General features: G+C 48.1%; 1 protein-coding gene across 2 annotated transcripts; it reads left to right on the plus strand.

Annotated features, from left to right (window-relative positions):
- The first annotated feature begins 21,887 nt into the window (after positions 1-21,887).
- Positions 21,888-54,069, plus strand: TGM2 (transglutaminase 2). Of its 2 annotated transcripts, XM_060077685.1 has the most exons (13): positions 21,888-21,948; positions 25,408-25,587; positions 30,779-31,021; positions 34,632-34,750; positions 37,450-37,578; positions 38,590-38,767; positions 41,055-41,190; positions 41,836-41,939; positions 43,520-43,762; positions 45,558-45,830; positions 50,148-50,308; positions 51,300-51,436; positions 52,196-54,069. In XM_060077685.1, the coding sequence occupies exons 1-13, from the start codon at positions 21,939-21,941 to the stop codon at positions 52,344-52,346; spliced, it is 2,064 nt and encodes a 687-aa protein (XP_059933668.1). In that variant the 5' UTR covers positions 21,888-21,938; the 3' UTR covers positions 52,347-54,069. The 2 variants fall into 2 exon arrangements, with proteins under 2 accessions (XP_059933668.1, XP_059933669.1); XM_060077686.1 differs by lacking the exon at positions 30,779-31,021.
- Positions 54,070-71,674: the final 17,605 nt, after the last annotated feature.

Here is a 71,674-nt window from a genome sequence, read left to right on the forward strand (position 1 = left end):
ATAAAATAAAATTGCAGCTCTGCCTTCTAACTTTGCTAGGCCTCAGTTTACTCATCTGTAATATGGGACTAAGAATAGTTTCCATCTCTTGGTGTTGCTAAGAAGATTGGATAAGCGATATTATATTCGCTTGGCACACACCATAATAAGTTAGTACTTAGATTCAGGGACCTGTGGGAGACCCGAAGTTCAGACCCTTCCCTGAAAGTCTAGTTCCTGGAGACCTGAGCAATGCCAAACAGATGGGCAGCAGGACAGACAGGGAGAGTGTCAAGGGAGGGAGGGAGGAGAAGAGAGGGGGGCTCCAGGGCAAGCTAGAATGTGTGGCAGGTAGAGCCCATCTTTCTTTGACTGGGAGGATGGACTGCTTTACTTTAGGTTAAGAGACCCTGAGGGTGTGTGCATGTGTGTGTGGGGGGGTGGGGGTAGGTTGGGGTAAGGGCAATGCCCTGGACTGGAATCAGGAGAGCCGGGGTCCCAGCTCCAGTTCAGGCCTGTGCTGCTGAGTGACATAAGAAAGCGACTGCTTGTTTGTAGGTCCTAGATTTCTTAAAGGCTGGCAGCTAGAACCATATGGTCTTGAGGGGTTGCTTCCAGTGCAATTGACGGTTGGGGCTGAATCCCAGAATCCTAACTCAGGAGGCTGTCTAACTCTGAGCTAGTGACAGGAAGACACGGTTCTGAACCTCACTGTAATTATTTCTTCCCTTCCACCCAGGAAAGGACATTATGGCCATTTTACAGATGAGGAAACAGGCTCAGAGACTCAGCAGCTCACTAATAATTCCTCACCTTTTGGCAGCAGGAATGGGTTCCAGAGCCCTTCTGCATGCACTACAGCCCACTTAAATAAACTGTCTGTTACCATATCACACGAAAACAACTGAGTGGATTTTCACACACCAGGGAGGGTATGTTCAGGACAATCTGGTGTTAAATATAGGCCACGCTAGAGTATTCAGAACTCACGTTGGGGTTTCCAGGTCTACTTGGGGCATCTCAGGGAGAAAGCAGCTACCATCTAGCGGGGCTGGACCTGAGGCACAGGAAGAGACTGGTGGGAATTGAGGCAAGTATATCCAGGCGCCAAGCAAAGAGAGCAAACAAGCAGGGGTGGAGGGGTGGAGTGGTGGATGCTCCATATACAGACACCGATTTTTGACCAAGCTACCATCACAAAATCAAGTGCACACTGTCAGAGTCAAGTGCCTCTCTGGGAGAAGCATCAGGGCTTACTTATATAATGGTGATCAACTTGATATTCCCACTCGAAGGAACTCAGACTTCCCACGTCCCAAATCAAACTTCTGGCCAGCTCCTCCCACAGCCGTCCCATCACAGACAGTGAAAACTTCCTCCTTCCTTAGGTCAGAACCCTTGGAATCATCTTTTCTTTTTTTTTTTTTTTTTTGGCTGCACCACGTGGCATGTAGGATTTTAGCTCCCTCCGACCAGCGATCGAACCCATGACCCCTGCAGTGGAAGCGTCTTAACCACTGGACCGCCAGGGAAGTCCCCCTTGGAATCATCTTTGATACCTGTCTCTCACAATCTGTTAGCAAATCCTACTGGCACTACTTCAAGTTATATCCAGATAGGGACTTCCCTGGCGGTCCAGTGGTTAGGACGCCATGCTTCCATTGCAAGGGTCACAGGTTCGATCCCGGATCAGGGAAATAAGATCCTGTAAGCCGTGTGGTGTGGCAAAAAAAATATCCGAATATATCCAAGATATATCCAGATATATCACCACCTCCCAGACTACCACCATCATTTCTCGCCCAGATGTTGCGGTAGCCCCCTCATGCATCTATCGACTTCAAACTTTCACCCTGCAGAATCCAGAGCATCTGTTAAAACCTAAGTCAGATCACTTGTCTCCTCTGCTCAAATTCCTTCAATGGCTCCCATCAAACCCAGAGTAAAAGACAATGTCTTTGGAATGTTCTAGAAGGCCTAAACAGTCTGGTCCTCCTTGTTGGCTCTTTATAATACCCCTGGGAGGTAAGCAAGGGAGGAGGGATTGCTCTCACTTTACAGATAGGGAAATAAAGGACTGGAGGATGGAGACTCTGCTTGGGTCACCTGTCCTGGGACTCTGTCCACCACTCTGTCCCGGATGCCTGAGCAGGCGGCTGCTGGTGTCTGTAATCTGATGAGTGCTCACCCCACACTCTCCATGGAGTGCTGGCTCCCTGCCCATTCTCCAGAGACAAGCCAGATGCCAAAATAGACTTGTGGACACGGTGCCCTTGGCTGGGAGAGGCCCCTGGATTCCACCCCTTTTTAGGCCAGATCAGAGCAGTGCACGGTCCACCCTGGGCTGCTTAGTAGCCATTAGAAGAATGTAAATCTTCTGGAGCTTGGAGTGGGTCAGCCCTGGGGCAGCCAGCTGTACCCCAGCTCTGACCCTCATTTGCCAAGTGACCTTGGGCAAGTCAATTCTCTGTTCTGAGTTGTGCTGTTTCCACTCCTACGAAGTTGTAAAATTTAAACATTCTAAGAAGAAACTGATGCAATGTGGGTTGCATCCTGTGAGACCACAAATAACCAGCAGCCAGAAGATGTCAAATATCAGCTCACTGCTGGCCCGAGGAGAGGTCTAGAGTAGATTGTCACAGGGTTCTGTCCCAGCTCCATCTCGTTCAACTATCTAACCATCATTTTAAGATGGAAAAATGGCCCTTTACAGTGTGGCTGGGAAGGGCAATAGGACACTGAATATCAGAACCAGAGTGTCCAAAGACCTTGACAAGCAGGACCAATGGGATGAATATAAGAAGATGAAATATAATAAGGGTGAATGTCAAACCCTGTACTTGAACCCAAATACCAACAAATGAGTTTGGGATGAAGAGGACAGGATTGAGATGAAGCAGATTTAACCCAGTAGTTCTCTAGGGGGCATTTTACAAATTCATGGGGTCATTTTGGGCTGTCACTAACAATTGGGGGGCGCTTGTGACATTTAGGGGCAAGGTCCAGGGATCCTGGGCATCTCACAATGCACAGAACAGTCTCACCCTGTTGATAATTGCCCTGCATCCTTCACAACTTTCAAATGTCCACCCGATGAAAACTCAAGACAAATATAAATAGGTCAGGCTTTAGTGCATCACAATACTGAAAGGTTTTCCTGAGACATCATGTGAAAAACTCAGTAACTTAGGAGAAGGTTGTTATTGACAGGGAAGCATAAATGGAATAAGGACAGTAACTCAACTATTGAATAATTTTCTCTTTCTCCATTCTGTCTAGTCAATGTATTAGACTATCACCAATTACATATTGAGAGGAAAAATTTCCAGGGCATGGATGCAATTACAGCAAAGACAGTGAAACCAACTGTAAATATTGAATAGAAGAGATATGTAGCTCTTTTTTTTTTTACAGGTTTAGAGCCAAATATTAATAAATTAGAGATGCAAGAAATCTGGGTTTCTTTAGGGACGGTTGCTTTGAATCTATGTTGTGAAAATTACACATTGAGATGATTTATTTGGGGGTTACCTGTTGTTTTTCAGTCTTACTCAGAAACTGTCCCCATGGATGCACCACATGGTTTCTCGATAGCACTGAATGGAAAGCTTCCTCTTGTGATCCATCTGCTAATCCTTAATGAGGGATGTGGTAGTAAAAGGCCTTTTTTTTTTTAAGTTCTGAAGGCAGAATGCACCCCTCTGTTGCGGAGTGAGATTTTAAGGAAGATGTGTTTTCTGCGTGATCACACCCCTCACCTGTCGTGTGCCATAAAATGGGAATTATTTATCACTACACTCAGATGCTCACCCTCCTTTTTCTCTCCACCTGACAGGTTGCGATGTGTCTTGGTGTGTTCTCCCTACTTCAATTAAGGTTATTTCTCTCTTTCTCTTATCATATACAAATGAGTTGGGTGTGTTGTGTCTTGCCCTAACAACCGTTTTTATTTTAATTTTCACCTGCACCTCCTGCCCTGTCATTTTCCTGCATTTCTTGCGTTTATGGGTGTCTGATCTGCTTACATCTTTGGAATCCAAACTTACTCATTATGAATAGATATGGGTTATTACGTCTTTTTGGGTAGTTGTGCCCAAGAACATATGGAGATACACATGATTTTATTATAAATGACTTCTCTTTTATACCTCGTTTATATTACAGACTGGGCATCGTATTGATATATATGTGTTTCGGTAGATTATCCCTTGTGAATTTCATTGCAGAAAACGAAAATGAAAGGAAGCATAAAATAGTTGCTATGAAAAAGAGGCTTTGGCAATTATACTTTTAGGTTTCTATCCGACTAGAATATTACAAGTTTTCACCAAAAGACATGTGCAAGAATGTTGTCAACAGCACATTCTTAGTAATCCCTAACTGGAAACAACGGTATATCCATCAAAGCTGGATGGATATATAAACTGAGGTGAGCCACACAATGGAATCCTCCAGAGCAAAAAGAATGAGCTATTTACAAGTACATGCAACACTGCAGATGCATCTTACCTGAACATGCAGCTGGATGAGAGAAGCCAGACATAAAAGAGGTTGTCCTGAGCAATGCTGTTTCCATAAAGTCCTCAAACCAGCACTAATTGATGTTATTAGAAGTCAACATACTATATATGTAATACAGACTAATCTATGCTATTAAAAGTCAGGATAGCAGTTACCTCTGGGGGGTTAGTGACTGGATGCAAGACAGGGAGGAAGATGGTCGTGTCCTACTTCTTGATCTGTCATGTTCAGTTTGTGAAATTTCATCAAGCTGTACCTTTATGTCCACTCTCTGTATATATGCTTGTATTAGAGTTTTCCAGAGAAAGAGGACCAATAGGATATGTATATATATATAGAGAGAGAGACAGAGAGAGACAGACAGAGACAGAGAGAGACAGAGAGATCTATACATCTATATTGTCTACATATATGGGGGGTATTTTAAGGCATTGACTCATACAGTTGTGGAGGCTGGCAAGTCTTCCATCTGCAGAGGAGGCTGGCAGGCTGCGGACTCAGAGATGAGCTGATGTTGCAGTTCATGTCCAAAGGCCATCTGCTGGTAGAGTTCTCTCTTCCTCAGGGAAGGGCAGTTGTTTTCTATTAAAGCCTTCAACTGATTAAATGAGACCCACCCACATGATGGAGAATAATCTGCTTTACTCAAGGTCTACCAATTTAACTGTTAATCCCATCTAAAAATATCCTCACAGAAACACCTAGAATAATGTTTGGCCAAATATCTGGGTACTGTAGCCCAGCCAAGTTGACACATAACAATGTTTTACTTCAATAAAAAGCTACTGGGGGCAGTGTCTTTGGACAGACAGGGTTGAGAGCCACTAATTTAGCTGAAGCTCATAAAGAAATCCACAGTATGATTACAGTCATCAATCATAAATCCAGTTCTACATTAAGTTCCATGAATAGGAGTATTGTAACTAGATCAAGGGAGGTGATTCATTCAGTCTCTCTCTCTCTCTCTCTGCTGATTAGTCATCAGCTGGAGAGTTCTGGTCATTTCTAGAGGCTACACCTTGATAGTGACTCAGGTTTTCACTGGAATAATGTGGCCAAGAGGAAAATGATTGGCATGTCAGTGGAGCATGATTCATATAACAAAGCAGAAGTCTTAAAAAATGGGTGAGGGCCTCCCTGGTGGCGCAAGTGGTTGGGAGTCCGCCTGCCGATGCAGGGGATACGGGTTCGTGCCCCGGTCTGGGAGGATCCCATATGCCGCGGAGCGGCTGGGCCCGTGAGCCATGGCCGCTGGGCCTGCGCGTCCGGAGCCTGTGCTCCGCAACGGGAGAGGCCACAACAGTGAGAGGCCCACATACCGCAAGAAAGAAAAAAAGAAAAAAAAAAAAAAAAAAAAAAAAAAAAAAATGGGTGAGTCCTCAATCTGATAAAGGGTATCTATGAAAAACCCACAGCTAACATGATATTTACTGGCAAAAGACTAGATATTTTCATTGTAAGATCAGGAACAAGACAATGATGTCTTCTCTTGCCATTTCTATTTAATATTGTACTGGAGGTTCCAACCAGAGCAATCAGTTAAGAAAATAAAATAAGAGGCATCCAGATTGGAAAGAAGTCAAACTATGTTTATTTGTAGATGACATAATCTTATATAGAGAAAACTCTAAGGAACCACTGGAAAATTATTAGAATTAATAAATGATTTTAGCAAGGTTCCAGTATACAAGATTGATATACAAAAATCTATTGTATTTGTATACACTAGCAATGAACAAATGAAATGCAATTAGGAAAACAATTCCACCTACAACAGTATCAAAAAGAATCAAATATTTTGGAGTACATTTAACAGAAGATGTGCAAGACTTGTATACTGAAAACTACAAAACATTGTTGAAAGAAATGAAAGATCTAAATAAATGGAGAGACATTCCACGTTTATGGACCAGAAGACTTAATATTATTTAAATGGCAATACTCTCCAAATTGATCTAAAGATTCAGTGCAATCTCTATCTAAATTCTAGCTGACTTTTTTTTTTTTGCAGAAATTGACAAGATTATCCTAAAATTCATGTGGTATTGCAAGGGACACCAAATATTAAAAACAATCTTGAGAAAGAAGAGCTAAGTTGGAGGATTCACTCTTCCCAATTTCAAAACTAACTACAAATCTACAGCAATCAAGACAATGTTGGCTGGCATTAAAGACAGACATGTAGATCAAGAGAATAGAATTGAGAGTCTAGAAATAAACCCTTACATTTTTGATCAATTGATTTTCAACAAGGATGCCAAGACTACTCAATAGGTGAAAGAAATCTTTCAGCAAATGATGCTGGGACAACTGGATATCCACATGCACACCATACAAAAAAAATCAACTCAAAATGGATCATAGATCTGAATGCAAGAGTTAAAACTATAGGGACTTCCCTGGTGGCACAGTGGTTAAGAATCTGCCTGCCAATGCAGGGGACATGGGTTCGAGCCCTGGTCCGGAAGGATCCCACATGCCACAGAACAACTAAGCCCGTGTGCCACAACTACTGAGCCTGCGTGCCACAACTACTGAAGCCCGTGCGCCTAGAGCCCATGCTCCGCAACAAGAGAAGCCACTGCAATGAGAAGCCCACGCACCGCAGCGAAGAGTAGCCCCACTCCCCACAGCTAGAGAAAGCCCGCCCACAGCAACAAAGACCCAACGTAGCCAAAAATAAAAAAATATAAATATAAATAAATAAATATACTTATTTTAAAAAACCGAGAGTTAAAACTATAAAACTGTTAGAAGAAAATACAGGAGTAAACCTTCATGACCTTAGGTTAGGCAAAGCCTTCTTAGATATAACACCAAAAACACAAATGGCACAAAAAAAATAGATAGGACTTCATCACAATTAAAAACTTTTGTGCTGCAAACAATATCATCAAGAAAATGAAAAGACAACCCAAGAATGGGAGCAAATATTTGCAGATCACATGTATTATAGGGGATTTGTATCTAGAATATATAAATAACCCTAAGAACTATATAAATAATGAAAAGATAACAATTTAAAAATGGGCTAAGGATCTGAATGGACATTTCTCCAAAGAAGATATGCAAGTGGCCAATAAGCACATGAAAAGATGTTTAACATAGTTAGTCACTAGGGAAATGTAATTCAAAACCATGACAGCCTCTAATGGCTATAATAAACAAAGAGACAATATTAAGTGCCAGGGAGAATGTGGAGAAAATAGAAATTCAACCATTTCTAATAGGAATGTACAATAGTGAAACAACTTTGGAAAGAAGTTTGGCAGTCTCTCAAAAAATTAAAGAGTTACCATGTAATTTAACAATTCCACTTCTAAGTATATACCCAAGAGAAATTAAAATATACATCCACACAAAAACATGCACACGAATGTTCACAGATGCATTATTCACAATAGCTTAAAACTAGAAACAACCCAAATGTCCATCAACTGATGAATGATATATCCACTGATGGAATATGATCCGGCAATAAGAAGCAATGAAATTCTGATATATGCTACAGCATGGACTTTGAAATCATTTGAACTTGAAATCATTATGCCAAGTGAAAGAAGCCTGTCAAAAAGACCACGTACTGTATGATTCTATTTATACGAAATGTTCAGAATAGGAAAATCCATAGAGACAGAAAGTAGATTAGTAGTTGCCTAGGATGAGAAGGAGTGTAGAGAATGACTGCAAATGGGTATGGAGTTTCTTTTGGGACGTGAAGAAAATGCTCTAGTATTAGATTGTGGTGATGAATCCACAACTTTGAATATATTAAAAGCCATGAAACTGTGCACTTTAAATGGATGAATTTTATGGTACATTAATTATAGCTCAATAAAACTGTTTAAACAAAGATTGAATCCTTGATTCCATGATTAGAAATTTATCCTGAGGCAATCATTGTCAACAGGCTCAAAAGCATAGTTTATATCATTCAGAGTTCAGTTGCAGGAAGCAGAAACCACATTTTCTGCTTTAAACAGAAAGAGACTTAATACTGGAAGTTGGGTTCTTGAAAAATTATTGAAAGACCTGGTGAGTGGGCTGTGTCTCTGGGAATGACTCGTAAGTCACCACCGCACTGTCTACCTATGGGAGCTGCTGCCTCTACAACATCCTGGAAGCTTGGTAACTGCTGTCTTCAGAAATTTGTCACTTCAGAGAATTTCTCCAAAGAAGACATACAGATGGCCAAGAAGCACATGAAAAGCTGCTCAACATCACTAATTAGTAGAGAAATGCAAATCAAAACTACAATGAGGCATCACCTCACACCTGTTAGAATGGCCATCTTCAGAAAATCTACAAACAACAAATGCTGGAGAGGGTGTGGAGAAAAGGGAACCCTCTTGCACTGTTGGTGGGAATGTAAATTGATACAGCCACTATGGAGAACAGTATGGAGGTTCCTTAAAAAACTAAAAACAGAATTACCATATGACCCAGCAATCCCACTACTGGGCATATACCCAGAGAATACCGTAATTCAAAAAGACACAGGCACCCCAATGTTCATTGCAGCACTATTTACAATAGCTAGGTCATGGAAGCAACCTAAATGCTCATTGACAGGCAAATGGATAAAGAAGATGTGGTACATATATTACAATGGAATACTACTCAGCTATAAAAAGGAACAAAACTGGGTCATTTGTAGAGATGTGGTTGGATCTAGAGACTGTCATACAGAGTGAAGTAAGTCAAAAAGAGAAAAACAAATATTGTATATTAATGCATATATGTGGAACCTAGAAAAATGGTACAGATGAACCGGTTTGCAGGGCAGAAATTGAGACACAGATGTAGAGAACAAACGTATGGACACCAAGGGGGGAAAGTGGTGGGGTGGTGGTGGTGGTTGTGGGATGAATTGGGAGATTGGGATTGACATATACACACTAATATGTATAAAATGGATAACTAATAAGAACCTGCTGTATAAAAAAATAAAATAAAAAGCCAAAATTCCAATAAATAAATAAAAATAAATAAAATAGGGCCCAGGGATCATGATAATCACTCAATTCAAGCTCTAAAATTCCATGATTAATGATTACCTCATTATCTTTCCCAAACTCAGCCCTAACCACACTACTCGCCCATTTAAAAGCTTTCCCATGGCTCCCTTTGGCCTAAACTGAGCCTGGAATTCAAGGCCCTTCCATGTGGTCTGGGCCCTTCCATGCTTTACAGCCTTAACGTTCCTTCCAAGTACCCCTAAACTCCAGCCACTCCATGTGACATCCCCTTCCCATGAATTTTCCACTCTTCCTCACCCCTATGACTTTGCCCCGGTATGCACAGATAGGTCCCTTTGCATGAAATGCTCCTCTTTACGGTATCTGCCTGACAAACTCCTATTCATACTGCAAAACCCAGATTCAGTGTTACCTCTTCCATGAAGCCTGCCCTGATCTGCCACACAGAGAGACTCTCTCTCCCATCTGGGTTCCCTGAGGCCCCAAGCTTTCCTCCACCACAGCCCTGGACACAGTACATGGGAATTAATGTTTACACAGTGAGTGTCTTCTAACCTGTTTCCCTCACTGACCTGAGAGTTCCTTGACAGCAGGAACTGTGTCTTATTCATGATTCACCCCATAGTAGGTGCTCAATAAATGTTCAATAAATAAAGTATCCCATAAGTAAAGTAATCTACTTAAAAAAAAAAAAAACCACAGCTTTGTCTCTAATGGTTTATGGGTCTCAAGACAAAGAGAGCCCTCTCTGGGCCTCAGTGTCCTTAGCTATAAAATGACAAAGCTGAACCGGTTGGCTTCTGAGGACACGACCTCTTCTCTCCCACAAGCTGTGATGAGCCAGAGAGCCCAGTGATGCGGTCAGCTCACTGAAGAACCACAGAGGATTTGAGACAGAAGAGAGTTAAGCAATCTCCAGGGTCTTACAGCATCTAATGTGGGGTTGGGGGTGGGGTTAGGGTTAGGGTTAGGGTTAGGGCCAACTCTTCACCCCTTCTTTCACTGAGTTTCCTCCAAGCTTATCACTGCCCCCCATTCAGATACAGCACACCCTTCTCGGCACCCACATTGTGCCCAGGTCACCACACCAGAGAAGAGCACCTCAGAAAGAGGGAACAGCCAGTGCAAAAGCTCTTAGCTGGGAGCATGCCTGGCAAGCTGAAGGAGTGGCAGGGAGGCCAGCATGACGGGAGCTGAGTGAGCAGGAAGGGAATGGAGATGGTGGATGGAAAGCGCAGGTCCCTACACACAGCGCGCGCTTAGCGAGTGATGGCCGTGCAGATGTTGATGTGGCAGCCATTGTTGGGACATGTGACCCTGGGGTAGATGTGAAGGATAGACAAGCACAAAGAACAGAGGGCAAAGGCACCAAGGCGTGAACAGGGCCCCACCACCTCGCTAGTCTGGGCCTCCATCCTCTCCTGTCTGGACTGTAACACCAGCCTCTTCTCTGCTCTCCCCACATCCTAGCTCCCACCCCAGTGAGCAATTGGCCCCTTGACAAGGGAAAGGTATTTTGCAAAAAGCATGCGTTTCAGAGCTAGGCGGACCTGGTCCTGGGCAAGTGCCTCAGTTTCCCCTTCGGTAAAAGGCGCGGGGGGGTGGTGAGGGACTGGCACTGAAAGGCTTTAACAAAAGCCATTGGAGGTGGCTGAGCTGCTGAGCTGGTGCTGGCTGTTCTCTGTGAACCTGGGAGGGAGGGTTAATGAAGGCCAAAGTCCGGCTGGCTTCTTGGTCCTCAGGGCACCGCAGTGAATGTCCTGTCTGAGCTCCAGCAAGGCAGTCCCAGTGGGTCTTGGAGCTGCTGGTCTGGAAAGATGCACTTTTTCCAGGGCTGCCAGATGGCAGCTGAGAAAGGGTGGGAGTTGGGGGTGGTGTGTGGAGGTGGTCCATTGTGTTCAGCTGGCGGGATGTGTCAGAATGCAGGGCTGGGGGACTTCCCTGGCGGTCCAGTGGTTAAGACTCTGCGCTCTGTGCTCCTAATGCAGGGGGGCGTGAGTTTGATCCCTGGTCAGGGAACTAAGATCCTACATGCTGTGCACCGTGGCAAAAAAACCCCCAAAAAACATGGGGCTGGGATCCTGGGATCCACAGGGAATGGGCAGACCAAGTGTGAAACCACCCGACTGACCCCTGGGTTCAGCCCAGCTCCAGAATTTCCATCCAGTGACCGCAGGCAACCTTGCTGCTCTCTCTCAACCTCACTCTTCTCATTGGAAATTGGTGGGTGGAGCCATTCATCACGCAGACAGAGAATTACCGGAGAGAATGACAACTTAGGGTCTTTGTAGGGCCAGATGGGACTGCAAACAAATCAACAAAAAGCAAGAACATGCATAAGTCTTCTTCACACAGAACTGGCACACAGTAGGTGCACAAGATGCTAGCATCCCCTCTCACCCACACCCCAGAGCTGACTTGCAGGTACAGATGGAATTGAGGCACCTGAAGCCCTTGAAAATAATAATGAGTCATTAAAACAGCCAATACTTGTGTAGCTCTTGCTGTGACCTATGCTATCCCATACAATAGCGCATATATTCTCAAGTCTGGGAGGCTGGAACTGTCATTATACCCATTATCCAGGTGAGAAAATTGAGGTGCAGAGACATGAAGTTATTTGCATGAGGTTGGGCAGCTATTGCACCCGGAAGCTCTCCATCACTCTGCCTCTGGGCTTCCTGATAAGCCTGGGTACCACCCAGGTAGAATGGGGACCTAGGAAGAAGGTGGGTCTTCATGCAGGACTTGATCTGAGATGAGGCATCAGCCACTTCCCTCCTCCCACCTCTCCATCCCCCCAGCAAGGCCAACGGCCTGACTGTCGCTTAGGAAAGGACAGGGTTAATCTAATATGAATGAGCCTCCAGACCATGCACAAGGTGATTCATTTTATTTTTAAAAGCTTAAAAAAAAAAAAGAACTCAACCTGTCAGGTCTTATTTAGAAACCTGAACGTTGCGAAAATATTGATGAAGAGAGGGGACTGCATCCATGAGAAGATTCTCAGTGAGAGGGGTGATGCTAATCCAGTGTGACAGGGGTATTTTTTTTCTCAGGCCAGAAAGGCAGAGAGTGCAAATTGCTCTTCTGGGGGTCAGCTAGCTGGGGTGCAAGCTCAGGAAACCATCTAGTGTGGCTGTTGTGGGGTGAGCGCTGGGCTCCACTCCCCTACCAGCTCCATTTCCCAGGAATGGTTTATCAGACGACTCCATCTTAGTCACAGCATGTCAAAATCACAGAATCTAGAGCATCAGAAATTCATTATTGGCCCAACCTTGTCATTTCTCAAATGGGCAAACTGAGGCCAGAGAAAGGGAGTAAAGCATTTATTCTACCAACCATCAGTCAATCAACAGGTGTTAGAACCTGCATTATGAAGCTGTTCCCCTCCCACCAAGGTGACCAGTGATTTAGAAAGGCAGCTATGGCTCCCTTCATGACTTTGATTTGGATTCAAGTCTCTGCTCCGTGGTCCAGGGCAGGTTATTTAGGCTCTCTGAGCCTCGATTTCCTCCGTAAAATGAGGACAACAATCCCTAAACCCCATAGAGTCGTTGGGAGAATTAAATAAGAGAAATGCCCGTTCCAGTCTTTGGTTACATGAACAGGCACAGACTCAGGGCAGCTTAACAATTTCCCAAAAAATCACTTAGAAGGACATGGGAATGGCTTACATGTATTTACACAAAAGAAATGAAAATATATGTCCACACAAAGAGCTGTACCTCTATGTTTATAGCAGCTCTATCTATAATCACCCAGAACAACCCAAATGTCCTTCAGCTGGTTAATGTAGAAATAAACTGTGATGTATTCATTCAATGGAGTATTTACTACTCAGCAACACAAAGGAAGGTATGGCCAATACTTGCAACAACTGGATGAGTCTCAAATGCATTATGCTAAGGGAGAGAAGCCAGACTCAAAAGGGTATCTATTGTATGATTCCATTCATACAGCAATCCGAAAAGACAAAACAGTAGGAACAGTAACCAGTCAGTGGTTGCCAGGGACAGAGGAAGTGGGGAGAGAATTGCCAGGAAAAGGGCAGGAGGGAAATTTTGGGGGTAATGGAAATGTTCTATATCACGGTTGTGATATAGTAACAGGACAGTATATGTTTGTCAGCTCATTGAACTGTACACTCAAAAAGGTGAAATGGATTGCATGTAAATTGTAACTCAATAAATGTGACTTAAAAAAAAAGTCAAACAAAAGCTAAAAAGCCTAGCTTCAGAAAAGACAAAAAGTGATGTAGTTTTAGGAATGAACCAGCGAACTTTAACCATCATTTATAACTTGTGTCAGACCCAGAAGATTCAAAGTCCCAGGAGAGCATCTGATTGGCTGAGTTTGGGTCCCAGGCCCACCTTAACTAGAGTTGGGCAGGGCCATCTGATTGACAGCCCCATCAAGCCTGTAGAAAAGGGCAGTTTACCCAGAGGCAAATGAGCTGTGTCTACAAAGAGGACTCCATCAACTGCAGAGGCCTGTAGCCTTGGGGTATATTATCCTGGATACTGAGCTCTGCCTTTGCAGGAATGAGACTAAAACTTGCATCTTCTGTGACGATGGGACATGGTGATGGCAGACTCCCTTCAGATGTGAAAGTTGGGTTTCAGACTAATGGGGTCGAGCTGAGTGCTGCTTCAGACCTACAAACACTGGGTTCGGACAATCTCTTGAGTGGCTCATCAAACAGGCGGGAGAAACAACGATTAGTTCAGCCACACAAGTGTTCAATTTAGCTGGACAAGCTCAGCCACTGCCCTAGACGGTTATTTATTTCCATGAAAGAAAGTGTGTTTGATTCTTATTGACTGAGTGGGGTGTGTCAAGCAGACACAACCAATGACCTAGCCTAAGTGGGGGAGAGGCAGGGTAATGCTACCGAATCCAGTGGTTCATCCCCCATGTCTTCACAGCCCCAAACGGCCATGGGGGCTTAACCAGGTCCCCATGCCAAGGCTTAACTCCCCTGGCATGAGTTCCAGCAGTGTGGATTACAGGTATGGACTTCAGAGCACTTGCTCTGCCGCTTCTAAACTGTGTGACCTTGGGCTAGTCACTTCACCTCTCTGACCCTCCTTTTAACACAGTAAAAATTTTTCAAGCACTTTCTTGGATTTCACTGGGATTAAGCACTCCAGAAGCATTTAAAGACATAAACAGGATTGTGAAGTAAACAGAAACTCAGTGTACCATTCTCAAAATTCCAAATTTCAGATGTGGGAACACTTGTGAATTTCTCCTTTACTCATGTGCTGTGATCGTGGGTTTGGTTTTGTAAGATTGTGCCAGTACTAACAAAAGTTTTTTTTTTATGGGCTGATTGTGGATTTTGTTTTGTTCTTTTTTTGGAAGGGGGTGGGGGGCAGATTTCTTTTCTTTTTTTTTTTCTCAGTCTATATTTTTTCTACCTTCTTTGCCAGAATTTCTTTATTTTGGAGTATTTCCATTTTTATAAAAGCTCAATTCTAAATGTAAACAGGTTATTCTTTTTCTCTTGAAAAATTAATCTTTAATTACCAAAGGGATACATAAAAACACTTCCCCTCTTAAAAATTTTCCACCTTCCAGGAAGTACTGAAACCACCTTTAATCACCACTACTTACCCCCTAAATATGGCCACAGTACTTCTCTCATCACCATCAGCAATTTGGAGAGAATTTTTCCAAACCTTCTTTTGTATACTTCTGTTTACATATTTTACATATATTTACTTATTTGTTCTCATGGGAAATGAACAGTCTTGTGGAATCATAACCTACGTAATGTCCTGCAATTTACTTTCTTTGCTCAACATTATGGCTTGGAATTGTTTTCATTGTCCATACACAGAGGACTACTTCTTCTGGTTTTTAACTGCCATATAATATTCCCAGGCATGGCTTATTTATTCATCCCCCTTTGCTGGGCACTTAGGTTGTGGCCAGTTTTCGCCAGAAGGAATAATGATGTAAAGACCCTCCCTTTACAGACTCTTTGGGCACAAGTGCAAGTATTTCTCTTAGGTTTAATTTGAAAATGGGACAGTATTTGCAAAGGCTTTCAGAGCTTTATTCTTGTGTTTTGTTTTTTAAATCCACTTTCGTTTTAAAAAACCATGTTGTTGAGATATAATTTACACCCCATAAAATTCATCCATTTATAATGTTCAATTCAATGGTGTTTAGTATATTCACATATTTGTGCAACCATCACCACAATCTAATGGTAGAACATTTTCCTCACCCTCCCAAAGAAACCCCAAGCCCATTAGCAGTCACTCTCCATCCCCCCTCCCTTCAGTCCCTGACAACCACTCATCCACTTTCTGTCTCTGTGGAGTTGCCTATTCTGGGCATTTCATATAAATGGAATCACAGAATATGTGTCTTCTGAGATTGGCTTCTTTTCCTGAGCATAATGGTTTGGAATTTCCTCCATGTTGTAGATGCATCACTACTTCATTTTCTTAAATTGTCAAATAACCCTTTTTTGAGTGTTTATTCTCTACCAGGCATGGTGTTAATCCTCACAAAAAGCCTGAGAAGTAGGCACGATTATTATCATGCCCATTTTACAGATGAGGAAACTGGGGCTTGGAAGTGCTGTGACTTAGCCAAGATCACACACAGGAAAGTAAATGGCAGAGCTGGCTTTGAACCCAGGTGTGTTGAGCCCCCATACCTGTGTCCTTGCAGCTGAATTGCACTGCTGCTAAAAGAAGCAGGGAAGGAGTGGTAAGTGTCTCAGGGGCTCAGTGGGCAGAGCAGACAGTTCCTTCTACTCACAGGATGCCTCTGGGTCACTATCATGACCACTGATGATTGCTGGATTATTTACCCAACTCCAAATGGCCCTAGACCTTACCAATGTCAGAGCTCCTGCACCCGCCTGTGCAGCTTTTCTGTCGTCTCCCTCTCTCTTGGCACTTCCCACCTCTAGTGTTTCTTCTCTCCAGTCCTAATGTCTTAACGTCTAACCTTTAGGGGCTGTTACTTCCGTGACGGTGTTACATCTTTGCTAGGATTGTATGCCAAGTAAGTGATAATTGGTTGTGAGTAAGGGTCTGAAGTGGGTTTTCCTATGATTAAAGAAAATCTTGCTTCCTGAAATGGTCAGGACTCCACTCCCCCAAAATCCTAAAACTCTCCATTCCCTGGGGTGTCTGTAGAGTTAAGAACTGTAACCACATAATTGTGACAACAATAATAGAATCAAGTTACTCTCCTTGGGAGGGGCTTTCACGTCTTTGGGTCTCCTCCACTGAGCCAGTGAGCTGGAGGTGGAGGGGAGTTGTCCCTTTTTATGGGAGATTAAGACTTGAGGCCACACAGCCAGTAAGAGGGAGAGCAGGGTTGGAGCCTAGTGCTCTCAGACCCCACGTCAGCCCCTGCCACACCAACTCACCCTGGTTCCATTGTACAAGTCTCTTGTTTCACCCCATTCCCAGTTACAACGCAATGCCCTGTTGCCAAGTTAAATAAAAGCAGCTTTCTACCTTTCCAAAATGGAGAGTAGAGGTACAGGTCAGGACTTGTTTTTCTATTGTGTTTGGAGGCCCCACCCTGACTCTGCCCTAACTTGCTGTGGGATCTGGGGAAAGCTATTTGCCCTCTCTGAGGCTCAGCAGTGAGTCTGCCTACTCCTGGGATTGTAGGAGATATGACTGGAGAGTAAGTTGGGCCCAGACTTCTCATCTCTGGTGGAGGCAACAAGAATTGAAAGATGCCCCAGCACCATGCCCTGGCTCCTGATCCTGCCCCAGGCACCACAAATCCTGCCAATCAAGGCTCTGGGGGTAACCCCCTGAGTCTGGCACAAGCTTGAACAAGTCTCTCTCTCTCTGTGTCTCTGTTTCTCTCTCTCTGCCGCAGGTCACTTATTCATTCAACAGACATTTATTGAGCATCCACTAAGAGCCAGGTGGGCAGTGGGAGACAGACAGACAGACAGACAGACAGACACACACACACACACACACGCACACATTGGTCCTTATACAACGCAGACTGTGACTGTGTCCTGCAGGTACTGGGCATGAGGGAAGGGAAATCCTGCTCTAGGAGGAGGTGGCCTTTGGAGGGGCGTGAAGCCTGGGTGAAATTTTGATAGGTGAAGAGGGGAGGGCATCTCAGACGGCACACCTTGAGCAAAGACTTGGAGGTAGATAATTGCAGCGTGCATTTGGGGGCTGGTAGTGTGTCTGGTGAGGCTGGAGGATACAAATGTGAGAGATGCGATTGGAGGGTAAGCTGGGCCAGAGCTGCAGGGCCTCGAATGCCAGGCTGAAGAGCTCATACCTTCCCCCAGGGGTTTCAGAAGGAGAGGGACAAGCTCAGATCACTTCTCAGAAGGCTCCCTTTGACCCCATACCTCCTCTCTTTCTCACATCAGCCCCAGGAGGGCTGGGTTGTGATTCCTGCTTTTACAGAAACAGAAACTGAAGTTTCAGAGAAATGAACTAAAGTACTCATGGTCCCTAGAGCTTAAGTGGCAGAGTTGGGGCTGAGACCTTATGCTGGGGGCAGGGAGTTGGGAGGGGGGCACATTCTAAGGGTGGAGCTGAGGACACCATGGCCAGATCAATTTTTCCATCTGCAAAATGGACACATTGGGAGGGTCCTCCCCAGTCAGGTGCCCTGCTCTCTGCTCCCCACAGCCTGGGACACCCAGGTCCTACCTCGGAGAGGCCACCCACCATACTCCCTCTCAAAGGGCCTAAAAGGTCATGCCTGCCCCTTGACACTTTCCCTAAGTCCCCTGTCCTAACACCCCTACTTCAGCCCCTCTCACCTCAGGGGATTCTGGCCCTGCCCTCCATGGGCTTCATGCTAGACTTTGCTCATTTGCCATTAGTCACCAGCTGGTAGAAAAGCTGAGACCATGTCCTTATTACGGTCCCACCCACTACCGCCCAGCCCTCCCTCCCCTCCCAGCTCAGCCATCCAGGGCCATCTCTGGTCTGGGGGGTCCCTTGTCCTTAGGGAATAGCGGAGCCCAGCCAGGGCTTGGGAGCCCAGCTGTGCTGTAACCTCAGGCAGTTTCCCCAACCTCTCTGAACCTTAATCCTTTTCCTTTTCTTCCCTTCCTTCCTTCTTTCCATTCTTCCTTCTACTCTGACTCTTCCCTCCCTTTCTCATGCCATAGACATTTATTGAACATCTACAGTACACCAGACACCCATGGGTCACAAGCATGGACCACTGCTCTTGGAGGCCTCACTTGCCAAGAGCTGTAAGATTAGACAGGCCCCAGGCCCCTGAGACCCCACCCCTGGGTGGGCAGGAATGGGGTTGGGGGGTGCGGGATAGGACTGACCTCTGAACCCTGGAAGAGCCAGCCCAGGCTTTTGAACCAAGCCCAAGTTCCATGCCCCGACTTACTGACTGTGTGACCTCGGGAAAGTCACTTCACCTCTCTGAGCCCCCGTTTCCCCATTTAATAAATGACTAAAATCATATTGTGAGATTTAAACAGAATATCTGACTAGTAATGGGTTATTCCAAAGTTCTAAACATGCACCTTTGTCTCCACCTCAAGGCCTGGAAATCCTTATGGAATGAAGGACTGATCCCTCGAAGGGGGGAGTTCAGGCATCCATCAGTGACCCTGAGTCCAAGACTTACTTACGAGGCAGGGAGTTCTTCTAAGAAGCCCCCAAATATTAGAGAATATGCAAATATTCTACCTTGTTTGCAACCTGCTTCACTTACGCACGTCAGAATCTCCCTTTTGTGGGGAATGGGAGCCTTGACTCTTGATGACATCATTATAAAAAAGTTTTAGGTGACATTTACTGAGCACTTACTATGTGCCCCCCACTGCACAGACATTATCTCTAATTCCCAGAAGTGGTGATTCTTATTATACCTGCTTTATAGATGAGGAGATTGAGGTTTGGTCAGGTCTAGTAATTTACCCAGAATCACACAGTGAAGAATGACCTCAGCTGTGCCCTGCCCTGCACGTCCCCTGTAAGGGATGATGAAGGGTCACCTCCTGCACTGTCTGGGGACCTTGAGCTCACAACCACCCTCCCTGGGCCTCAGTTTCCCCCTCAGTAAAATGGTTTTTGAGTTTTTACTTGCACAGTAAGGTAAGACAAGGCAGAGTTTCCCAACCCCTTTGAGCAGATGGGAAAACTGTGGCTCAGCGTGAGGCAAGGGCCCCCTGGTCACCAGGCCTGGAATCCAGGTCTTTGGGCTCAGCCTGTGGTCTTGTCTTGACCTGTCACTTCTTGGAAGCCAGTTCCGATTTGGACTTCCCTGGGATTGCTCAAGAGCCTGAATCACTTAGATGGTCATAGTTCTACAGAAACAGGGAGAAGAAGGAAGAGGCGGAAGCTGGCGTGGTCAGGGACGGGTCTGGGACTCTGTACCAAGCCCCATGCAGGGCACCAGGAACAACCTGATGGGTAAAAAGCTTCCAGTGTATTCCTGCCCTCCAGGGAACTCCAAGGTGGGGGTGATAAGGGGAGATTAGTGCCAAGTGGAGAAGAAATGTCATTTCCAAATGGAAAAGAATGGACAAAGGCAAAACCCATCCTTTCATGTGGGGCAGGTCTGACTCTTGTAGAAACGCTGAGCCTGCAGCCTTCCTTCTGCAGGAGCCTGACTGTCCCCGGGGCCTCCTGTTTCTCTTTGAGGTCCCTACTCTCAGAGCCAGGTTCTGGGACACATGGCATTTTTGCTCCAAAACTCAGAGGCCCCAGTTATTGAGTGCTCACTATGTACTAGGTGCCCAAACTCAGTCATTATGGTTGAGTCTTCCTCCAGGCCTGTGAGGGAGGAATTCTTGTCCTCATTTTGCAGAGTGGGAGACTGAGGCCTGCAGAGCCAAAATACCTGCCCAGGACTACATAGCGGGATCTCAAACCCTGGCTTCTTGACTGATGTTCGTGCACTCACTCCTTCCTTTGAGCTCTTTTTAGCTGTAGGAAACAGTTTCTACAACAATCTATGAGATGGGGCAATGACAAGGTTCACCCATTGGGCTATCTTATGGGTCCGCAGGGCCCAAAACTGTTGTAAGTTCGTTCACTAAGACCTCAGGCAGGCTCCATTTGACTCAGGGACACACATCTACGAAAACAACACGGGTTTGTTCCCTGCGCTGTGTCACACAGGAATGGAAACTGGGGCCAATTTTGTAGCCTAATCCATCCATAAATATGGAAAAAGGGCTGGAGGAGGCTCACAGGCCCCTGCCTCTCTAAGGACCCTCCCTCCCTGTTCAGGATTTGTGGTGGCTAAGAACCATAGGAGGCTGGGGGACCAGAGGGAGAAAAATGGGTGATCCCCCCACCCCCTAGGGTACTAGGAGTGAGAGGTCAGAGGTTGAGTCCCTGGGACATTGGCTTTGTTTCCTTCTGGCACAGGCTGGACTTGAAGGAACATCATCAGTAGAGGGAGGGAGTAGGGGAGGGGTAAGTGGATGGATGGATGGATGGATGGATGGGTGAGTAGATGGATGAATGAATGATGAGATGGATGGATGATTAGATGGATAGACGGATGGATGAGATAGAGGGATGTCTCTGGATTTTGTGATAGAGTCAGGTGTATTGTGTCTGTCTTTGTGGGTGTGTCTGCATGTTTGTACATGAGGCCATGTCTGTCTGTGTGTCCGTCTCCCAGTATCTGCACCTTTGTGTGTCTGTAAGTGCCCCAATCTGATTTTGTGTCCACCTCTGGTGGTGTGTGGTCTGTGTGTCTATGATCTGGGTGCATCCGGACACCTGCTTATTTGTGTGTGGTTCTTGGTGGGTACCTGTCCGTGTGTGCCTGGCTGTGACTATGTGCAGTCACGTCTCGGATTTTAGTCTGATTTTCTGTCCATGTCACCGTGTCTGTGTGTCCAGGTTTATTTGCCGTATCTGTCACAGTGTGTCTGTGTCTCTGTGCGTCCACAACCCTACGTCCCTGATTGTGTGTCTGTGTCTGCTCCATATGTATCTTTATCTGACGGTGTGTGTGTCTTCTTGATCCCGGGTCTGACCTGACTGCGGGTCCATGCCTGTGTATCGAAGTAGGCCTGTGTGTCCTGGTGCAATTGTGTGTCTGTATCTGTGTGTGTGTTTCTGTATGCAGGTTTCTCTGTTACCCAAGATCTGACTCTATATCCAGGTGCGCCTGGGTGTCCTGGTCTGTGTGTCCCTGTGGCTGCCGTCCCAGCCCTGCGCTGTTTCCCCAGGGGGCGCCCTTGCCCAACCTTCACTTCCTCCCTCGTCTCCTGACCCCTGGGTGCGCCCCAGCCTGCTGGTGGAGAGGAGCGTGGACCCAGACAGGGAACCGCCTCCCCGCCAGGTCCCCGCCTGGTCCCCGCCTTCCCGCGAGGCCCCGCCCCTAGCCCGCCCCTAAACGGGCCATAAATTCACCGTCGGTCTCAGCCTCTGCATTGCCCGTCGCTAGTGGTCTGCACTTGGAGAGTCCTGCCACCGGTCTGAGGAGCACAGCCACCACCCGACCATGGCCGAGGGTGAGTATCAGGGTCAGCGCAGTATCAGGGTCAGCGCCGCTGCGACCGTTCAGGGGCCCCGGGTCCAGCCATCCTTACCTGGTCTCTGTGGTCCCACCGGTGCAGTGGGGGTCAGGACCGGGATGGGCTCAATCCCTAAGTCCCCGATTTGGAGCGCAACAAGTGGGCTGGGCTGGGTGAGAGGTGCCTGGCTCCCAGTCCTGGCTCTGCTTAGGGCCTCAGCTTCCCCATCCCCAGGGCATAGTCATTAACCTCTGCCTTCCTGGATCAGATGAGGCGATGGAACACGAAGGCGTGCTATGAACGGTAAAGTACTGTGTTAGCAGACCATTGTCACTTGTCCTCCGGCAGTTAGTGGAAGCTGGCTCCCTGCTGCATGCCAGGCGTGAAGCTGTACAGAGGGTGCTGGCCTGGACTCGAGTACTTAGTTTTGGTTAGTCCGTGGTGGTGTTGTAACCCAAGCCCGGCTGTCTCCGTGGCCTCGGGGGCCAGAGAGGAACTCCCAGCATCCTATGGAGGAAAGGCCTGAGAGCAGACTTGCTCTCCTAGGTCCCTCCCTGCCCTCAAGTTCTGCAAACCTGGTCCTTGGCCACTGGTTGAGTCTCAGTTTCCCCTCCTGTAAAACATGGACAGTAATGCCAGTCCTCGGTACATCTGTGAGAGGACTGGAGAAGGGGCTCAATTCATTTCCTACACACACACACACACACACACACACACACACACACACACCGGGCAGGGCTACCATTTCAGAGGGATTTCTACGATGGGAGATGCGCCTGTACTAATGCTGCTGGACTCAGCATCCTGGCTGACTCTTGGGTCAAGTCCATCTGGAGGTGGCCTCTGCACCACCACAGCCCCCAGGAAGGAGGGTGGGCAGAGCGAACACGGAGAGGGACCCGGGGCACGTGGAGCAGGAACAAGCAGGAGGAACCACCGACGTGCCTGACCTACTGTGTGATCTCGGGCCATCTTTGTCTCTCTCTGGGACCCAGCTCCCCAGCACATGCGATCGAAAGCCAGCTCAGGGCTGGCTGTGATGCGTCACCTAGGCGGCGCACTTGTGCCTCATGCAGTTTCCCACCCTGTCCCCAAGAGTGGGGCTCAGTAGACCTGGGGGACTCTGGAGATGCCAATTATGATGAGCCCCCTGCCCCACTGCCAGAGTGGCCACTTCCTACAGAGGTCCCGGTGGCCTGGAAGACCTCGGGTCCTTTCTCAGTGTGGAAATCCTAAGACCCTAGACCCCAGTGTTTCTGCACCTCTAGAGCTGGGCATGATTTCTGGAAATCTTTCTTCAGACAATAGAGTGAGAAAGAGCTGCATCTGCCCCAGACCAGGGACTGACCATCTCTCTAAGGTCTCCTAGGGGGACAACAGTGGCCTCTTTCTTGCTTAAGCTCTCTGGAGTTGAAGTTTCCCAAAACAGTGTTTCTTCACCCCAGCAGGCCAGCAGGAAGTTCTTCCTTGTGGCTAGCGGAGGTCTCTCTTGCTGTGATTGCAGGGGCCTCAACTTCTCCCAGGTCTCCTCCTAGGCTTGAAACAACACAGGACGTGGGCAGGGGATGGGAGGAGTGGAGGGGGGCAGGGGGATGGACCACAAAATCTTGAGCTGTGAGTGAGGTTGTTACCAGTGCGGGCTCCCGAATCTACAGCCCTGGATTCAAACCCCAAAGCTTCAGCTTGTGCTTGCCGTGAGACCTGGGGCCGTGTAATGTCTCTGTCTACAAAGTGAAGGTAGTGATAGTAGCTGTGTAGGTGGGTAGTTGTGAGGTTTAAGTGGAGATAATCCACGTCAAAGCCCTCGGCAGTTACTGGGCAATTTGTTCCATGGCGGGAGGGAGGAGACCTGCATGTATGTCTCTGTGGAAGGACCCACTTGCTGGGTGACTTTGGTAAATCCCTGACCCTGGGCCTCAGTGGGACCACATACTCTTAAGGGTCCCATAATTCTGAGCATCTCCCTTGCCCACTCCTCTCACCCTACGGTCCCCCTAATCTTGACCTTGATTAGGTCAGATTGAGCTTGCCAAGGTTTATGAGATTTGACCCTCACTCTCCCATCACCCCAATCCCTCCCCTGGTCTTCAGTTCCCTCTGAAAATATGGGAAAAGAGAACTTTCACATATCAAACTTTTGCCCTGGGCTCAGCCCTGGGGAAAGGGTGTCCTCTGCTAGACCTCACAGCAGCCCTTTGACGCTTCAGAAAAGGAGGCACAGAGAGGGAGAGACACCTTCCCCAGGATCACACAGCGGCACAGCAGAACTGAAACTCAGGTCCAGAAGACTCCAAAACCTCTGTCATTGAAAAAAAATTTTTATTATGGAGAATTGAACATACATAAAAGTAGAGAGAACAGTAGAATAAATGCCTATGTTCTCGTCACCTGGTCCCAACTACCACCAACTTATGGCTACTATTGATTGCCTCCTGCCCTCGCACCCCACAACCCATTATTTGGAAACAAATCCCAGGCATCACATCATTTCATCCGTAAATATTTCAATATATCTCTCCAAAGAATAAGGACTCCTTTTTAGACATAAACAAATACAAAATTCCTTAATATCACCATTACACATCAGTATTCAAATTTCTAATTGCCTCATGCATGTAATAAATAGTTTTTAAAATCAAAATCCAAATAAGGGTCACACAGCACAGTGGGTTGTAGTGTGTTTTAGGTTTCTCTTAGTCTATAGGTTATCCCTTCAACTTTTTTTCTTGTCTTTTTTTTTTTTTTTGTAATTTATTGGTTAAAGAAACCAAATACTTTACCTATAGTTTCCCAGAGTATGAATTTTGTTGATTGCTTCCTGGTTCTGTGTTTACATCTTCCTCAGTCCTCTGTATTTTCTGGAAATTGGAAATTGAACCTAAAAGGCAAAGCCTGTGTAATTAATCGATACCGAATACCACCCCCCTTTTTACCAAAAGAGCCCTCCAATCACAGTAGACTAGCTCGTGTTTAGTAGGCATTTATTATGAGCCAGGCACCGGGCTAAATGGCTCACCACAGCCCTGTTAGGTGGATCCTGCTGTCCCCACCTGTGGACACATGGGGAAAAGTGAGGCCCAGAAAAGCTGAGTTGCCTGAGGGCCCACGGCTAGGAGGTGCAAAGACTTCCCCACTTGCCGCAGTGCGCACAACCTGTGATTAAGAGCTGGGGAGGAAATTCCCCGTCGGTCCAGTGGTTAGGACTCCGGGCTTCCACTGCAGTGGGCCCAGGTTCGATCCCTCGTCAGGGAACTAAGATCCTGCAAGCTGCGCAGCACGGCCAAAAAAAAAGAGTTGGGGAGGTTCAGGCCCAGTTAGCCCCTGGGTGACAGGGTGGGTGGGGATTGGGAAGGCTGGCTCCCGGGGGTGCCCTGAACCCCTCACGTCCAGGGAGCTCAGGGCTCACAGCTGACTGAGGGATGGAACCACGGCTCAAGCCCCTCACTGTCTCCACAGATCTTGTTCTGGAGAGATGTGACCTGGAGCTGGAGGCCAATGGCCGTGACCACCACACGGCTGAGCTGTGCAGGGAGAAGCTGGTGGTGCGACGGGGCCAGCCCTTCTGGCTGACGCTGCACTTCGAGGGCCGAAACTACGAGGCTGGCGTGGATAGCCTCACCTTCTGTGCCGTGACTGGTGAGTCCCACGCCCGCACCTCCCTGTTCTGTGATTTTGTTGTCCCCTGACAGACCATGGGACAGGTGACGCCGTTCCTCTTCGCCCCCTGAGAAATTCCCAGCAGTCATACCCCATTTTACAGATGAGGGAACTGAGGCCAGAGAGTGCAGAGATGTCTCCGCAGGCCGCTCAGTCTTGTAGATAAGTCTGTGCTTCTGGACGCCTGGGTTCCTGACAACCTGTTGTCACCAGGGTTGAAGGGGAGGTTTGCCGCCACACGGGTCCATCAAGGTCCTGCCTGCCTTTTCCCACATCAGAACAACTTCCCAATTCTTATCAACAGCCACCCCCGCAAACCCACACAACCTGATGGTATCAGGCCCAAAGGGGGTCTGGTTGGTGGAGAGAACCCCCGCTGCTCCAGCCCTCTGAGTGGGCAGTTTTATGTTCCCCTAGTTCTTTCTCTAAGCCTTCGGAGGCTGCCTCAGGCTCAGGAGCTGGACAGACAGACCTGGGTTCTGGTGTGGACCAGACTGCCTACCCGCTGTGTGACCCTGGGCAAGTTGCTTAGCCTCTCTGAGGTAAAGCACTCCTGGTGGAAGGTCGTTAGGTGAGAAGGGCCTGACATGAGGGAGTGCCCTGCAGATGTTAGCAGCTGTTTGCTGGTCTTGCTCCAGGGACTCCAGTGATGGATGAAGGGACATTGAGGCCCCAACCACCCCATCCCCAGATGCCCAGTGTCCAGTCTTCTTTGCTATTCCCAGGAAAGTGGCCTTAAATGCTAAATCCCTGGGTTTGGCTTCTGATGGGAACCACTCCCTTGAGGTCAGAGAGGGGCCGCCTGGCTGGGACTCTGGCCCAAGCGTGGGAAAGGTGAGCTTTAGCTCTTTCTGAGGTCTCTGAGGCCAGAGAGCAAGCAGGCTGAGGCCCATACTACCTGGGAGGCCGTTTGATAAAGCTTATCACAGCGCCTGCAGACCGGCCACGGATATCCACTTCGTCCCTTTCCTCCCTCCCCCTTCCCTTCTGGCAGGAACACACCTACTAGCCAGGATACCCCCCACACACACATACCCAGCATCCTTGGGGTTCTTCCAATAAATCTGAGGGGCCTCCTGCAAGTCTCTGATCTTTCCAGCCTCAGTTTCCCCCTCTGTAAAGTGGAAGGCTGAATCCATGGCAGTTAAGGGCTGGGTGTGGTGCCCTGAGCAGGCTTGGCTTGATGAAAATCACATCTATGGTATGTGCATACTCATCCTGAAACCTTCTGTTCTAGAAGTGTAACTAGCACCCATTTTACAGATGAGAACTCTGAGGCTTAGAAAGGTCAAGTTACTTGCCCAGGTCATACAGTAAGTTAGGGACACAGCAGAATTGAAACCCTGACCCCAGAGTTGAGGCTTTTCATTGATGTGATCTGAGAGCAGGGACATTTACTTGTTCACCACAAGTGCCTGCCGGTCTCAGTTTATTCCTCTGTGAAATGGATGGTCGATGAACTGCCAACTTGGGTATTTCCCATCTTTTTTCCCTTCTTTCAACTTCAAGGCGTCCAAATTTCTTTCTCCTTCTTCTCCATTTGTCTAGGCAGCCTGACACTAGGTCACGAGGCCCCAAGTTCAGGGTTGGGGCCACAGGGGAGGCGGGGAGCTGACCTTTTTACCCCAACAACTAATCTCTGGTCTCCAGTCTCTGCCAGCTTATCTCAAACCATAGCCAACCTGCCCTGGTAATGTCCACAGCCCCCGGGGCAGCCACAGAAGGCACTGTATCTCTGGGTGCACTCGGCCTCCCTGTCTGAGCTACCAAGACCCTCCTGTGGGCTGGGGAAGCTGAGAAACAATACCAGGAAGGGGGGCCTTCTGCCTTGATGCCTGGCTTTGGTCAGCCCCCGACCCTGGGCCTGGCCTGGGCACCCTGCCCTAGTGTTGGAACATTCTAGCTTATGATCAGCCTGTCCTACCTCTTCAGGGAAACTGAGGCCCAGAGAGGAGAGAGAGCTGGCGAAGGTCACTCAGCAAATGGGGTGTGTGACCTGACCCCACCCATGCCCAGATGCCATGCATTTCACCCTGACAGTTCGAGGCCGGACAGGCTCTGCTGTGGGGTACAGACCACAGCAGACAAGCACCATCCTTGTTAAGGAATAAAGCTCTGCTTTCCCCCAAGGCGGGCCAGGGTTGGGAAGGTGGGTTGGGTGAGAGTGAGGTCATCCTGAAGCAGTGAAGAGAACCCTTATGCAGCTAATAGAAGGCTTGACTCTGGAAGGTTCCCCTCATCCACCCCACCCAGGCCCTCACTGCCGTGGTCGGGGTAGTGGCCAGGACCCCTCAGATCTCCAGGGCCATTTACCCAGGGGGGTCTCTGTGGCACCTCTAGCCCCACAAACGGTTCCGTGTGGAACCGCAGCCAAGGAGTTTTCTAAGCCAGTTTATGTGAGCAGCAGTGGGGCCGGGGGACAGCCCGTCCTCCTCTCATCCACCAGGACCCCTCAGAAGAAAGGGGTGTGTAAGTGCGTGTATGTACACAGCTGCCGCGGGACAGAGAGAAAGGGAAATGTGTTTCCTGGCCTGTCCCCGAGGGTGGTGTATCAACAGTGATGGTGGCTATGGTACCTGGCCCAGGCCATTACCATGGAGACCAGATCATTGATCATCCAGAGTCTTTTCTGAGAATGAAAGGGGTGCCATTAAGAATTATGCTGGGAGAGGGAGGAGATATGCAGATATATGTATATGTATAGCTGATTCACTTTGTTATAAAGCAGAAACTAACACACCATTGTAAAGCAATTATACTCCAATAAAGATGTTAAAAAAAAAAAAAGAGGGCTTCCCTGGTGGCGCAGTGGTTGAGAATCTGCCTGCCAATGCAGGGGACACGGGTTCAAGCCCTGGCCTGGGAGGGTCCCACATGCCGTGGAGCAACTGGGCCCGTGAGCCACAATTGCTGAGCCTGCGCGTCTGGAGCCTGTGCTCCGCAACAAGAGAGGCCGCGATAGTGAGAGACCCGCGCACCGCAATGAGGAGTGGCCCCCGCTTGCCACAACTGGAGAAAGCCCTCGCACAGAAACGAAGACCCAACACAGCCATAAATAAATAAATAAATAAATAAATTTAAAAATAATAATAAAAAATAAAATAAAATAGCTGCCGATCTAGAGAGTAAGACTGGGGAGTAGAGCAGGTTTGGTTTAAAAAAAAAAAAAAAAAAAAGAATTATGCTGGGACCACAGGCATAAAATGGGACTATCCTGGGAAAACTGGGACGTATAGTCACCCCAACTTTACCCCTTTCGGTCTCAGTTTCTGTATCTGTGAAGTGATTCAATTGAACTAGACAATTATCGCGTTCCACTCCAGTCTCAAAATCTGTTATTTGGCTTGGGAATTCTGATTTGTAATGGTCTCTTTGGATGACACTGGGGATAGCTCATATTTACTGCATAATTACTATGTGCTAGTCACTGGTTTAAACTCTCACTGATTCCTCTAAACAGCATTAGAAGGTGGTAGTGACAATAATAAATAATAACTATTATTTATTGAGCACTTACTATGTGCCAGGCACCTTGCAATGTGCTTTACAAGCGTCACCTTCTTTGAGCCTCACAATGACCTTATGAGGAGGTACTGCAATTGACCCCATTTTACAGGTAAGGAAACTGAGGCACAGAGAAGCTAAATAGCTTGTCCAAGGTCACAGAGCCAGTTTCAGACCTGGAGTCGAACCTTTCTAGGCATGTAGTCTAAGCCTGTTTTCTTCTTTGATGAGAAAATCGCAGATCAGAGACTGGTGACTGGTGACCTGGTGACTTAGCCCAGGTCACACAGCACTCAGGGTCTAAGTGGTGGAACCAGACCTAGGCTGGCTCTCGGGCCCCAGTGCTGCCCAACTTCTCCCCTAAATACTGGCTCCGGAAGACAGGGAGCATTTAAAGGCTTACAGCTGGCTCCTGGCACTCAGACAGGGCCCCAGAGGCCTGTGTCATGCCTGTTAGCTCATAGTTATATTTGGGCCTGGGAGTGGGTGGGGCTGGCAGGTAGCCCCTCAGTGAGCAGGCCCCCATACTGTCAGTAGTGGTGGGGGGGTGGGTAGAGCTGCAGGGAGGGAGATGCAAGAATAAACAGAAACCCTCCCAAGCAGCCGCCCAACCAGGCAGAGAAGATTTTGTTTCTTCTCTGCGCCGCCCAAGTCCAGAAAGAGTGACCAGCACCCCTCACCCTCCCCATGACTCAGACCTGCCTTCATGGGCTAGGCCCTGCCCTCCATCTGAAAAAGAGCCAGTTCAAGGCAGGCTCTCACTACACTGAGCCCAGAAACCCCCCGACTAGGGAGCATCCCTTTTGGGAATGAGAGGCACCTTGGGGGCAGCCCAGGGCCTAGAGATGTGGGCTCAGGTGTTAGCTTTGCTGCAGACCCCTGGGATGTTCTTGGGAGAGCCCTTCTCTCTGAGCCTCAGTTTTCCCTCCTGTACAAGGGGTCTTTGGAGAAGCAGTAAGTGCCAAGGTGCTTTGTAAAGTGTAAAAGGCTGTAGGGAGGTGAGGGATAGTTCTGGCTTTTCGTGGCTGCCTATGGAGATACAGAGGCAAAAAGTTGGAGGGGCCTTGGGAGATAGACACCTAGGTCTGCATTGGCCAGCACCCTCTGCTAGCCGAGAGCAAGCAGGCTTTCAGACAGGCCCCACTGGGGACATCAGAGGACCAAGGTCCCATTCTACTCAGAGTCTCGGCTTCTTTTTCTGAAAGTTAAAGGATTTAGGCAGGAGAGGAGGACCTTCGGGGAGTATCTTGCCTAATTCCTGTCCATGTTACAGATGGGCAAACTGAGCCCAGAGAAGAGAATGGTCTTCCCCAAAGTCACGCCAGTCCAGAACAGTGTGACTGTGACCCTGTCCCAGGCCACGCTGTCCCCTCTTCCAGGAGAAATCTCCCAGGAGATTGAGGACGTGCTGTGTGCCTGCAGCTTTTCATGTATTCCCACAAAACCATCCTGCACACTTTGGGGTCTGATCCCCATTTTACAGATGAAGAAGCTGAGGCTCAGAGAGATGAAACCTGTCCCCAAAGTTCCCTCAATGGTTAGTGACAGAACTAGGCCTCAGACCCAGGCCCAGGGGACCCCAGACATGTGTTCTGCTCCTGCCAGCCCTGGCGCTCACCCTCCCTCACCACCCCTGGCTCACGGCCCCTGCTTTCTCCCTCTGCAGGCCCAGTCCCCAGCGAGAATGCCGGGACCAAGGCCCGCTTCCGGCTGTCCGATGCTGTGGAGGAGGGTGCCTGGGTGGCCACGGTGGTGGACCGGCAGGGCAGTGCCCTCTCGCTGCAGCTCTGCACCCCAGCCAGCTCCCCCATTGGCCTGTACCGCCTCAGCCTGGAGGCCTCCACTGGCTACCAGGGCTCCAGCTTCGTGCTGGGTCAGTTCACCCTGCTCTTCAATGCCTGGTGCCCAGGTGAGCTGCGCTTCATCCGTGGGGTGGGGAGATGGGCAGGTCTGGACCCACCCATGGGAACCACTGAGGGTGGGAGGATGGGGCGGAAGAGACATCCAATTGAATTGAGTGAGGCCTACTCTATACAGTTCCGTGCTCCAGCCTCCCTAAGACCTTGTGATGTCAGAACTCACTTATTCCCATTTACAGAGGAGGAGACAGGCTCGCGGAAGCAAAATGACTTGCCCCAGCCTACATAGCTACGAAGGGATCTCACCCTGTGTCTGAGGCCCTGGCACTGTGAGCTGGGCCTGGAGGTGACCCAGGTTCAGAAGCCCCGTTCAGGAAAGGGCTGCCCAATGGATGCCCAGGGCCGCAGCTTTATGCCTGGCTCTGTTTCGTGGGGCTCTGTTTTAAATCCCACTGGACTGGCTTGGGGAAGGGAAACAGGGAGGTGGAGGGGTAGGGTACCCAGGAGAGGTGGGCAGGAGCAGTTTGGTCACCTAGGTGTCTCCTTATACATTCTTTCAGTGTGGCTCTCAACAATCCCCAGGGGGAGAGGTTAGCATCCTTGTTTTACAGACAGTAAACTGAGGCTCAGAGATAAATGGTTTTAGGCAGGTCCTTCAAGGAGCAAGTGGGCGATGCTGGACAAAACTAGAGAGTCAGGGAGAGGGCTGAGTCTATCTCGAGCAGATGGGAGGAGACAGGGGCCTGTGATTTACAAGACAGTGGGCTCTCTTTCCTTCCCGCTCCTATGGAGCCCAGCAGAGAGAGGGGCCTTGTGGGCGGGCCCAACCTGGGAATGGGCTGTCCCTCCTCAAAGCCCGGGCCCAGGGCAGAAATTCTGGCCTCTCCAGCATCAAGACAACCAGCTTCTTACTAGGCCACTGCTTTCTTTCTTTCTTTCTTTTTTCTCCATTTTGGGGCATTTTATTTGAACAGAAAGATTTTTTTTTATTTTCTCTTTTACATACTTTGGCTTTTATTTCTAATTATAACAGTAAGACATGAGAACACCCTCTTTATAAAAGCTTTAAGCACTACAGAGAGACAACCCCCCCTTGACTCTCTTCCTTGGGAAACACCATTATTAGATGTCTTTGGGGGGTTTATCTCCTTAGATTCCAATGTATGTGCCTGGAGACGTCGCTGTATTTTTTTTTCTTCCAGTTTTATTGAGATATAATGGACATACAGCACTGTATAAGCTTAAGGTGTACAGCATAAAGATCTGACTTACATACATCGTGAAATGATTATCACAAGTTTAATGAACATCCATCATCTCATATAGATACAAAATTAAAGAAATAGAAAAAGTTTTTCCTTGTGTTGAGAACTTTTAGGATTTATTCTCTTAAGAACTTCCATATGTAACATACAGCAGTGTTAGTTACATTCATCATGTTGTACAAGACCTCACTGCATTATGGGTTTCCCTATCTTTCTTAAACTTAAAAGAATCTTACCATATACATCAGCCTACAACTTGGGTTGGTTTTTTTCTCCCTCTACTGTACATCTTGAGGCTCTTTCTGCATCAGTCTGCAGACATCTGCTCATCCTTTTTAAGAGCTGGGAGTGCCCTGGGTCTTGCCGGGTGGTTGGTTCATTAGTCTGGCTCCCACCCACAGGCATGAGTTGGTTCCCAGTGGCTTATCAGAGGGAGGAGCACCCTTGATCACATGCCCTGTGGCCACACGGAATGGTTTCTCAGGACAGAAGTGGCCTTGCTGGACCCACTGTCCGCTCATTTTGATTTTAGTCAATGTGAACGAACTTACAGCTAGTTGGCAACCCTACCCGCAGGGCAGGAACGTGGCAGTGCCCCTCCCCGACCCCAACACCGTGGGGTTTCAGAGTTCAGGGAACGGGGAGTGAGGGTCTGGGGGATGTCCCCTTCCTGTGGCTTGGCCTCCTCCCTGCCCGGAGGGTTGGGCTGACAGTCAGCCAAGCAGCACAGTGACTAAAGGGACCCACATCCCAGGACGGGAACTGGTGATGCGGAGGCAGGAAGTTGGGCTCAGTGGGGGTGGGCACGCTAGGGGAGGAAACTGCTCTCCCTCTGGGGGAAGGGGGGATCTGCCCGTGACCTGGGGGCCTCCCGTCCCTGAGCTCCAACATGGTCAGGATCGGGATCTAGCGGCCCCAAGGCCTCCACCTTTACCAGCTAGAGACCTGAGCAGGGACATCATAGTCCCAGCTTCCTGGGCTACGGTGGGGACAATTCAACATGTGCTGACACTTTCACTGGATGAGAAAGTACTGTGGGCTTTTTCTTCTCTTAAATTCTTCCTCCCACGCTGCCCGCTGATTTACAGCCACATAGTTCATTTATCTGAAGGCTGATGTTTATTGCGCAATCTTCAGAGCCACAGGGCAGGATGCAAAAGACACCCAGCCACTTTCACATTTGCTTCCTCCAAGCTATAAGGTTGCTGGTTGCTGTAGAGGAGCCCAGGGGTCTGAGGGGCCGGGCAGCTGCATCCCAGGCACTGGACATGTTTCCCCAGGCTGATTTCAGTAGGCACGCTGCCTGGGCCCGCCATACTTTTAGGGACCCATGAAAATGTGTTAATTTCTTTTAAAATCAGAAGAAACAAAATGAATGTTCAGGCCAGAGAATGTGTTTTAACATATAATATTAATATGTTCATCATTATACCAATGCAGTCATAAAATATATTTTTGTTTTTTTATTTTTTTGTGGAGGAAGGAGCCCACGGAGACAAAAATGCCCAGAGCCGACCAAAGTCATACCATGGCTCTGGATTTCCCCTTCCCAGCCTCAGTTTCTTCACTTGTGAAGTGAGGATTAGAAAGGCCAGGTTAACCTTTGCCTTCCTGTCATCTGGCCCCACCGCCCCAGGCCCTTTTCTGTCGGCGCTAGCCACAGGGAACTAAGTGCCCTGCGTTTTCCAGCAGGCACACCTCTGCTCTCTCTGGTCCTCTGCTTAGAATGTCATCCAGGCAACCTTCAGATGCCAGCTGACCCCCCAAGCTGGACAAGGACCCTCCTCCCCTGAGCTGCAGTGACCCTTTCTTGGCTTTCTCTCCACCTGAATGATGCTTCTTCCTCGCACTGGCTCAGGGCTTTAGCTTGCAAAGCACCTTTCAGATCTGGGATCACAGTTTACTCCTAGAGAACACAGTCAGGTGGCAGGAGAAGAAGTGACCTGCCCAGGGTCACACAGCAAAGGAGACTCAGAGCTAGGGGGTTCCTGACTCGTGGCCCAGCGAGTGTGCCTGTCTCTTGTTTTGGCATCAGTTTTCCCATCTGTAATATATTCTTGAGCCTCAGTTTTGCCATCTGTAAAATGGGGGTTCCAAGGATCCCTTCCACATGGGACTTTTGGAGAGATTAAACAAGTTAATATATGTCATACATTTCTCATGGGTCCTGGCACACGGCAAGTGTTGGATAAAAGACAGACATTGCTGTCACTGATAATACCTTATCTCACTGATATGGGATTATTAATTAATTATTAGTTTTTCTGATTAAAAGAGAGAAAGGCCTCTGAGAAACTGACCTGGCCCTGGGGAGTTGGCACCCCGGCTGCCACGTCTGTGGGGAACCTGGGCCTTGCCAGACCTAGAGTTGAGGCCCTTTCCTTTTCACCCACAGCGGACGCTGTGTACCTGGACTCAGAGGAGGAGCGGCGGGAGTACGTCCTCACCCAACAGGGCTTCATCTACCAGGGCTCAGCCAAGTTCATCAAGAGCATACCTTGGAATTATGGGCAGGTAAGGCCACACCCTGCCCCTCCCAACCATCTTAGGCCCACTTTGTGCTGGGTCCTCGGTCTGAGACAGTCAAAATCAAAGTCAGAAGTGTGAGCAGGTCTGAGTCACCTACGCCATGCTGTCAAAGATTCAAGGGCCCTGAAATGGTTAGAGGCTCAGAGAGGGCCCAGGCCAAGCCTGAGGTCATACAGCAAAGGGTGGCCCTAACCACTGTGGGAGCAGCAGCTCTGGATTCAAGGTGGGAAAGAATAAGAGGGCCCCTGAGAGTTGTGGGGCTGGCAGGTGCTCCATGAGGGAGAAGGGGAACATTCAAGGCCATATATCAAAATAATGGGCAGCACTGGAGAAAGCTTACGATATGCTAGGCATATGCTGAGAGGGGCTTTAAACCATTATCTAGATCAGTGGTTCACAAACTCGAATATATGTCAGAATCACCTAAAAAAAATGGGTTAAAACACAGGTTCCTGGGTCCCATCCCTGGTTTCTGATACAGTAGGTCTGGGTATGGGCTGCGAATTTGCATTTTTAACAAGTTCTCAGGTGATGCTGATGCTATTGATCCAGTGATACTTTGAGAATCACTGTTGTATCAGCTAGCTACTGCTGACTAACAAACAAGTCCAAAACTTGGAGGCTTGAAAAAACAATCATTCATTATTTCTCATAAATCTATGGGCCAACCAGGACATGACTGTCTAGGCTGGGCTTGGCTGATCTCAGCTGGTTGGCTCATAACTGTACCATGTGATTCCTCCTCTTTCAGCAGGCCAGCCTGGGCTGGTTCTCCAAATCAATACTCTTATTTCCTCTGCTATCCAGCACCCCATAAAAATTCATTGAGATATTGCTGAGAAAACTCATGAAGCAAGAACCATCACACCCCTCGCCCTTCAACCTCCTGGTGTATTAGTGGGTGTTGGCCTCCTGGGGTAGGGTTCACCTTGAGATTTCTCTTAGCAGCCCCTGGATCAAGGTCCATGTTCAAGACTAGGGAGTCCTGCCCTGGGATCATAAGATGATCCCTGAGATCTGGGGCTCTGGCCTCAGTTTCCTCTTCTGAATATTGGGGATAATAATTGCAAAACTGTCTGCCTCCAAATAACCGCAGAAACCCTGTAGCCCTCTGTGGGATATAAATGAAATGGTGATATGACTGTGATGCATAAAATACATCAAAAAATGAATTGGCTCTTATTTCCCAGGGCTCTGTATTCTCCCCTGAGAGACAGAACAAAGCCAACTCCTCCCTTTCATTTTCTGAGTTCCTGGTCTGTGTCCAGGTTGTGCGGGGCCGTGGGACATGGCCTTGCAAACTTCCAGAAGTCATCACTAGCCAGGATGATAAGACCTAAAGGAAGGAAGGGAATCAGGCAGTTCCTGAAGTAAGCAGCATTTGAGCTGAGCTTTGGAAGAGGTGGGTGCCTGGTATTCCAAGCAAAAGGAACAGCATGAGCCAAAGTTCAGAGGTGGGAAAGTTTATGTTGTACCTAAGAAGGATGTTACTGTTTGGGGAGCACTTATATGAGAAGGGGCCCCAGGAGATGACGTGGGAGAAGTCAGCAGTGTTCAGGTTGTGAACAGCCCTGAATGTCAGGCTGATGGCAATAGGGAGCCACAAAATGAATGGTTCAAGCCAGGGAGGGCTATTCTGCATCACGGAGGGAAACCTGCGATAAGGCCTGGTTTGGGACAAGACCACAGAGATGGGGAGCAGGGGGCAGACAGGAGAGCCCTTGAACATGACAGATGGGTGGTCCGATGGAAGGTGACATGGAGAGATTTTGAAAAACATAACATCTGAGTTGCAAGGATGAGGAGGTGTGTGTCACACAGAGAGAGGCAGGAAGAGCATTCCAAGCAAAGGAAATAGCAAGCACAAAGGTCCTGAGGCAGTGCAGTGAGCCTGGAGCAGAATGAGTATGGGTGAGAGCGGTGAGAGATGAGGTCAAAGATGGGGTGGGACACAGAGCTTTTTTTTTTTTAATTAAATTAAATTTATTTTTTATACAGCGGGTTCTTATTAGTTATCAATTTTATACACATTAGTGTATATATGTCAATCCCAATCTCCCAAGTCATCCCACCACCACCACCTCCCTTCCTCCGCCTGCCCTGCCACGTTCCCCCTCCTTGGAGTCCATACGTTTGTTCTCTATGGGACACAGATTTTAATGGGCCTTGCAGGCCACAGGGAAAAGTCTAGATTTTACTCTGGGTGCATCTTTACAGTCTATACTTTGGTTCCAATCCGAACGGTGTGTGGTGATGGGATGGGGAAGGAGGGGAGGCTCATCAGCTCTGCAGGGTGAGTCAGGCTTTAGGGAAGTGAAGACTTGGCGGTGGGGGAGTGCAGTGGCTGGGCCTGAGGTGAGTCGGAGGGGAGGGACGCTCCAGGGACGCTGGGCTTTTCACTCTGGGCTCTACTCCAAGCTCCTAGGACCCCCCCAGCCTGGATGCAGTCACACCCCCTCCCCCTTTCTCACACACTCAGTCATTGTCCCACCTCACCCCCCCTTTCCTGGGCCAGGAAAAGCTGGCACCACGGAGATGTGACAGACCCAGCCCGAGCCTCCGAGCCTCCGATCTGGTGTGTGAGACAGAACAGAGGGGTCCCACAGCTGCTGACTTCAAGGCAGGCTTCCCGGAGGAGGTGACTTCTCAGCTCCCTCATCCTCCCCTTGTTTCCTCTGACACAGTTTGAAGACGGGATTCTGGACATCTGCCTGATGCTCTTGGACGTCAACCCCAAGTTCCTGAGGGACGCTGGCCGCGACTGCTCGCGCCGCAGCAGTCCAGTCTACGTGGGCCGGGTGGTGAGCGCCATGGTGAGTGAGTAGCAGGCCTGCCAGGCCCCGCACTGGGCATGGTGGGGGAACCCAAGAGATGGGTGAGTCCCAGCTAGGAGACCTTGTATTTGGAGAGACAAGGTACAAATGCGGGTAATGCCATGTGGTCCCTCAAAGCAATCCATTCATTCATTCATTCACTCACTCATCCAGCAAGTATTCGTCAAGTGCCACCCACATCCTAGGCACCAGGGAAAAGCAGGTGTAAGACATGAATGGTCTCTAACTTCATCGAGCTTCCGTTCTAGGGTGTGTGTGGGAGGAGACAGGCGGAACCACAGTATCACATGAGCGCACAGTCGTAAGTTACGATGCACTCACCAAAGCGGCCAGATGTGTGACAGTGTCTGAACACAGGGCCTAACCCCAGCAAGGGGCTGGGGGACCTCCCTGAGTGAGGGGTCCCGACTTGACGTAGTAACTGGGAGGACAAGAGCATCCCAGGCGGAGGGGACAGCTTGTGTGCAAAGGCTCCCTGAGGAGGGACGACTGTGGCAGGTTTGAGGAGCAAAAGGGGGGCCAGTATGGCTGGAGCAGGGCACAAGCAGGAGGGTCGGATGCAGGTGGGCTGCAGGGGGGGCAGGGCCAGACGGTGCGGGCCTCAGGGCCACGGTCAGGAGGCTGCATTTTATTCTCGAGGTTCTGGGAGTCTGGGGGCAAATGACACAATCTGGGCAGGGGCCAGAGGGGGTCTTTGTAAAACTCAGGTCACGCCGTGTCACTCCCCTGCCACCCCGTGGACAAATTCACATCTCCAGCATCACCCTCACGACCTTGACCCCTCTCTGCCTCCTCCCTCCCGCTTCTCTCTCCGGCGCCAGCCGTCTCTAACCTCCCAGTCTGTCACACCTTGGGATCTTTGCACCTGCTGTTCCTTCAACCTGGAACACCCTTCCCTGCCTTTCACCATGTGCTGAACTCATGCCCACCCTAGTGCAGCCGTCACCCTTTCCCCAGGCTTGGTCCCTCTGACACTCTCGCTGGTTGCAGGTCAACTGCAATGATGACCTGGGCGTGCTGCTGGGACGCTGGGACAACAACTACAGGGATGGCATCAACCCCATGTTCTGGATCGGCAGCGTGGACATCCTGCGTCGCTGGAAGAATGGCGGCTGCCAGCGCGTCAAGTATGGCCAGTGCTGGGTCTTTGCTGCTGTGGCCTGCACTGGTGAGCGGCACACGGGATGTGAGAGGGCCTGGAACCGCCCTTGGCTTCTGTGAGCCCGGGTCCCTGCAACCTTCTCCCAGGCCTGATGTGTAACGGAGCCAGGGAGATTCGGTCAAATAAGGGGGCGTCTGACCCCCGTGGTCACGGGGTTTCTGCAGGGAGCTGAATGGTGGATCGGCCCAGGGACTTGAGACCGACCGCCCGGGGTGAATTCCAGCTCTGCCTCTGACCCCCGGAGGACTTGGGCAAGAGAACTGGTGTCTCCAAGCCTAAGTTTCCTCATGTGTAAACTGGAGACAGCAGAAACTGACCCAAGTCCCAGGGAGCGCTTAGGACCTGGGGAGATGTCACTTAGCACAGTCTCTGGTTCAAGTTAGGTGGGGTTTGTGGCTTTCCGGGGAAGCTGGGATTCCTCAGCTGGATCTTGGGGCATTTTCTCTGTGTCCATAAGTCGGCCGACAGTGATTGGATGGACGTTTGCAGTGACGGGCACAGTGACACACTTTTCTGTTTGGCCAGCCTGCCCATACCCATTCCTCTCTGAATCATTACAAGCCGCTATTATTAGCTCCCCTTAGAGGAGGAAATGGAGGCTCAGAGAAGAGAAGTGGCTTGGCCAAGGTTCGCACAGCTGGTGAGTGGCACAGCCAGGCTTGGAACGAGGTGGGCCCGCCTCTGGCACAGCCTCCTGGCCTTAGACTGTGATGATGAGGCCTCCCGGGACACCGCCCCTGGGACAGGAGTGGAGCCTTGCTCCCTGGGCAGCGGGGACAGGCCTCCCCAAGCCTCAGGTCTGTACTCCGAAGCCTGTCACATGGTGGGGCAAGGCCTGGGGTTGGGACATCAGCCCTTGCCATGGGCAGCAGAGCGTCCAGACTCTACCCAAGTTGAAGGGCACAGGAACCAGGCAAGAGGTGAAGGGTCACAGCTGCTCCTTCCTTCCTCCTCCCAGTGCCCTCATGTCTCCTGGCCAGAATCCAGGGCCATCGGGGAAGCTCTTGCCCTGGTTGATGGTGGGCACAGGGCAAAGGTCACATCCCTGCCCCTCCCCCGTCTCAAAGACTCAACCTCAATCAAAACTAAAAGTAAAACAAAGGTCCTACTGATTATATTTAGTAGGACTTTCTGTTTCACTTCTTTTTTTAGATGTTACTTTCTTTACCTTACCCTGAGACTATGTTACTTTTACATTTTACATACAAAGTAACATAAAAAACTGCAGGAGGAAGAACACCCATAATTCCCTCTGTCCGGAGCACCTGGCATCACCATTCGGGCAGGATTCACGCCCGGGGTCTTCGTCCCTCCTCTGCGGTCTATAGATGCCACTTGACATCCTGCCTTTTTGTCACCTATCATTCCAACACCAGTCCCTTTCCCAGTTACTCCGGGCCCTCTGTAAACTGTGCTGAGGCACAAATGCAGGCCCTCCTGGTCCACGATGGAGTCCCAGTGCACCTGAACCCCAGGCTAGAGAGGAGGAAACAAGGCCCAGAGAGGCGAAGGGACTGGCCTCAGGCCACACAGCCTGAAGCAGCTGGGGCTGGAACGGAAGGGCTCCTGACCTTTGTTCCCTCTTCTGCTTGCCCCGCTGTTCACTCCTCACTCTGAATCTCTGTCATTACTTCTTTCCTTCCCTTCCTCCTTTTCTTTCTACCTCACCCACTCCTTCATCCCATTTGACAAATTAGTCTGTGCCAGGCCTGTGCTGGGCTCTGGGGATATAAAATAAGACAGCTCGCTCACTGCCCTCAGAGGATAAATTAAAGAATCCTTCACACACCTGTATATTGAGAATGATGATGAGTCCCCAGTTTTGCTATGAATGCAAATGATGGGGTAATCTAAACCTTGCCGGGTGGCCTTCCTGGCCCAGGGAACAGCATATGCCAATGTCCTGGGGCTGTTGGCAGCATGGAGTGCTGGAGGAGCAGTGAGGCCAGTGTGGCTGGAGCAAAGTGTGCAAGAGGTGGTCAGGGGCCAGACCCTGCAGGGCAAGGGCCACGGTGGAGGTCTGGCCTTTGACCTCGAGGGCTGTGGGGAGCCATTGAGGGTTTAGCAGAGGACTGTTAATGTCAGATTTGCATTTAGAGTCTGTTGTTAGCTGTGATGTGAAAGGGAAAGAGTGGACATGGGGCAACCAGCGAGGTGGGTGCCATTGTCCGGGCAAGGGGATGGCACAACCTTACCAGTGTGCAGTGCTCCCACGTGGAGGCCCAAGCAAAGCAGATGTCTCTAGGGCCTCAGCTCATCCCCTAAGCTCTCTCCACCGTGTCCCCCGACCCAGTGCTGCGGTGCCTCGGCGTCCCCACCCGCGTCGTGACCAACTATAACTCGGCCCACGACCAGAACAGCAACCTGCTCATCGAGTACTTCCGCAACGAGTTTGGGGAGATCCAGAGTGACAAGAGCGAGATGATCTGGTGAGGGGGGCACTCAGTGGGAAGGATCCCCTGGAGAGGAAACTTGGGGCCATTTCTCAGAGGAGGTCACATTTGAACTGGGTTAAAAGTTGAACAGTGTTTGGACAAAAGGAAGCGGGCCTTGGAGAGGCTCCGGGAGGGGGACGGCAGGAGCAAAGGCCAAGAGGAAGGAAAGTCAATGCAGGGAGCATGAAAGGGCGTCAGGGAGAACACACCGTCCGGGGTCTGCACTGCCGGGCTAGGGGTCTGGTCTTGATTCCAAAGGCTTCAGACTGGAGCGGGGTGTGCTGGTGACGGTGGGGACAGATCGGAAGCAGGGGGCGGGGCTGTGGTCCAGGTGGGTGGTGGTGGGGTCTGAATCCAGGCAGAGCCTGTGAGCTGAAAAAGAAGGAAGAGTCGAGAAATTAGGAGGTCCGGTCAGCTGGGCTTGCAGAGCCACTGAGGTGAAAGGAGGAGGGGAGAGGGGTTGAGGACTCCCAGTGTAGGAGGGAGCACCCGACTGGGGCCCCCAGAGGAAGAGCAAAGTGTGTGGGGGGATGTTCCAGGGTCAGCTTAGGACAAGGCGAGTGTGGACAGCCCGCAGGAGGTGACCGTGAACGTCTGCGTGAGAGTCCTGGTCCACGTTCTGCTTTGTTTCCCCAACAGGAACTTCCACTGCTGGGTGGAGTCATGGATGACCAGGCCTGACCTGCAGCCGGGATACGAGGGGTGGCAGGCCCTGGACCCCACGCCCCAGGAGAAGAGCGAAGGTGGGTAGGCAGGTGTGGCCCCATTACCGAGATGAAGAAACAGAGGCTGGAGGGGACCCACTCAGCAGAGGGGCTCCTCAGCTGGAGAGGGGCAGAGCTGGGATGCTAACCCAGCTCTGGCTGACTCCAAAGAACATTGAGTGTTGGGGGACCTCACTGATATTTTATAAAACACCTCTTTTATAATTTGAAAAGGAATTCATGCACATTGTGGAAAACAGAAAATATGGAGAAGCACAAAGAAAAAAAGTCAAATAGCATCTTTGTCCTCTTCCCCCCAAGAAATTTCATTAACATTCACTCACAGCTTCCAATAATTTCAAATGAATCCTTCGTCAGAATAATAGTTTAAATACACACAATATAACACCTAGGGTTCAATTACATTGCAATATAGTTATCAAAAATTTTTAAAATAAATTTGTGATATAGTAATATATGCTTTATATAACAAGATTTATTAGTAGAATCAATAAGTTCCATAATTTTGTGGTAGAGATGAACGCAATCTATATTTCCAGTTATCTGTAACAACTATAAAGAGATATAAAAATATCTGTGGTTCTTATGAGTGACAAGTCATAAGTGCACTTAAGACTGTGGTTTTTGGTCTTCTTTCACAGTCGAAGGAAGTGAAAACAATGATGTAATTTTTTCCCATCCAAGTTTATGAACTCCTGAATTCTATTTGCTGTGCCTTGGGGGTTCCATGGACCCCAGGTTAAGAACTCTTCCTGCACATGGCCTTTCATCCTGGCCCTGTCACTTCTCCATATAGCATTAGCATTTCTGTATCAGATAGTTTTCTGTGATTTTAATTTAATGTTACCACATTCCATCAAATGGACGCACTGTAATATAGCTACCAAGACTCTAGTCCTCAACGTTTAAATCTGTGACCAGGCAGTGGTAAACGACACCCAGATAAACATCTAGCTCTCTTGTTCATTTCGTTAGCACACACTCCCTGAGTCAGTGTCCCACACTGACTGCTACTCTCAGTCTGGGCAGGAAACCAGACAGACACACACCCTTGTAAAGTATTGCCTACTGTTGGCTTCCTCATTTCCTTAAGTGCCTTGGGATACATTTCTGTTTATCAAACACATAGCCATAAGTGTTTGCCAATCCTCATTAGGTAGGTACAAATATCCCCACATGAAGCCAGGACTCAGAGAAGTTAAGTGACTTCTCCAAGGTCACACAGCTAATAAGATACTGAGCTGAGATTTGAACCCCAGAAGCTGGGCTCCAGGGTCCCCTGGAATTCTTTTTTTTTTCCTTTCATTTTTTTGTCTTGTTGCATGCCTTGTAAGATCTCAGTTTCCCAAACCAGGGGTTGAACCCCAGGGCCCCGGCAGTGAAAGCGCAGAGTCCTAACCACTAGACCACCAAGGAACTCCCTCCCCTGGAATTCTTAATTCTTACCTGATGCTGCCTTCTTAGAAATGGAATCCCTGAGTCAAAGGCTATATGGTCTCCAGGTTTTCAGCTACGTGTGGTTGAATTGTGGAAGATTTTGGAGGTACCACCCTCCCCTCAGCCCAGGCTCGTCTTACCCTCCTCCTCCTCCCAACCAGGGACATACTGCTGTGGCCCGGTTCCCGTTCGTGCCATCAAGGTGGGCGACCTGAGCACCAAGTACGATGCCCCTTTCGTCTTTGCCGAGGTCAACGCCGACGTGGTGGATTGGATCCGGCAGGATGATGGGTCCATGCACAAGTCCATCAACCGCTCCCTGGTCGTTGGGCAGAAGATCAGCACAAAGAGTGTGGGCAGAGATGAGCGGGAGGACATTACCCACAGCTACAAGTACCCGGAGGGTAGGGGCCCTCGGCTCATCACTGCCTTGTGGATAAGCAGCTTGTTTACCAGCCCAGAGGGCGTGTGTGTGTGTGTGTGTGTGTGTGTGTGTTTTCTGGCAGCTTGCAAACAACAATGATCTGTAGGTTACTCTCCATTTCAAGAAATTCCTTAGAATCAGGTGCAAACTTGACAAACACACTGGGGGCAGGGGGACAGTGGTAAAGGATTATTCATTTAGGAAAAGAATTCTATATTCCACAAAAATATGTCGTTTGGTTTTTAAGCCTCACTTTCTTTGTTAGTTTGACTCAATAAAACTGAAAGGGATGGCTGTTATACAAGAGAGGCTTTCATCTTAACAGAAAAATCATGATGTCCATGTTGTTTAACAGAGCTTATTAGTGGTGGGAGCTCCAAGAATAGATGGTCAATTCCATGCTTTTTTTTTTTTTTTTTTAATCTTTATTTATTTATTTATTTATTTGGCTGCACTGGGTCTTAGCTGCGGCATGCGTGATTTTTAGTTGTGGCATGCGGGATCTTTAGTTGCAGCATGAGGGATCTAGTTCCCTGACCAGGGATCGAAGCCGGGCCCCTTGCATTGGGAGCACGGGTCTTAACCACTGGACCACCAGGGAGGTCCCTCCATGCTTTTTTATTGCAACCTATTTGTGCTGAAGAGGCTTGGAAGTCCAGAGGGGCCACGGAAGAGAAGTTCCTGGAACTCTGTAGTGTTAATTGTTTTAGCATTTCACACACAGGTGGGGAAGTGGGCATGAAGGTAGATTGGAAAGGTTTAAAGAGAAATGGACCAAAAGAAACTTAAAGATAATAAGATGGGCTCAATCAGACACAAAGATGAAGCTTCTTTCTGCTACTAATATTAAATCAGTAGTGGGAAAAAGATGTGGTTTACTTTAAAAATTGAATTTGAGCACATCCAATGGCCAATTCAATAGACAGATATTTTCTAAGCATCTACGGTCTGTGCCAAGCACAGTAGGGTTCACAGAAGTGACTAAGAAACCACAACCTTTATCTGACCCCTGCTGACTCTCCAGGGCTGACTGGGGATTGGGTAATAAGTGGCTGTGCTCTAGTGGGAAGGGCTAAAGCAGAAGGAAAAGATGCTTTCCCTGGCCTCTGAAAGGTCTAGAGCTGATGATTTGATAGAAGAAATAAATATGTACCCAACAACACCGGGGACAAAAATAAAAGGCACATGGGGAGAAGTAAATGGAATATAAAGCAGGGGGCAGTCATTCCTACTGGAAAGCTCAACAGGTAGAGAAGGGAGGGAAAGGATTTCAGGTAGAAGTGGTCCCTGTGCAAATGCTTAGAGGTGAGAAAGTTCTCATTGTATCAGTGCCTACTAGGCACCAAACACTGTTGTAGGCATTGGGTATGACTTAAGATTAAGTAAAACACAGTCTTAGTCCTCAAGAGGCTTGAGAGTGTAAGCATATGAACAGAAAAAAAACCTGGTGGGCCAAAACACCATGACAGGCAATAGGCAGCTATGAAACTCCAAAAGACATTGTGACTCTTTGATCCTGGGAAAGGAGGAGTCAGAGAAGGCATCCTGGAAGAGGAGTCATTTGGGGATGGGTCTTGAGGGATGCATAGGAGTTCACTTGTGGAAAGTAAATAAAATACTCTTTCCTCCTCCTGGCACAGTAATGTAAAGAAGGGGCTCCCTCAGGGGTGCTTTGAGTCACCAGGACTCTGAGAAGCCAGCTTGCCCTGCTCCCAGCCTCCTTCTCATTGATCCCCCTTCCAGCTGTGATGAAGCTCTCTTCCGTGTCCCCACAGGGTCTGCAGAGGAGAGGGAAGCCTTCACAAGGGCCAACCACCAGAACAAACCGGCTGATAAAGAGGAGACAGGGGTGGCCATGCGGATCCGTGTGGGCCAGGGCATGAACAGGGGCAGCGACTTCGACGTCTTTGCCTACATCACCAACAACACTGCCAAGGACCACACTGGCTGCCTCCTGCTCTGTGCCCGCACCGTCAGCTACAACGGGATCCTGGGACCCGAGTGTGGCACCAAGAACCTGCTCAACTTTTCCCTGGAGCCCTTCTCTGGTAAGGCCCTGTGTTCCTGGAGCAGCTGTTGACCACCCTGACGACATGCTAGGTCGTGCCCTGAGAGCTGAACGTGTGCCATCTACCTCACAGACACTCCCATTGCCCTCACTGTGGGTCAGGCCCTGTCCTCGCACTTTATAAATAGCAACCCAGTTCCTTCTTATAACAAAAGTAGGAGGTAGATTCTTTTATGGCCCCATTTTCCAGATGAGAAGACTGAGCACAGAGAGGTTAAGTAACTTTCCCAAGGCCACACAGGAAGTGACAGGACAGAGACTTGAACCTGTACTCGTAGCAACTATTCTATTTCATTCCATCTCATCTTCACAGGACCCCTGACTGCTTTCCCAGACTCTCTGCTGCCCCTTCCAGCAAATTCCTTTCCTCCGTCTCCAGCAACTCACACTACAGGTGCCTCTCCCCAGAGCCCCTTTGAGAACCTCTCCTATTTCTCTGGAGGTTCTCAGGCTCAGAGAGAAGAGATTCAAGACCAGCACTACCCAGAGAACTTTCTGTGATATAAGGATGTCCTGTATCTGCGTTGTCCAGTGCGGTGGCCACTAGCTCCATGTGGCTATCGTGGGCTTGCAGTGTGGCTGGTGTAATTATGGGACTAAAGTTTTAATTTCACTTAAACAGCCGCATGTGGCCGGAAGCTGCCATACTGGACAGTGTGGCTCTGACAGTGATAGGAAAGGAAAGGCTCTGATCTTTTCCTCTTCCATGGCTCCAGTGCCTGGCCCGGCCTCCCTGGGAGCAGATCCCCTTCCCCGTTTGGGGCTGAAATGATGTCAGTAGCTCACCCAGCCCTCAGCCCTGGGCAGAGCCTCTGTCGCTCTGGCTTCTTGGTCGGACGCCTGCACAGTCATCGTCCCCTTGATCCCTTTCACTGCTGGCTTTGTCACCACTACTGGTTATCTCCCTAAAATTAAGCTGGAGACCCTGAGAGGGGCTTCGGCTGCCGAGGTCACTTAGGGAGGCAGCACGGAGCCCAGTCTCCTATCCCCCCCAGCAGCCCATTCTCCATTCCTGCACTTGGAGCCTGTGGGCATGGGGAGGGCAGGGGGGTCTTCGAGTTGGGAGAGGACCTGGGGTCAGCATGATCTGAGTAGAACATCAGTCAACCCTGGGGCCTCTATCTCAGGCCCATCTCAGGCACCCTGGAGCCACACACCAGGACAGAGCAGACCCTCTGTCAGGGTCCCTGAGCAGCGGCAGACTCTAGGGGCAGAGCCACGTGGCACCAGGGCTGGGGCCCCAACACTTAGGCGTGTTCGGAGGCCAGACTTGGCTTTGAATCTGGCCTCTCCCACCTTCTATTATTATTATTATTATTATTAATTTTGGCCACGCCATGTGGCGTGTGGGATCTTAGTTCCCCGACCAGGGATCCAACCTGTGCCCCATGCATTGGGAGCCCGGAGTCTTAACCATTGGACCACCAGGGAAGAACCTCTCCCACCTTCTAGATGTATAACCTTGGGCCTTGAATCACACTCATCCATCAAATGGGGCATTAGCATGCCCCTCATGGGCTGCGAAGGAGATGTGTGCTCAGGAAAGATCTGGAAAGTGTATAATGGTGCCTGGACACGGGGGAGCTCTTCACTCTTCGCTGAGCAAGTGCCGACAGGTGTGGGGAGGCCGAAAAGCGTCTTTCCTGAACCCTGCTGTGCCAGGCAATGGTCTCAGGGCCGGGCTCAGTGCTTCCTGAGTCACTGCCAACCTTGCCGGTGTGCAGAGGACCCAGCTCTCATCTCCACATCCAGGCCCCGAGGCAGGGGCAGGGCTCCATCCCTATAGGTGTGTGGGGTGGTCGGGATACCGAGGTCCTAGTTCCTGCAGTTCTGCCCACAGGCTGTGGGCTCCTGGGTACCTCTCTTCTCCATTCCAGGCCCCGGGTTCCCCATTTGTACAAAGGCTGGTTCATCTTTGAAGAGCCCTTCCAGCCCCTTTGTGTGAATGCACACGTGTCAGTTCTTCCTCAGGCTCAGAACCGCTTCAAAGGGAGGAACTGCTTTTCCTGGAATGTGTATCGTAAGGTGAACTCCAACCTGAGCCAGGGATGCCAGAATAACTTCCACCCAGGCTGCTGTTGAGTCACCCTTTGCCTCCCAGATACCCTCAGGCCTTTCGCAGCATTCTTCTGCTTCAGCCACAGCCGCCAGGGTTTCTTCCTGAGGATGTGTTCACAGCGGAGGGGTCCCTCCTGCTACGGAGACCTCTGCGGGGCACAGCCTGTCGGGAGAGGGCAGAGGAGGGCAGTGGTCCTGCGTGTTGCCCTCAGGTGGGGCTAGGCCAGGATGCCCTATTGAGGCCTCCAAGGCCAAAGTCAACCTGAGAGTGATTCTCCCACCCTGTGAGACCCTGAACTTTGTCTGACTTGCTGGTTATTCTTTGATGATAAGATCTGGGGGATTTCCATGTGCTAGCGGACAGGAAGCCAGGCCTAGGACAGCTGAACTGAATCCAGCTGACCCCCACCCCGCCTCCTTGCTCTCTCCCTTCCTGCCACCACCCCCCTTCTCTCTCTCTGGATACCCTCACCCCTCCAGGTGGGTCATGAGGAATGCAGGCAGCGTGATCTCTGTGATGATCAAAGGAATCATCTAAGGAGTGAATAGACACTAACCGCAAATGTTTCCCTCTTTCAGCCAGCATCTGGCCCGAAGCCAAGGCCAGGGCCCCTGGCCTGTAGATGGCAGTTCTCAAAGGTCCAGCCCCACCCTGGCCTAAGCCTCCTGGAAAAGTTAACAGCTGGGGCCCCCTCCTCCAGGCCCCTGGAGGACAATGGTTGCCGTCTTTCCTGTGGAGCTGGTCAGAGTTTCCACTGTGCTCCACCAGGTCCTGACCCAGGAATTCTCACTCCTTTTTGTCCTTTTTGGCAGAAGCTTTGGTTTCCCCCCCACACACACATCATCTGAGCAGAGGTTGGGGCAGATCCACCCCAGGAATGAGTGACTAGAGTGCTGGGCACACATTTTCCAGAGAGTGGGACGGGGAACACCAGTGTGCCCAGCCAGGACCTGGACCTTGACTCATGCAGAGAGAAGGTGACCGTCTGCTCAGGCCTTCACGGCCCTAGAGATGACCTCCCAGCGGGTGCTCACTGGCCCGGGCACCCCAGACCCTTGCTAACCTCCCTCTTTAACAGTAAGCTCAGGTCTCAAACTCAGAGCCCTCAGCAGCTGAGAATATTGGCCCGAATTGAATAAACATGACTTTGTTTGCTGGTGTTTGTTCTTACCAGCTTCCTGCTACTTATGGTAAATGAGACAGGTTTTCTGCAAATAATGATGAAAAGGTTCCCTAAGCAAAAAAGGTTAAAAAGTGTAAAGCGAGGGGACTGAAAGAAAAATTATTTCATGAGGAGTTAGTTACTCAGACATGTGAAAAATCACATGAATGGCTGGAGTTTGGGAAACGCTGGTCTAGTGCAGGGACGGAGGGACAGATGGCAGAAAAAGAAGAAACAGCATCTCCCGTCGTGGCACTGGGACAGTGAGGAGAGGTTGGCTGGGCTCCACGGAGCCCCAAGACCATCCCTCCAACACTGTTGTTTGATGGGGGGAAGCCCGAGGAGCAGAAGGGATTTTTCCCAAGGTTCCCTGCGACCGGGTGAACAAGCAGGGCCTGTGGAGAATCAGTCCTGTGCCCTTTTCACTGCTCCTTTCTGCCTCCTGTAAGCTGACCCCTGGTGCCATAAGGCTTCAGTGTTCTTGTCAGAGAAATGGGGCTGCAATCCACACTTTGCTTCTCTGCAGCGGGAGGGGTTGGCCCTGCCGGCTTTTTTCTCACCCCTATCACTTGTGTGGCTTTTGCTCTGAAATGACCTCTGGTCTTAGCTCTGCCCAGCGGGTGCCAGATGTCCCAGGGAACAGAGGGAACAGAGGAGAAACAGAGAGGGGAGGTCATCTTCCCAGGCTCACACAGTCAGACTGTGGCCAAGCAGGGCCAGCTCTCCTGATCTGAACACTTACTGGCAGAAGTGTTTCTTCATCTGTAAATGGGTGCAATTCTACCGACCTCATGGGGGGAAATGGAGGTCCTGAGAGGTGGAGTGACTTGCCCAGCATCCCCAGTTAGCGAAGGGCAGAGGCAGGATTAAAGCCCAAGCCTCCCCTCCCCACTTCCTCCCTGGGAGCCTTGGAGCCAGGGCAGGTGAGGGAAAGTGCTGGGACATGCCCATCCATTCACCAGCTGTGTGACCTCGAGTTCATTCCTTTCCCTCTCTGTGCCTTGTGGAGATGCCATAGGAGAGGTGGGGGCCACGATTCAGATGTCATGCGTGCTCTCCCCTCTCCCCTCCTGCAGAGAAGAGCATTCCCCTTCGAATCCTCTACGAAAAGTATTGTGACTGCCTGACCGAGTCGAACCTCATCAAGGTGCGGGGCCTCTTCGTTGAGCCAGCGGCCAACAGCTACCTGCTGGCTGAGAGGGACATCTATCTGGAGAATCCAGAAATCAAGATCCGGGTAAGGGCTGGCTGGGTCCCTGGACAGGTGCCCACACGTGCATGCACCTCCCTCTCTACAACCTCAAGATCTCTGATGCCCCAGGTTCCTCAGATCCTAGGTTCATCAAAGAAAAGCATCATGAAGCAGAATTTGGGACTCACAGCCTCTAGGAATGAATCCTAAAATTCCAGAGTAGTAGGATCATGGCACTTAGGGAGGGATCTCAGACTCATGGACCCTTAAAAGCTAAACTACTAATGCTAGATTCCCAGGTCCTGGGGCCCTGGTGGGGCAGGAAGGGATGTGTTGTTAAGGGCACAGACTCTGGAGTCTATTTATTCATCTATAAAATGGGTGTTGTAAGGATTAAATGTGCATCTACAGGAAGCACATAGAACCATATCCAGCACATTATGAGGGCTCAATAAAAACTGACTATTCTTATCACCACCTTCATGGTCATCGTAGTGATTCACTTGGAGGAGTCACAGCCCCAGATCCCCAAACGCTGCAGTTACAAATAAATGGTAAAGAGCAGAGAAGGAGGGAGTGAGCGCTGTGTGCCAGACAGTCTGCTAGGAGCTTGCACATATTAGCTCAGTTAATCCTCAGGAGAGCCCTGCAGTCAGGCATTTCTCTCCTGTGAAGAAACCAAGGCTCAGAGAGGGTAGTAACTTTGCCAAGGTCACACAGTGAGAAAGGGACAGAGATCAGCCTGGCTCCAAAGACTCTGATCTTTCCACCCTAGACCCTAGAATGAGGGAGGCATTTTACACATCCTGTGGGTTGCGTGGAGCCTCACTTCAGCTCCATGAAGGAGGCCTGGGCAGGTGTCGTCATCTGTGTTTTCCAGATGAGGCGAGGAATGTTAGCGGCGGAGCTAGGCAGGCATTGGGCCAAACTGCAGCAAAGATGGAGATGGCCCCGTTGGGACCCTGCATGCCCTTGAGGGGCTGTGGACTGCTCTCCCTCCGTGCTGCCCCTTACATCTGCCCCATGCCTCCTCTAGATCCTGGGAGAGCCCAGGCGGAATCGCAAGCTGGTGGCTGAGGTGTCCCTGCGGAACCCGCTCACCGTGCCGCTGTCAGGCTGCACCTTCACCGTGGAGGGGGCGGGCCTGACCAATGAGCAGAAGACCGTGGAAATGTAAGTGCTGGTCCCTCCAGCTTGGGGGCCTGGGAGCAGAGGGCAGATGCTGCGGGGGGAAGGGCACCCTCCGGCACTGAACCCAGGCCCGTAACCCCCTCTTCTCCCTTCCCACACACCCACCCACACACCTGCCTAATATTCCCCCGTGTCTATGCCCCAATACCCACACGTTAGCTGCGTTCTGTGCACATGTGTTCACAGACCTAAACAGGTACACATTCACTAAGCACCCACCTCGGGACACCCGAGTCCTCACATACACACAGGTGTACATGCGTGCCTGTGTGGTGTACCCTCATGGATACATATTTATATATACGTACACTTACGAGCATACACACTTCTTCTTTGTCACTTTTTCATTGTAATTTACAGAGTAAAGCATACAAGTCACGTATGTACAGCTCAATGCATTTTCATGCATGTGGTCACGTGAGCATCCACACTCTTACCCCCAAGCACACCATCCACTTTCATGTACACACACACACACACACACACACACACACACACACACACACACACACACACACACACACACACACACACACACCAGCCCCTCTACACATAGGAGGGCAGATGGCCCAGGCCTTCGGAGAGTGGTGAGCGGGACCCGTTTTATTCTGTTGGCACAAAGCTATACATCCATGGAGTTTCTGGGCTAAGATCTCAGTAGTCACGTGTCATCCTGGCCTGTCCCCCTCGTGGGGACGAGGCCAGGGCCCTGACCTCGCCCTCTTTCTCTCTCCCTCCCAGCCCGGACCCCGTGGAGGCGGGGGAGGAAGTCAAGGTGAGGGTGGACCTGGTGCCTCTGCAGGCGGGCCGCCACAAGCTGGTGGTGAACTTCGAGAGCGACAGGCTGAAGGCCGTGAAGGGCTTCAGGAACGTCATTGTTAACACCTCCTAAGGGCCCCCGTGCCAGCCCCACCTGAGCCAGCCGACGGCCCCCAACTTGACCCCAATCTTTATCCCAAGCTAATGAGCAAAATTTGCCCCTTCTTGGACCCCAGACCCCAGGGCAGGGTGGGCTGCCTATGGGGGCTCTTTGGAATCGAATGTACTTCCGGCCCATCTGGTCCCCGAGCCTGGCTCCCCACCTCCCTCACCTGTGAGGAATGTTTTGGGCCTCCACAGTAGGAGCCCTGATCTTGGCTGACTGGGCCTGCGGGGTGGGCCGGGGAGGAGGGACTCCAGCCTCCCTTCCCAGCCCAGATGCCATTTGGAAAGCCACTGACCACCCGCCATATTGTTTCATCAACTCCAGAGCCCCTTCCCTGGGAGCAGGCGAAAAACAGTGTGCCCAGGGACCAGATCAAGGAGCTCAGCTCCCTAGGGTGTCCTGAACCCCTTCCCCAGATTGTGCCCAGGCCCCAGGGGCCGTTGGCAGAGCCTGAGCAGGTGCAGATCGGGAGGGTCCCAGGAATAGTCCAGACCCAAGCTCTCCCCACATCCCAGCAGCCCCGGCCCAACAGTACCCCCACACCCCGCAATTGTGAGGCACCTACTAAGTGCTTCCTGGGCTCACACGGCCACCAACCCATTTAATTGCCATGGGAAACTGCAGAGTGGGAGCTGCTTTCTCGTTGAGGAGACTGCAGCTTGGAGAAGGGAGGTGGCCCGCCCTGCACCACTGGATATTTGCAAGGCTGCTTAATATAAAGGTGCAGGAATGGAGCCAGGCCTTCTGACTCTTGAGTCCAGGGCCCCGTTCACCACACCAGCCCTGACCTGACTGTCAGAGGGGCCATTTGGGGCCTGATCAAAAAGGATCCAGTTAGGATGAGGAGGTGGGGAGGAAATTGGAGGGGTTAGAGCCCTGGGTTTGAGCCCCAAGTCTGGCCCGCCACTGCCTTCTCCTCTCTGGGCCTCAGTCTGCTCATCGGTCACAGAGTGGTTGAACCAGCTCATCTCCAAGGCCCCTTCAGCTGTGCACTTCTGTTGCCTTATATGACTCAGCCTTGCCAATGACATTGAGTCTTACTCCCTGGCTTCACAGAGCCTTAGGTCACAGGCCAGGATGTTTCGGAGAATGAGACCATGACCATGACCACCTTCCTGCCCCCAGCCCTGTCCGAGTCCCCCACCTGTGCCCAGGCATCTTCCTTCAGAGCCCAGTTCTAGGGGAAAAGAGCCCCAGAGCCCCTGTCCTACCCATGACCTCACCCACCACAATGCGTAGACTTCACAGGAGGCTTAGTTGCCTGTGCTGGTCACTCACCAACAAGGCTGGCATCTCAGCCACCCCCTCTTTGAAGAGCCAGGGCCCTGGAACACAGCCCTTGCCCCTGACTAAGCTCGGGGACCCCACAAGTTGCCATCTCTGACTTTACCCCTCGCTCTCTCCATGTGACTGGGCCTCCCTCAGCCTGGAAAAGGGAAGCGGGGAGAATTCTGTATCTGGAGTGGGGTCAAAGCCTCCAGAGTCCCCCAAATCGCAGAGAGGGATTTGGGGAAAGTCACGCTGCTGCACTTAGAAGTTTCTGCTTTGCACAGGAAGAAGCACTTGAGCCAATATATATATGTTCTATTCTATATACATATTGCTCAATTTCTCTATGGTTTTATAAATACTTTTGGGTTCCAAGCAAGCCGTAGATGTGCTTTTGAGCCACACAGAGCAAGTACTGAAATAAAAGAGCTTATTTTTCACATTCAAACCAGGTCTGTTCTGTTCGCTGCCTGCTTTTGAGGAGGGTGGGTGGGTGAGCTCACTTAACATCTGGACCAGCCACTTCCTGCCTAAGAGCCTTTCCCTAGCCTCAGCACCTCCCTCAGATCGAAACTTTACTGGCATTCAATGCTCTACAACTGTCCAGCTCCACCTCCAGCCCCTTCTCCAAACAAACCATGTTCAGACCAGAATGAACTGCCTGTATCTCTTCTAACATCCTGTGTACTTGTCAACCTCTTAGCTTGGAATCCCCCTCTTTTTCCTTACCCAGCTTGTGAACTCCTATTCAAAGTCACCTCTTCTGTGAAGCCTACCCAGATTTCTTCTCAGAACCCTGGAACATGGACAACTCAAACATTTATCACAGTGACTTTTAGTTCCATGTTGATATACCTGTCCCGCTCCCCATCCTGTCTGAAGTCCCCAAGGGCAGAGACCAAGCATCTCTTAAACAGACACTAATAAATGCTGGATCAATGTGTTTCAACTCAGCTCCCATAAGACCAGTGCTGTCCAGTAGAAATATAACGTGAGCCACAAATGCAAGCCATATATGTAATTTAAATTTTCTAGTGGCCATATAAAAAGAGAAAAAGAAACAGGTAAAATACATTTTAATAATGCATTTAATTTAATATGTCTGAAATATTGTATTGCAACACATAATCAACATAAAAATTATGAGATATTTTACATTCTTCATTTTCATACAAAGTCTTTTAATGTGGTGTGTATTTTACACTGACAGCCTGTTCCAATTCGAACTAGCTGCGTTTCAAGTGCTCCATGGCTGCAGGTGGCTACTGGCTACTACATTGTGTTACCGAGCAAGGGCTCATGTTCCTGCCACACAGAAAGCCAAACTCTGACAGTGGGTGTTTGAAGCAAAGTAAGGTTTTATTTGCAGGGCGCCAAGCAAGGAGAATGGGCAGCTCATGCTCAAAAGACCTGAACACCCCGATGGCTTTCAGGGGAAAGACAGTGTGAGGGGATATGGTCTGGCTTTCAGGGGAAAGACAGTGTGAGGGGATATGGTCCCAGGATGCGTGATCAGCTTGTGGACCTTCTTCTGATTGGTGGTGAGGTAACAGGTTACGTTTCAGGAATCTGAACCTTCTAGTTCCAACCAGTCTGGGGTACGTGCTTGTGGTCAGCATGTAGCCGCCATCCTCCACCTGGGTTGGGGGGAGGTCTTAGTTTCTACAGAACAACTCAAAGATATGCATCAGATCGTTATCTATATCCTTTCAGGAGGAACTGGGAGCCCTGTGACTCTATGGTCTTCATCATTAACTGCTTGAATCTGCTCTTTGGAACTCAGGGAAGGCCTAGGAGACTAAAGCCTTTTTTTTTTTTTTTTTACAAACAAGAAACAGGGGACACAGAGGGACTTTTGAACCTGGCAAGACCCCACAAAGTCCTGCTTGGTTTCAATCCACTCTTTTCATTGATACTCTTCAATCCTTAGGGGAACAGGGGTGGGACAAGAAAGTGAATAAAGTTTTGGACAGAGAAAGATGAATCATAAACTCAGCAGGGGAACTCAGTTTCAGGGGACTCAGTTTCAATTGAATGGTTCCACGTCTAGACTGATTCCAGGAGTGTGGGGATTTGGTCATTCATCTCATTCCCCACCAATGAAGCACTAATCAATGTTTGTTGATTAAACAGATGATGAAAGACAGTCTCTGCCTTCAGGGAACCCATGTTGAAACATCTGACATGCACGCAAAAAATAAATCAAACTCAAAGTGTGACATCACATTTTCGGGGTGCTAAATCCTTCTGTTCCTTAAAAACTACACCTGGGTCTGGCCTTGATGACCTGAGCATTTTATCAATTAGTGACCAGCAAGAAAATAGAAAACACTCGGCTATTTCAGGTGGAGAGGGAGTTTACAAGGGAAACTGACTCCAAAAACATCTGAGGTGCTGGAAGAGCAGAGGGAGGAGTGGTACCCAGAAATCGGGAAGCAGCTGCCACCCAGGATGCTCAGGAGTCCGGGAGCTGGTCCCCACCACCCAGCTGCTGGAGGCACTGTCACTCCAGCTCTGGAACCAACAGAGCTGCTGAATCTACAAATCCTGCTGAAGTCAGCCCTGGTAGGAGCCAGAGGCAGGCTGGCATCTCTCATCCTCCTGCCTTCTCCCCACTGGCAGATCCTCACCAGAAATAGCTGGCGAGGGGCTCTGGCAAATATCATTTTCAGGCTTCCAGCCCCTGAAAAACAGAGATGGCAAGGCAAGGGTTGGGGGGCATGGAGTTGAGTAACCGATACCTATGGCTGCTCCCTTTGTAAGAACACCCTTCCAATCATCTCTACCTAAGGAACTCAGCTTTCAAAACCCTGCTCCAGAGAGACCTCCTCTGTGAAGCCTTCCTGGACTGCAGCCAACTGCTTCAAGCTCTGTTCCCCTTGGCATATGGTAGAGAGCCCTTTACAATACTCAGGTTAGCCTGGATTAGGACCAGCTGCTGATGTGCCTGGCCCATGCTCTGGAGCACCCCAAGAGCAGAGTCAGGGCACACCTCACACAAGGGGGTCACCAAGTGGACGCGGTACCGCCAACTCTAGCTCCCAGGCCTGACTGCCTCGCCTCCTAAAGAGAGACAGGGCTGCCCCGGCCAGGTCTGCCAATGCTGGACAGATCGGGAGGCCCCTCCTGACCACCCCCTAGGCCTGCCCCACCCCTGAGAGCTCACTAGCCAGGAACCCAGGAAGGAGGAAGGCTTTGCTGGTCACATGGGCCCATTAGAGACAGGGGAAAAGAGCCTGAGCTCCTTCTCCACAAACCAGAGGCAAGGGTTGAGTCTGGGGCCCTACACAACAGTGCTGGGCACAGCTCCGTGGCAGCTCAGAGCTACTGGGCCCACACCAAAGCTCGGCTCATAGCCCGGGTGTCCGGGGCCTGGATTCTGGAGCCAAACAGACCTGGGATCAAATCCTGGCTCTGCCATGGGTTCACAGTGTGGCTTCAGGCAGGTTCTCAACCTCTCTGTGCCTCTGCTTCCTCATCTGTCCAATGGGGATGATTTGGTGTCTACTTTCATGACTGGTGTGTAAGTTCAATATAACAGTGTCCATAAATATTCAGCTGGCTCCCAGCACATTCTAACCATAAAAGCCAACTTTCCTCCAGGTCAGCAACATTTATATGCCCTGAGTTATTCACTCCTGAAACAATCCTATCCAGTTTTTCCCCCCATTTTACAGCTGGTAAGGTGCAGAGTGGGGAGACTTGAACCCAGGCAGCCTGCCCTCCCCAGGGCACAGCCTAGCCTAGAGGAGGCCCGATTTCTACTGGAACCCTCCCTTCCCACCAAGTGCTAGGGTGCACGGGGCACAGGCCTCCACAAAAGCCCTCGTGGAATGTAGGTCTGATCAGGTCTATCTTTCCACTCCCAAAAGTCCCTCTCCTTTCCAGCTGATCTTGTTTACCTGGGAGACCTGCCAGCTCCGCCCCTTGGCCTCAAGTCAAACCCAGAATAACAGAACTTGGACAGAGTCCAAGAGGAGAGGCTTAAGTCGAAGGGCCAGGTAGGGGCCTCCGAGAGGCACATGCGCCTTGGGGCCAGGACTAGGTCATCACATACACTTTCCCAGCCTCCCCACTTCCCTCCCCGACAGGCCTGAGCACACACACAGAGACGCACGCCCACGAGACCGTGAAGCCCTGTGTCTTGTTTCAAGATGCAAAGTCCGAAGTGTTCCATTAAAAGCAGAAGAAATGACAAAAAAGGTGGTGCATACAGCCTTGAGAACGCAGCATCTCTAACGAACTGAAGTTGAGCAAGAGAAGCAGACATGAAAGACCATGATCCACATAATTCCACTCGGACAAAGTTCATGAACTCATCTGTGGTATTAGAAGTTGGGGTCATGTTTTCCATGGCAGGGGAAAGACTGGACAGGAGCACGAGGGGGCTTTGGGGGCACTGGGATGGCTTTGATTTTTTACATCTGGGTGCTAGGTAAACAAGTACATTCAGCCTGTGAAAATGTGTCAAAGTTCAGAAAGCATAGTCCTTGAAGTTTCTAAAATGAAGTCCAAAGTGGGGTGGAGACTTGATCCACAGACCCTGGCCACTGGGAGTTACAAGTCTCCCATCAGCACCCCCCAAGGTCTGAGAAAGCCAGAGCTAAAAGGCTGGGCTCATAAACATAGTTACCGTATGACCCAGCATTTCTATTCCTAAGTATAAGTCCAAGAGAACTGAGAATATATAACCACACAAAAAGTTGTATGTAAATGTTCATAGCAGCATTATTCATAATAGCCAAAAAGTAGAAACAAACCAAATGTCCATCAGTCAACGAATGGATAAATAACATGTGGCATATCCATACAATGGAATATTATTTGGCAAGAAAAAGGAATGATGTACTGATACATGCTCCACCATAGATGGACCTTGAAAACATTATAATCAGTGAAAAGAAGCCAGTCACAAAAGACCACATTTGTATGAGTTCATTTATATGAAATGTCCGGAAGAGGCAAATGTGTGGAGATTGAAAGTAGATTAGTGACTGTCTGGGGCTGGGGGGCTGGAGGGACTGGGAGGGGGTCTGGGGTAATGAAAATGTTCTAAAATTGATTGTAATGATAGATGCACAATTTTATACCAAAAGCCATCGAAACGTACACTTTAAAAGGGTAAGTTGCAAAAAAAAAAAAAAAGGGTAAGTTGCAAGGTATATGTACTATATCTCAATAAAGCTGTTTAAAAATAATTAATAATGAACAGGGGGAAAAAGGAGAAGGCTGAGCCCCAGAACCTGGCTTGATTCAGATTCAGGAGGTCTGCCTGGGTGTGCTGGTGACCTTGGGTAAAGCTTTTCCCTTCTCTGGGCCTTAGTTGGCCCTGCTGTCATAGGGGAGAGGAGAGAGTAGCAGCAGAGGAGTGCTGAAACACCGCTGATGTGGGCGTCATATCCATGACCACATAGGCTCCTGGCCCAGCCTGTGGAGTCTGGGGGTCCCCCAGGGCTAGGAAACCCCTCACCGTTCATGAGATCTTTGCACTCTGGTCACAAGTGCAACGTTTCCTCAACAGCCTTTAAAAATGGGAGAAGAGATGCTTTTCCAAACATTGCTTTCAGGCACTGCTCCATGTCAAGGATACCAGAGGTGCAGTGGAAATCCCAGTTTCTCTCTAGGCCCTTAGTCAGTTCCCAACTCCACGTCAGCTCATTCCAAAGTCATCTGGAGTAAACATACAGAGAGACCAAGGAGAAATGCCAGCCAGATCTGGTGAGACGGGGATCCGCCTCCACTTGGTAAGTGAAGCCCATTTACAGATGGGGAAACAGGCACAGATGGGGCAGGGGCAGGTCCACGGTCCCAGATCCAAGGCTGAACCCAAGGACTTTCCTCTTTCCACTTGTCTTGAACAAGCCTAAGAGCCTACTATGTGCTCAGCCTGAGGTGCTCTCCAGAAGGGATGAGAGAGGGCCTCTGACCAAGTGTGGGCAGCCCCTCCCCAGGAGTCCTGGGCCTGTGTCCCATCTCCCCTCTCTCTTGCTGTGTGACTTTGAGGAAGCCACTTTCCCTCTCCAGGCCTTTGTCGCACTGGAGCTCCCAATTACTGCCCTGTCACCCAACCCAGGGATGTGATTATGATGGGAACAGGCCTTATAAACTGTAAAGGGCTGTAGAGATGGAAGCCAACAGGAACTCCAGCCATGAATGAGAAAGGCAAGATCAAGGCGAGCGACTGAAGCTCATTTATTTAACCAGTGGCAGCTATGGGATCAGCAGAGGTGGCTGCTGCCTGAAGGGAAAGGAGGAGGTGGCCTGGACCGGGGTGTGGCTGTCTTGGAGTCATCGGAATGGATTTGAGGTACACAGAGGAGATTCATTCATTCAACATCTTTTTTTGCCCCAACTGTGGACCAGGTGCTGCATTAGGCCCTGGGGATACAGTGATCACCATGGCAGGCCTGTCCTACAGAGCATTCAAGCAGATCACCAGTGTGAAGTGAGATGTGTCAGAAAAAAAGACTAAGGCTCAGGATAATGGGGCCGTCAGCACAATCATAAAAGCAAGGGTGCCAAGCACCCTTTTAAATGCATCACATGCCTGAACTTGCGAGGTCCTCATTACACCCTGTGAGGTGGGAGCTAGTATTACCTTCTCCACTCTGTGGGCGAGGAAACTGAGGCCCAGAGAGGTTACGTGACATGTCCAAGGTCACACAGCTAGAAAACAAGGAAGCTGGGATGCCAACCAGGCAGGCTGGGTTCACAGCAACTGCTCCTAACCTCCTGCTCTGTTGTCATCTGTCTTGTGATGTGGACTTACAAAACAAGAGGGTCTTCTTCGACAAGGAGGTCAGGGAAAGCCTTCTGAGAAGCTGATGTGGAAGCCGAAACCCTAGGGAGGAGGAGCCAGCCCAGGGAAGAGTTGGGGGCAGGTTTGGGGGTGGGGGAGGGGCAGAGGCCATTTCCCAGAAAGCTGATGCTCTAGGTTCTGGGACCCTCACTTGTGTGGGGGCCTTGTTCACATAAAGATCACACGCAGCTGTGAAGTATTGCAGGCAGGGAGGGGAGCCAGATTGCTATCAGGAAGCATTTCAATGTAAACGTTTCTGGGAAATAGCTTGAAAAACGCCAAGAAAGGAGTCTGAAGCTAGCAAGTCTCCAGCAATTTATTATGATTTCTTTTCACATTCTTCATAAATAATCACTTTTATACTCAATTTTATATTTGTAATTTTATCTTATATTCTTTGTATTAAAGATGGTCCCCCTGCCCCAAATTAAAACTAAATCCATGATGTGATAACACAGCCTTCTCACCAGAATGGTTAAAATGCAAAGCAAAAGAAAAAAAATCCAAATTGTTGGCGAAAATATGGAACAATAAGAACTTTCCTATGTGACTGTGAGGGGAATGTAAATAGTTATAACCACTTTGGAAAACTATTTGCCATATCTTCTAAATGTACAATCATTTATCTTTATGAGGCAGCAATTCCACTCATGGATGTTTACCCAACAGAAATGAGTCCATATATTCTCTGAAAGACACGTGCAAGAACGTTCCTAGCAGTCTTTTTTTTTTTTTTCTTCATAATATCCCAAAGCTGAAAACAGCCTAAAAGTCCTACACTAGCAGAATGGATATATAAATTGGTATAGTCATTCAAAGTAACACTACAAGAATGAGAAAAAAATAAATGACACCTACATGCAACAACTTAGTTGAATCTCACAAGCATGTTAAGGAAAGGTGCCAGATGCACAGTACACTGAATGATTTTATTCATATGAAGTTCAACCCCAGGCAAAACTCATCTATGATGTGAGAAGTCAGATAGCGGTTGCCTTTAGGGAATGCTTAGTAACTGGAAAGGGGCATCAGGGAGGCATCTGGGGTGTTGATGCTGGGCTGATTGTTGAGCTGGGGGCCGGTTTACATGGGTGTGTTCAATTTGGGGGAATTCATCCAGCCATACGCTTATGACGTATGTTTTTCTATATGCATGTTGTACTTTAATGAATGCTTCCCTCTCCAACGGTATAAGCTTCAAGCCCCTTGAAACCTTGACTTGACCTTGAGACCAGAGAAGGGTTTGGAATTTATTACCATGCAGTGGTTCCCACTGGACGGTTGTGAGCAGGAGGTGATATGATCTCCTTGATGCTTAAGGAAGCTCCCTCCAGCCACCCCAGGGAGGGAGTGATAACGCCAGGGTAGTAGAGGGGAAGCTTGGGAGGGGCTGCAGAGATGCCCAGTGATGGGGGAAGGGCAAAGAATTCTTCCTGGGCGGGACCTCAAAGGCAAGACAGGGGTGGGGAGGTGGAGGTGGCTGGGGAGGATATTTTGGGCAAAGACAGGGAGACTGAAATGGAACAGGGGCACCCAGTGTGGGGGGCTGAGGAGGAGAGGGAGGGCTGGTCTCTGATCATTCCAGAATGAGCTTCCTTGCCCCCTGCCCGGCCAGGCTCAAGCTCTAGCCCTGCCCAAGCCTGGTACACCCAGCTCCACATGGAAGCCAACTCTCTGTCAGCCAACTCCCCCTTCATTCCTTCCCAGGCCTGGCCAGCTCTGCTCATGGAAACTCTGAGAGGCCCACAGTCAGCTCTTGGCAGCCACCCAGATGCTCACAGTGCTGCCAATTTGTCTCTCCTCAGTCATGACTGGTTTTTTTCCCCCTCTTCCCTGTCTTATTGACTCAAACCTTCGTGAGGGCATCCTTGGGGCAGATTTGAAGCTCGATGATGTTGTATCTTGTATCACTGAGGCACCTGGTGGCCCTGGTGAAGTGGGTAGTACTAACCCATTTTACAGATGAGGAAAGTGAGGTCTGATGAGGTGAAGTGACTTGGGGCCAAGATCACCCGCTCAATCAGGGGCAGAGCTAGATTTTAACAATAAAAGAACAATAACAGTTGCCGTGTATTAGCACTGAGGGGAGCCAGATGCTGTGCCGAGCACTGTGCAGGCATTGGCCCATTTGGTCCCCACAGTGACCCAGGGGAAGAAGCTGCAATTATTATTATCATCCCTTAACAAAAAGCCTTAAGTACATGTGCAGAAAAGTCCACAAATCATAAACTGAACCCAGCCATGAAACCAGCATCCAGGTTAAAAAATAGAACAATTGACACACCACTAAAAGCACAAGTGATAAAAGAGAAGATTGATAAATTGGACTTTATAAACATTTAAAACTTTTGCATTTCAAAGGATACCATCCAGAAGTGAAAAGGCAACACACAGGATGGGGAATATATTTGAAATCATCTATCTGATAAGAGTCTAGTACCCAAAATATATAAAGAACTCTTACAACTCATTAATAAAAAGTCAAATAACCACATTTTAAATAGGCAAAGGACTTGAAGAGACACTTCTCCAAAAAAGATATACAGATGCTAATGAACAAATGAAAAGATGTTCAACATTATTAGACATTAAGAAATGAAGATTAAAATCACAAAGAGATGCCACTTCAGAGCAACCAGATGGCTATAACCAGTAAACAGATAATAAGTGTGGGCAAGGATGTGGAGAAGTTGGCACACTCATACACTGCTGCTGGAAACATAAAATGGTGCAGCTGCTTTGGAAAGCTGTTTGATGGTTCCTCAAAAGGTTAAACATAGAGTTACCATTTGATTCATCAATTCCATTCCTAGTGGAATTAGAGAAAAAAACCATATGTCCACCCAAAAAGTTGAACATGAATACTCATAGCAGCATTATTCATAGTAGCTTAAAAGTAGAAACAACCCCCGCTCCCCCACACAAAATGGAAACAACCTAAATGTCCACCAACTCATGAGTGGGTAAATAAAATGTGGTATATCCATACAATGGAATATTATCCAGCAATAAAAAGGAACTGATACATGCTACAACATGATGAAACCTGAAAACACTATCTTAAATGAAAAGACCATATATTCTATGATCCCATTCTATATCACACGTCCAGAATAGACACATAGACAGAAAATAGATGAGTGGTTGCCTAGAGTCAGGGGATGGGGAAGGGTGAGGTCAAGAGGATAGGCAGTGACTGCTAATGAGTATTTTCTTCTGGGGATGATGAAAATTGTTATAAAATTATATTATTATGTTGGTTGCACAACTCAAATATACTTAAAACTACTGAATTGTACACTTTAAATAGATGAACTTTATGGTATGTAAATTATATCTCAATAAAGCTGTTTAAAAATAAAAAGATACTCCATGCCTTTTTTCATGCAATACCTGGATTGCCCCTACCTTCTCCTTGCTATCTGAATGCCCCCAAAATAGCTGATTGTTAAGGCCCAACTCAAATGTCATTACAAAGATTTCCTTGATCCATTCCCATCAGAAGTAATTTCTTTCTCCTCTGAATTGCCACATTGACTCACATCATTCACTCAGAGATAATTTACAAGGCATCCATCATTTGTCTGGCACTTATTACATTTCACATGATTATTTAAGACCTCATTTCATCTCTGCTACTACACTGTAACCTTTTGGAGGGAGGAGATTGTATCTTGTTCCCTTCTGTGTACTCAGAACCTGCCAAGTGACTGGCACAGGAAAGGCATTCAAGAAAGGTATGTAGATTTCATTCTACATTTCCTTTTTCTCGTACCAGCTTCCTCCCAGGACACAGCTTCTCAATGGCAGGTTCCAGGCCTGATGCATCATTGTATCTCCCATAGAAATTGCCTAGCACTTAGTAGGTTTTTTTGTTGAGTAAACACAAAATGATTAAATGATGAATGGCTTTAATTTCCATCATAACTGTCGGCCAAAGTTTCTGAAAGGAGGTGAGACTTACCTCCAGGTGTGGAGGATGGGTAGGGATAATTGAGGATTTGCAATCCAGATAGGGAACAGCAAGAAGGAAGGAGTATGATCTTGCAAATATCTGCATGGTACAGGAAACCATAAATGGTGCCTAGAAGAATTAAAAGAGAACCAAACAGAACTTCTAGACATGAAAACTATTAATAACTGAAACTTAATACTCAGTGATTGAGTTTGATAGCAGATTAGAGAGAACTGAAGAGAGAATTAGTGAAGCAGAAGATAAATGATCCAGAATATACCACAGAGAAATAGATAGATGTAAAACATGAAAGATAATTGGGAAGGCATTGAAGACAGGGGGAGAAAGTCTAAAATACATTTATTAAGAGTTTCAGGGGCCTCCCTGGTGGCGCAGTGGTTGAGAGTCCGCCTGCCGATGCAGGGGATACGGGTTCGTGCCCCGATCTGGGAGGATCCCATATGCCGCGGAGCGGCTGGGCCCGTGAGCCATGGCCGCTGGGCCTGCGCATCCGGAGCCTGTGCTCCGCAACGGGAGAGGCCACAACAGTGAGAGGCCCGCATACCGCAAAAAGAAAAAAAAAAAAAAAAAAAAAGAGTTTCAGAAGGATGTAAGAGAGAAAAAGAGGCAGACGCAATAATTGAAGAGATAATGACTGAGAACTTTCCAAAACTGACGAGAGCTAATAATCCACAAATTCAAGAATCCCAACAAACCCCAAGCTAAATAATAAGAATAAATCCATGTCTAAATACATAATAGTAAAGCTGAAGAACATCAAAGACAAAGAGAAAAATCTAAGGAGCATCTAGAGAATAAAATAAATTACCTTCAAAAGAATGACAGGTGATGCTGACTTCTAAGTAGCAACAATGGAAGCCAGGTAATGGTGAAATGCTATATTTGATGGGCCAAAAGAAAATAGCTACCCAAATAAAATTCTATACCCACCAAAATGTACTTCAAGAACCAAGTTTAAATAAAGACATTTTCAGACAAACAAAATCAGAACTTTTTGCTCATAGAACCTCATTAAAGAAAATTCTAAAGGATATACTTTGTGTAAAAGGAATATTAACACTGATGGAAGGCTTGAGATAAAAGTAGAAATGAAGAGCAAAGAAACTGATAAATACATCTGCAGGTCTATCTGAACGTTAACTATATATAAACAATAATATGTCTGGTAGAATTTCTTTCTCTCTTTAGTATTTGATAGAATTATAATACATGAAAACTATGGCATATATGTCAAAGTAGCATTGCAGTGGCTGGGAAAAGATAAAAGGTACTGATTATATAAATTTAAATATTCATGTTGTAATTTCAAGGACAACATTTAAAAAATAGAAAAAATGTATAATCTCCAAGCTGGTGGAGAAGGGAAATAGAATTAAAAAATAATCAATTCAGAATAGCCAAAAAGAATAGAAAAATAACATAGAAAGGGTGAGATGAAAAGAAAACACAAAATAAGCGAGTGGATTTACACCCATATACATCAATAATTATAATAAATATCAAAAGACTAAATGCTTCAGTTAAAATATAAAGATCGTTGTATAGCTTGGATTTGAAAAATCCAACTATATGTGGTTTACAAGCAGCATACAGGAAACATAGGATATACAAAGACTGAGAGTAAAAGGATGTAATAAAATATAACTTACAAAAGAATGGTGGTGTGACTATATTAACATAAAATAAAAGAGACTTTATCATTAAAAGTATTACTAGAGATAAGAAGGCTGCTGTATAATGTTTTAATGTAATGTAAATGTTTTAATTTATAAGAATATATAGCTATTTTAAACCTACCTAAGGAGACAAAAGACCTGTATGCAGAAAATTATAAGACACTGATGAAAGAAATTAAAGATGATACAAATAGATGGAGAGATATACCATGCTCCTGGATTGGAAGAATCAATATTGTGAAAATGACTCTACTACCCAAAGCAATCTACAGATTCAATGCAATCCCTATCAAACTACCACTGGCATTTTTCACAGAACTAGAACAAAAAATTTCAAAATTTGTTTGGAAAAACAAAAGACCCCGAATAGCCAAAGCAATCTTGAGAACGAAAAATGGAGCTGGAGGAATCAGGCTCCCTGACTTCAGACTATACTACAAAGCTACAGTAATCAAGACAGTGTGGTACTGGCACAAAAACAGAAAGATAGATCAATGGAACAGGATAGAAAGCCCAGAGATAAACCCACGCACATATGGTCAACTTATCTTTGATAAAGGAGGCAGGAATGTACAGTGGAGAAAGGACAGCCTCTTCAATAAGTGGTGCTGGGAAAACTGGACAGGGACATGTAAAAGTATGAGATTAGATCATTCCCTAACACCATACACAAAAATAAGCTCAAAATGGATTAAAGACCTAAATGTAAGGCCAGAAACTATCAAACTCTTAGAGGAAAACATAGGCAGAACACTCTATGACATAAATCACAGCGAGATCCTTTTGGACCCACCTCCTAGAGAAATGGAAATAAAAACAAAGATAAACAAATGGGACCTAATGAAACTTCAAAGCTTTTGCACAGCAAAGGAAACCATAAACAAGACCAAAAGACAACCCTCAGAATGGGAGAAAATATTTGCAAATGAAGCAACTGACAAAGGATTTATCTCCAAAATTTATAAGCAGCTCATGCAGCTCAATAGCAAAAAAACAAACAACCCAATCCAAAAATGGGCAGAAGAGTTAAATAGGCATTTCTCCAAAGAAGATATACAGACTGCCAACAAACACATGAAAGAATGCTCAACATCATTAATTAGAGAAATGCAAATCAAAACTACAATGAGATATCATCTCACACCAGTCAGAATGGCCATCATCAAGAAATCTAGAAACAATAAATGCTGGAGAGGGTGTGGAGAAAAGGGAACACTCTTGCACTGCTGGTGGGAATGTGAATTGGTACAGCCACTATGGAGAACAGTATGGAGGTTCCTTAAAAAACTACAAATAGAACTACCATATGACCCAGCAATCCCACTACTAGGCATATACCCTGAGAAAACCATAATTCAAAAAGAGACATGTACCAAAATGTTCATTGCAGCTCTATTCACAATAGCCCGGAGATGGAAACAACCTAAGTGTCCGGCATCGGATGAATGGATAAAGAAGATGTGGCACATATATACAATGGAATATTACTCAGCCATAAAAAGAAACGAAACTGAGCTATTTGTAATGAGGTGGATAGACCTAGAGTCTGTCATACAGAGTGAAGTAAGTCAGAAAGAGAAAGACAAATACCGTATGCTAACATATATATGGAATTTAAGAAAAAAAAATGTCATGAAGAACCTAGGGGTAAAACAGGAATAAAGACACAGACCTACTTGAGAATGGACTTGAGGATATGGGGAGGGGGAAGGGTAAGCTGAGACAAAGCGAAAGAGAGGCATGGACATATATACAGTACCAAACGTAAGGTAGATAGATAGTGGGAAGCAGCCGCATAGCACAGGGAGATCAGCTCGGTGCTTTGTGACCGCCTGGAGGGGTGGGATAGGGAGGGTGGGAGGGAGGGAGACGCAAGAGGGAAGGGATGTGGAAACAGATGTATATGTATGACTGATTCACTTTGTTATAAAGCAGAAACTAAAAAAAAAAAAAAAAAGAATATATAGCTATTTTAATTTTATATACACCTAATGACATAGTTTCAAAACATACAAAACAAAAATTGATAGAATGATAATTCAATACATCTCTCTCAGTGTTTGACAGAACATGGAGACAAGTCAGTATGGATATAAAAGATGTATTTATCAGATAGGGATAGGTTATGCCTCAGTAACGAAAAACTCCGAAGTCTCAGTGGCTTGGTACAACAAAGGTTTATTTGTCAGTCACACAAAGTTCAGTGAAGTCAGGCAATTCTCAGGACAGTTCTCCTCCAAGGAGTGACCCAGAGATCCAGTCTGCTCTCATCACATGCCTCTGCCATCTCACTCTGTGGTTCCCACAGATGCTTCTAAAGAAGGGAAAGTGTGGAGAAAGCACACTGGCTCTTAATTGCCTTGGCTCAGAAGTTACACATATCATTTTCATTCACATCTCTTTAGCTAGAACTGGTCACACATTCTCTCCCATCTCTAAGTATACTGAGAAGTGTAGTCTGCCTATGCCTCCAAAAAAGGAAAACCAGGCAGGAGTGAGAATCTATAGTCTCTACTCAGAGGATTTGAACAAAACAGTGAAAAAACTTGACCTAATAGACATACATAGATAACTCTTGTGTCCAACACCTTATTTTCAGACACATAAGACAATTCACAAAATTTGACTATAACCTGGGCTATGAAGCCAGTCTCACCGAATTTCAAAGAACCAAAATCATATAGAGCATATTAGCTAACCAGCTATTTCTTATAACTAAGGTATAAATCAATAATAAGAGATAATTAGAATTTTCCATATGCTAGGAAAATTTTAAATACTCTTCTAAATATCCTATGGGTTAAAGAAGAACTGATAAAGGAAGCCAAAAAATATTTTGAATGAACTGATAGCAAATTAATTCATATAAAAATTTGTGAGTGTAGGTAAATCAGTACATAGAGAGAAATTTATAGTCTTAGATACATAAGTCAGAGAAGAAAAGAAGCTGAAAATTGATAAAATAAACATCGACTTCAAGAAGTTGTAAAAAGAATGTCAAGGCATGGGACTTCCCTGGTGGTGCAATGGTTGGGAATCTGCCTGCCAATGCAGGGGACACGGGTTCGATCCCTAGTCCGGGAAGATCCCACATGCCACGGAGCAACTAAGCCCATGTGCCACAACTCCTAAGCCTACGCTCTAGAGCCCACGAGCCACAACTACTGAAGCCCCCACGGCTATAGCCCGTGCTCCACAACAGCCAAAGCCACCATAATGAGAAGCCCGTGAGCTGCAATGAAGAGAAGCCCCCCGCTTGCTGCAACTAGAGAAAAGCCTGCGTGCAGCAATGAAGACGGAACGCAGCCAAAAAAAAAAAAAAAAAAAGGAATGTCAAGACAAATCCAATAAAAGTAGGAAGAAGTAAATAATAAAGGCATGAACAGAAAATAATAAAATAAGAAAGCAAAGATTAAAAACAGAGCCAAAAGACAGTTCTTTGAAAAGGTAGTAAAATTGATAGACCCCTGAAGGAAATTGGTCTAGAGAAAAACAGAACTGGCACCAAAAATCAATATTAGGAATAAAAAGTGGGACATCACTACAGAGGCTGCCAGCATTAAAGAAAAAAGAGGGCATTCTGAACAACTTTGAGTCAATACATTTGAAAGTTTAAATGAAACGGACAACGTGGAAAGGTGTAATATACCAATTTTGACTCAAGACAAAATAGAAAACCTAGAGAGTCCTCTAATAATTAAGAACACTGAAAATCGCTTTCATTAACAAAACTTTAAGTCTAGATGGTTTCACTGGCCAGTTCTATCCAACATTCAAAGAAGAAACAATATTAGTCTTCTAGAGAATAGAAAAACAGTAAATAAGCCCCAATTCATTTTACGAAATTAACATAACCTGCCTACCAAAACAGCAAAAGGATACAGCAAGAAAAGAAAGTTACAGACCAATTTTACTCGTAAATATAAATGAAAAATCCTTAATAAAGTGTTAGCCACAAAAATCACTATATAAAAGGATACCACAAAAGTGGGCTAATCCCAGGAATACAAGGCTGATTTAACAATAGAACATCTATTCATACAATTCAGCACATAAACTGATTAAAGGACAAAAACTACATGCAGAGAACCATCTGATAAAAAATTAATATTTAGTCATGATTTTAAAGCTAAAAAAATGATAATCTACATTATGAACAGAAGGGAATTGCCTTAATTTGATAAAGATTATGTCTGTGGCTACCATAATTAATGGTAAAATATTGCAAGCTTTTCCTTTTGAGATCAGGACGTCAAAGATGCCCACTGTACCCATTTTATTCAACATTTTACTGGCAGTCTTATCCAGTGCAGTGAGGTGAGAAAAAGAAATAAAAGATGTAAGATTTGGAAAAGAAATAAAAGTCATCTTTCAAAGGTGCTATAATTAGTATGTATAGAGAAACCCCAGGGCTTCCCTGGTGGCGCAGTGGTTGAGAGTCCGCCTGCCGATGCAGGGGACGTGGGTTCGTGGCCCGGTCTGGAAAGATCCCACAGGCCACAGAGTGCTAGGCCCATGAGCCATGGCCACTGAGCCTGAGCGTCCAGAGCCTGTGCTCCGCAACGGGAGAGGCCACAACAGTGAGAGGCCCACGTACCACAAAAAAAAAAAAAAAAAAAAAAAAGAAACCCCAAATGATCTACAACTATGTTATCTAAATTAACAAGAAAATTTAGCATTTTTATTGGATTCAAAATAAACATATTAAAAATATGTTTCCATATAATCAATCCCCCCCTGAATTATTGAAAGAAGCTACTGGGGGGAAGATCTGCACTTGGGGGACAAGAAGGTCTTCTGAACGTTCAGAGATAAACCTGTTGGAACAGGTTACCCTGTGTGTGAGTGAGCTTCCCGTCACCCTGTGTGTGAGTGAGCTTCCCGTCACCGGAAGGGTTCAAGCAGGGACAGGATGGGCTGCGTCCAGGGGTGCTGGAGAAAGAAACTGGACCCAGAGCGAGAGACTGGTTCTCCCCATGCTGGACCTCAGCTCTTCTCACACTTGTCCCTGGGAGGCAGCCTCTCTCCTTTCTTCTGGTTCCTCTCAGAATCAACTTAATCCTTCTGGTAAAGTGGGTAAAATAAACCAGGATTTACGGCTCCAGAACATGTTGTAACAATTCCTAATCTTATCGCTGTCCACTTCCCTCTCCTAGGCTTTCCTTTCAGAGAAAACCCACAACGGCATTTCTCTTGCCCTGCCTCCTGCCCCCGCCCCTGGCCCCACCAGACTTATCTACCAAGTTCAAGGTCTGTGGCAAACGGAACAGCTCCCCTGATGGCTGTAGATGCCGGCCTAGGGGCTTCTCCACAAGCACAAATTTGAGTGGGTTCACCCTGTTCAAAGCCTTCAAAGTCTTGCTGCCTAGAGTCATGGTTTTTTTCTACCACCACAGACCCCTTTGATAAAGGCAAATCTTTCCTTGCAAATAGCACCCCACTGAGTATTTATTTGGTGCCCAGCACCGTGCTAAGGCTTTACGGGCTTGATTCATGGAATCCCCCATGAGTCCCCATGAGGTAGGACCTATTCTTAGCTCCCCAGGTCACTAAGTGGGGACTTGGGACTGGGACT

The sequence above is a fragment of the Mesoplodon densirostris genome, chromosome 16 (assembly GCF_025265405.1).
Source record: "Mesoplodon densirostris isolate mMesDen1 chromosome 16, mMesDen1 primary haplotype, whole genome shotgun sequence".
Classification (NCBI taxonomy): domain Eukaryota; kingdom Metazoa; phylum Chordata; class Mammalia; order Artiodactyla; family Ziphiidae; genus Mesoplodon; species Mesoplodon densirostris.

What these genes read in the sequence shown, in the direction of transcription:
- TGM2 (XM_060077685.1), top strand. An exon ending in GACAAGAGCGAGATGATCTG is followed by an intron (nt 41,191 to 41,835) that starts GTGAGGGGGGCA and finishes TTTCCCCAACAG; the next exon opens with GAACTTCCACTGCTGGGTGG. An exon ending in ATCCAGAAATCAAGATCCGG is followed by an intron (nt 50,309 to 51,299) that starts GTAAGGGCTGGC and finishes TGCCTCCTCTAG; the next exon opens with ATCCTGGGAGAGCCCAGGCG.